At 44.4% G+C, this 72,089-nt stretch overlaps 2 protein-coding genes and 1 non-coding gene across 4 annotated transcripts; 1 reads left to right on the top strand and 2 right to left on the bottom strand.

Annotated features, from left to right (window-relative positions):
- Positions 1-13,855: 13,855 nt before the first annotated feature.
- LOC125518806 (pentatricopeptide repeat-containing protein At1g74600, chloroplastic-like) lies at positions 13,856-17,054 on the top strand. 2 transcript variants are annotated; one of them, XM_048683673.1, is made up of 4 exons: positions 13,856-16,195; positions 16,276-16,380; positions 16,470-16,792; positions 16,913-17,054. In XM_048683673.1, exon 1 carries the CDS (start codon positions 13,958-13,960, stop codon positions 15,971-15,973), a length of 2,016 nt encoding a protein of 671 aa, XP_048539630.1. In that variant the 5' UTR covers positions 13,856-13,957; the 3' UTR covers positions 15,974-16,195; positions 16,276-16,380; positions 16,470-16,792; positions 16,913-17,054. The 2 variants fall into 2 exon arrangements, with proteins under 2 accessions (XP_048539630.1, XP_048539631.1); XM_048683674.1 differs by lacking the exon at positions 16,470-16,792 and having other exon boundaries at positions 16,913-17,043.
- LOC125518805 (phosphate transporter PHO1-3) lies at positions 16,955-21,935 on the bottom strand. The gene is made up of 14 exons (XM_048683672.1): positions 21,379-21,935; positions 20,945-21,278; positions 20,018-20,456; positions 19,888-19,936; positions 19,724-19,795; positions 19,493-19,622; positions 19,283-19,403; positions 18,929-19,178; positions 18,740-18,844; positions 18,597-18,641; positions 18,056-18,208; positions 17,677-17,955; positions 17,454-17,590; positions 16,955-17,349 (listed from the first exon to the last, which is right to left on the bottom strand). Exons 1-14 carry the CDS (start codon positions 21,742-21,744, stop codon positions 17,262-17,264), a joined length of 2,568 nt encoding a protein of 855 aa, XP_048539629.1. The 5' UTR covers positions 21,745-21,935; the 3' UTR covers positions 16,955-17,261.
- Positions 21,936-24,021: 2,086 nt separating this feature from the next.
- On the bottom strand, positions 24,022-24,124 carry LOC125526081. Its single transcript, XR_007291547.1, has one exon. It is a non-coding gene; the product is annotated as a U6 spliceosomal RNA (small nuclear RNA).
- Between the last annotated feature and the right edge of the window lie 47,965 nt (positions 24,125-72,089).

Consider the following 72,089-nt stretch of genomic DNA (forward strand, 5'->3'; position numbering starts at 1 on the left):
GGCGCGTGTCCGTACGGCCCGTTGTACGCCCGTACGTGGGCGGTGTACGTCGCGTGAGGAGGAGGGCGGGCCCACACGTACTAAACCCTAATCCATTAATTCGGCATGGATTAGGCGAATCCATTAACGTCGGCGCAGTGAGACGTCCCGTCGCCGGCGTCGGTCCACGGGCGGCACAGATTCACACGCCACTGCCTGTCGCGCGCCTGCGCACGCCACCGCTTGATCGCCCGCGCACGCCGCCCCCTCGCGTACCAGGCATTAATCGTCGGCGCCGATTCACACGCCGCCGCCTGCCATTCTACGCCCTTGACCGCCCGCTCGGCTGCCCCCCGACATTGATCGCCGGCACCCCACCCACCCACCACTACGCCCTATAAAGAGCGCCTCGCACCCTCCGTCGGCTCGCACACCACCCTCGCCTTACCTCGCCTTCTCCCCATGTCGCTAGTGTCGCCCTCTTGCGCCCTTCCCCCCTCGCGCGCCATACCTTTTCCTCTCGCCGGCGATGGCAAGCCCCAACTTGACCCTAGAGGAGGCGGAGGAGCTCGCCCACTTCGTCATCCCCGCGGCGCCCGACGTGCGCCTGCCGGCGAGGTGGCGCCTGAGCGTCGACGGCGTTCCTGTGGCGCCGGTGCCTGAGGTCGGCACCCACCTCTTTGCCCGCGCCGTCGGCCTGTACAGGGCTCGCCTGTCGCCGGAGGAGCTCGCCGACCCCCAGTACGCCCCCAATAACCCCGGCTGGGCGGACCGCCTCGCCAACGATCACCTGCGCCGCCTCCACGCCTACGCCGGCCCGCGCCTGCCCACGAAGCACAACCGCGCACGACGGCATCCGCTCTGGGATGGGCGCACCTTCGAGGAGGTGGTCGCGCCGTACCGCACGCAGGCGGTCGCCGGCGTCGTGCCAGCTCCGCCGGGGTACGGCTTTGAGCTGTACCGCTGCGGCGAGGCGCGCTCGACCCGCGCCTGCGTCGACTTCGGCGCCATGCACCCGCCCGCGCCCCGCGGAGGCCCAGGCGGTGACCGCGGCGCTGTCTGCCTCGGCCCCGGCGATCGTCGTACGACGGGTAGGAACGGCGCTGGGTCCAGCCGTACCGCGGGCAGGGACGGCGCCGGGTCCAGCCGCGCCCCTCCGCCCGAGCCGCAGCAGCAGCCAGAGCCGGCATTGGTGATCGAGTACAGACGGCTGGCGGCGGAGGCCGGCGACCCGGACGACATGCCGGGCTACCTGACGGTGCTCAGGGAGTCGGAGAACATGCCGCCGCCGCTCGTTCAGGAGTACATTCAGGTCGCCCCAGGCGCCGTCCACCCGGAGGACCCGGAGGACTTTCCCGGGTATCACGCCGCGCTCGAGGACTCGATGGCTGCGCCGGCCGTGCCCGTGGTGCCCCTCGACGACAGCAGCAACAGCGACAACGGCGATGGGCTCTATGACGAGGCAGACTTCGGCAGCGTGGAGGACGAGTAGTTTAGGGTTACTTTCAAAATGTTGTTTAGTAATGTTTAATTATTTTCGTAATGTTCTTTAGTTAAGTTTTATTTCTAGTACTATGTAAAATATCTATGAAAACTATAATGAAATATCGAGTGTTTGAATGGATGGTTTTTAAATGTTATTGAAGAATCAAGTGTTTGGAACCGATACTGTTATTTTTAGTTTTGAAAAGAGTTGTATTGTAAAAATAAAAAATTAGAAAAGAATTAAACTTGAATTGAAAAAAACCTATGAAAACTAGAAAAGTAAATATAAAACCAAACAATAAAAAATTGACATAATATTCGCAAAACAAGTTAGAAGAGTTTTTTTAAAAAGAAAAATTGTATTGTAAAAAGTAAAAAACAAGTTAGAAGATTTAAAAAAAAAGAACGCCGCCCCGGAGCCGAGCGAGGCTTAGTAAGTCACTCCCGATCAAGCCAATCGGCGAAAGGGAACGCTTTTCAGCCCCGCAAGGCCCACCGGCCCAACCAGGCGGCGTAGAGAGAAACTAGGCGGTCTATTTCTTCGGATCACGTCGGTGTAGGGCGGGGCGCGCTATTTAAGCGGGTGCGGGCGAGCTCCGGCAGGTGAGGTGAGACTAAAGGTAGAGGTCGCCTGTCACGGCGCTGCGCGTGGACCGCCTAGGTGGGCCGATTTCTGTGGGCCGCCGTATGGTGCGCGTGCGAGCGGCCTCTCGTGGCGCTGCGCGTTGACTGGCAAGGTGGGCCAATTTTAGTAGGCCTAGTGGGCCGCTGGAAGGCGCGCCTGCGGGCGGTCGAGGGCGCAGGGGTGGGGGTTGGTACGATGGATGGTTTCGTTTAGTCCCACCTCACCCGCCGAAGGACGCCCAGACCGGATTATATTGGCGGATTCATGCACCCTAGCAGATAAGAAAGATAGTAATAATGTGATTTGACTTTGCATTGCCTGGGCAGCTCTGCCGCAGCTGTCCGGACAGTGTTACACTGTCCGGGCAGCTGCGGTAGTGCTGCTAGTGCATTGTAAACTCAGATCACATCATTATTATGTATCTTATTTTTGATAGTTTAGCACTTTACGCAAAGTTTGTTTTATTAATACATAAAGTTTTGTAATATTTTTGTCCGCTCAGCGTTTTACTTGTTTCAAATTCATAATGGCAAAAAGCCACGAAACTTGTCATGCATCATATTCATTTAAAGAATGTCGAAAAATACCTCGTTTTCGGACAGGGCCTTTTCTCCTACCAGAACGGTCTACGGAGAAGTAGGTCAATTTGGTGACATCTTCAGAATGGCCTGAAATTTTGCATGTGAGTTCGTATGCCCACTCCCACACAGAATCCAAAAATTTAAGGTATTTCGATACGAAGAGCATGTTGCGTCACGTCCAGTCAGCATTTAAAGTGTTTCGACCGAAAAAATTATAGAAAATTCAAAAAATTGCAAAAAGCCACGAAACTTGTCATGCATCCTATTCATGATGGTACAAGACTATGGAAAAAAATTGGGTTCATTTGGAAGATGTCGAAAAATTAACCTCGTTTTCGGACAGGGCCTTTTCTCCTACCCGAACGGTCTACGGAGAAGGAGGTCAATTTTTTGACATCTTCAGAATGGCCTGAAATTTTGCATGTGAGTTAGTATGCCCACTCCCACACAGAATCCAAAAATTTAAGGTATTTCGATACGAAGAGCACATTGCGTCACGTCCGGTCAGCATTTAAAGTGTTTCGACCGAAAAAATTATAGAAAATTCATAAAATTGCAAAAAGCCACAAAACTTGTCATGCATCCTATTCATGATGGTACAAGACTATGGAAAAAAATTGGGTTCATTTGGAGGATGTCGAAAAATTGACCTCGTTTTCGGACAGGGCCTTTTCTCCGACCCGAACGGTCTACGGAGAAGGAGGTCAATTTTTTGACATCTTCAGAATGGCCTGAAATTTTGCATGTGAGTTAGTATGCCCACTCCCACATAGAATAGCACACCCACACAGAATAACCATACGCAATTTGAAGGATGTAACAAAATTCTCCGTCCGGACGTACAAAAAAATCTTTAAGCGCGGATACTCATACCTTACAACACTTATACAGGTCATGCTATATCAGTCCACAATAATTGTGAAATGACATAGCAGAACGTACATAAGCATAATGAGGTATGGCCACCATGATTAAAGATTTGATGTTGTAGACGGATGAACATATTTAAACACGTTATTAGCCGTGAAAACTAGCAATGTGGGACTAAAAACACAACACTGCGGGCGGTTGGCGCCACTAGAGGCGCACACACGGTCGGCCGCCACCTCTTCGCCCATGCGCGTCGTGGGCCGCCCATGCGCGACGTGGGTCGCCTGCCTAGCCCGGCAGTTTGCGCCACGCGCGCCGGCTGTTAAAAAAATCATTGCATATTTTGTATTTTTCATGCACTAATTTATATTTTGTATTCAACATGGACGAAACGTACCCAACTTTTGCATGCGCGTGTGAGTGACCCCCACGGTCTCGCACGTCAGATTACGATGGAATCGGAGTACGAACAGAAGTTGCGTCACGTCGGGAGACGTTTTCTGGGTATTTTTACGGAGAAAATCGTAGTATATGCATCGAGTGTCGAAACACACCCAAATTTTGCAGGCGTGCTTGTGTGCCATACTATAGCATGTGAAAAAAAATCCCGACGTTTCATGGCTTTGCGAAAGGGAACACCTACTGAATGCATGTCACACCCCAAACCGACAACTCAGGTTTGTACTGTGAGTATGTGCCAACATGGACGAAACGCACCCAACTTTTGCATGCGCGTGTGAGTGACCCCCACAGTCTCGCACGTCAGATTACGATGGAATCGGAGTACGAACGGAAGTTGCTTCATGTCGGGAGACGTTTTCTGAGTATTTTCACGGAGAAAATCATAGTAGATGTACCGAGTGTCGAAACACACCCAAATTTTGCAGGCGTGCTCGTGTGCCATACTATAGCGTGTGAAAAAAATCCCGACGTTTCATGGCTTTGCGAAAGGGAACACCTGCTGAATGCATGTCACACCCAAACCGACACCTCAGGTTTGTACTTGAGTATGTGCCAACATGGACGAAACGCACCCAACTTTTGCATGCGCGTGTCAGTGACCCCCACGGTCTCGCACATCAGATTACGACGGAATCGGAGTACGAACGGAAGTTGCGTCATGTCGAGAGACGTTTTCTGGGTATTTTTACGGAGAAAATCATAGTAAATGCATCGAGTGTCGAAATGCACCCAAATTTTGCAGGTGTGCTTGTGTGCCATACTGTAGCGTGTGAAGAAAAAATCCCGACGTTTCATGGCTTTGCGAAAGGGAACACCTACTGAATGCATGTCACACCCCAAACCGACATCTCAGATTTGTACTGTGAGTATGTGCCAACATGAACGAAACGCATCCAACTTTTGCATGGGCGTGTCAGTGACCCCCACGGTCTCGCACGTCAGATTACGACGGAATCGGAGTACGAACAGAAGTTGCGTCACGTCGGGAGACGTTTTCTGGGTATTTTCATGGAGAAAATCGTAGTAAATGCATCGAGTGTCGAAACGCACCCAAATTTTGCAGGCGTGCTTGTGTGCCATACTGTAGCGTGTGAAAAAAAATCCCGACATTTCATGGCTTTGCGAAAGGGAACACCTACTGAATGCATGTCACACCCCAAACCGACACCTCAGGTTTGTACTGTGAGTATGTGCCAACATGGACGAAACGCATCCAACTTTTGCATGCGCGTGTCAGTGACCCCCACGGTCTCGCACGTCAGATTACGACGGAATAGGAGTACGAACGGAAGTTGCGTCACGTCAGGAGACGTTTTCTGGGTATTTTCACGGAGAAAATTGTAGTAAATGCATCGAGTGTCAGAACGCACCCAAATTTTGCAGGCATGCTTGTGTGCCATACTGTAGCGTGTGAAAAAGAATCCCGACCTTTCATGGCTTTGTGAAAGGGAACACCTACTGAATGCATGTCACACCACAAACCGACACCTCAGGTTTGTACTGTGAGTATGTGCCGACATGGACGAAACGTACCCAACTTTTGCATGCGCATGTCAGTGACCCCCACGGTCTCGCACGTCAGATTACGATGGAATCGGAGTACGAACGGAAGTTGCGTCACGTCGGGAGACCTTTTCTGGGTATTTCCTCGGAGAAAAACGTAGAAAATGCATCGACTGTCGAAACGCACCCCAATTTTGCAGGCGTGCTTCCGTGCCATAATGTTGCGTGTCAAAAAAACATGGCGGCGTTTCATGGAAAAATAAAAAAAATAAACAAAAATATAAAAAGTCCCATATTGCGGACGGACTCACTTACGAAGATTAATGTGAATCATTGCTGTGACACTCCATGATTATGGAGTGCCAGAGCATAATTTACGTTAACCTCCTTAAGTGATACCGCCACACTAGAGGACTTGACATTGAAAGCAGACTACGGTATTTAAACAGGTGAATTAGCATGACAAGAAGCAATGTGGGACTAAACATTAGCATGTTCGGCGGTGGCCGCCGTCGCTATAGGTTGGGCGTGATAGGTTCGGCGGTATCGGGCCTGGGCCCAGTCGGCGAACGAATTATTTTTTCCTTTTCCATCGCCGTATACCGCCACGCACGGCGGAACCCTATCCACACCACTCGCCCCCGTACGTTGCCCCGTGCCCCCAGTCGCCCTACCACGATCGCCCTCAGGCGCGCAACGACCTCGCCGCATGTGCAGCACCGTCCATCGCCGTCCACAGTCAATGACGCTCGTTGGCACAGACTGCCCCACGCCCGCAGGCGCAGATCGCCGACGCTGGGCTGCCTGCTTTCGGCTCCGCCACAGCCGTTGTTCGGTGGATGTCGCCCGGATTAAGGTCACGTTTCCCGCCTCGAACAATTTTTGTCGGTGATATTGCGTAATCATATGTATTAATAGGAAAAAATTAACATGCAGTATGGACATCGATGGTGTGATTCCATGTTCCATAGAGAAGTGGATAAGTCTCGTTGAAAAATTTACCACCGCTCAGCGATTTAGGTTCTACGAAACAGGCTTGGAAGAGATGTTGATCATTCCGTCAGTACAAATGAGAGATTTTTTGCTGCATTTTATGATGTTAGGTTATAACCCAAACAAAAAAAAATTCATGATACAAGAACATAGTGGCAGTAAAGGCCTTATTTCACTTAGACCGGACGATGTGTTTTCAATATTTGGGTTTAAGAATGAAGGTGAGGATGTTTTTGGCATTCTTGTGACGGAAGGAAAAGAGTTAATAAAGAAAATTCCTATTCAGTACGTTCACAAAAAGAATGGTCACATAATGATAGATGACTTGATTCAAAAAATTGTGAGGAATAAATCCGCCGATGATGAATTTCTTTGGATGGCTGTTCTTGTTTTGCTGGGGACCATTATTGCACCCATGTCGGTTGTCTCCATACCAAAGGAGTACTACGCGTTGGTGCATGACATGAAGCGGATAAGCACGTTGAATTTTAACGTGTTCACTTTGCGAACTTGTTTGACGGAGATTGGTAAACTCAAGCAGGACGGCCGTGTGAGGCAATGGCCATGTGGCAACCTAGCCCTACTCCAGGTATGCTATTAATTAATGCTATTTCATATTCCTTTAATTTATGCGTTCATAACTTATTTTGTCATTTGTTTTGTAGTACTTATATTGGGAGAAGGTGCAGCCAACCACCGGCCCGAAAAATGACCCGTTGTCGTTGCAAGTTCCCCTAATAAAAAATTGGACTGAATCTAAAGCAGAGAAACAAGACAAGTACGACCTGAAAAATGGTCGTGGCCATGGATTGGTAATATTATAATGCTTATTTACTAGTACATTGATTATGCATTGAGAATGTTATGTACTCATGTTGTCATTGCATACTCACTTTGCAGATTGATGACTGCATTACGAAGGAGTATAGAATGAAAAAACTTGCAGATGAACAAGCTGAAAGCAGTAAGAAACATAGTGGCCGAAAGTCATCCGTTACGGGAAAGAAAAAAGTGGACAATGTGTCCGAGGTCCCTGCTAATCTAAAGCCTTTTATGGACCGGGTTATGAATGATATGAAGGAAATTCTAAGGAATTGTTTCGTATGCTGGAGTTATGCGCACAGGTAAAAATGTAACAACTCTGGTATGCACTTTATTAAACTCGATAAATTAATAAAAATATATAACATGTGACTGAGCTTACTTTTGCAGAGATTGTTAGAGAAAATGAATAAAACAGGTGTACGGTACAAACCGGGCACAATGGCAGAGGAGGAAGAAAATTTGTATGGACAGAATAGTGAGTCCAAGTATGAAAACAAGTATCTAAAAAAGAATTTCAGTATGATGACAAACACACACCTAATGGCCGAAATGGCAGTGGGCATTATGATTTGGATTCTGAAGAAGGGGATTCGTTCAAATTCAGTACTGGTCACTTGAGTGGCTTTAAATATGAGAAAGAGGATCCTATAGATGTCCCGGAGCAGTCAGAAAAAAAAGAAGCATCATCTCTAAAAACTGATGAAATAGAAGCTACAAGATGGCAAGTCCCTCAAAATGAGCAAGAAGTGTCACAAGCCTTGTCAGATGGTAATAGCGAGGTACAAGAGAAGAAGGAGGTGATTCCAGAGAAGCGAAAGCGGTGTGCGTCAAAGTACACGAAATCTCCTTATGTTAAAAAGACTCCGAGAAAACGTGCGAAACGTTCCGCGAAAACGAGTAAGTTAAACATGCTATGAATATATTTTTGGAAATTATGTAGTACAAATTTGTACTTTAACTTTATTGACTTGTGTTGTAGAACTGTTTAATGAAACAACCCCTCAATTTGATCATTCTGTGGATGATATGGTGCGTGCCGCTGTGCAGTACGTGAAAGCGTACGAGCACTCACCAAAACATAAGAACCATGAAATATTCAACAACAGTAAAGATGATGAACTTTCTGCGGCAAGAGTTTGCCAGATACTTAACCATGCATGGATATCCGGTGATGTATGTATTTTTATTGTCATGCTTATGTCATGCGTTAAGTATGTTGCAACCATGTTAAATTTAGTCATTTATTTCAGGTAATTGACGCTTATGCGACGTACATATCGGATTCAAGTATCGTCAAAGACAGGTATCTTGTACCCACACATAGATCTTACTGGTTATTGAACACTCGGTCAAACTCAGTAAGACGAGGGAAGTTGGTAGGCGATCCAGAACGTTTAGCACATGCAAATGAACATCTCAACAGATGCATGACAGAATATTTTGCAAAACCGAAGGTACCGTTAGTATTGCAGAATTGTATTTTCATTACTATCTTATGTGAAAGCCGAGCTTACTAACAATATTTAAGTTATGAAATAGGCTTATTTTGCTTTAAATAAGGATAAAAATCATTGGATCACATGTGTTTTGCACACTAAAAAGAAAGAGTTCCAAATTCTTGATTCTTTGAGGGGGGAGAAAATATCTCTGAAGCTACCAGGAAATTCATTGAAAATTTTGTAAGTTTCGTATTCATGTGTGTACAATTAACCATATAATTTGTTTACCGTATGTAGTCAACGTGTTCATTTATTTTGTCAGAGAGAGCAACTTGCAAGAGATATTCAAGATGCAAATGATAGTGCTATTATGTCGTTCCCGGATGTGTCCGCATGGCCTATAGTCCCCTACGACATGCCTCAACAAGAAGATAGGTGAGTTACATGTAGCATGTGTTTTTGAAATACATTAATTGATTAAGTGCTATCTTACTTAACGTGCTTTCAAAATTGCACTTATGTCTTTTTAACACAGGAACTCATGTGGACTGTTCGTTCTTCGCTGTTTTCAATACTGGGACGGAGAAAAATTTATTACTGCTATTTCTCAGGTGGGTACATTTTAAGTATGAAAAGTTAGTACATTATATCATATATAAGTGATGAAAATAATATTATTTTTATTACTTTTTAGGAATCTATTGATAGTTTGAGAGAAAGAATGATAACTGGAATTATTATGTCCCTCGAAAATAAGCTTACAGAATTGAAGAACAAAGTAATTCGACTTGCGAAGAGGAAACAAAAATAAAAATATTATACAACAATTCTACGTGATTGTCGAAATATTATTTGTTCATGACTGAGGATTGTGTGTGGATGCTTTATTTTTTTATGTGAGTTTCAAATATTTTTAGCATGTCAAGTTTATGTACCCTGACAAATTTATTAAAAATACATTTTAATCATTTTTTATTTTATTATTTAATTTTTAATGTATGTTCAATGAGTGTTTTCGCGAATATACAATTTGGGGTTTTAAAATACTCCGATGATATACTATGACGATCTCAGAGGCGAGCGCCGCCCGCGCCGCACGTTCGCCGCTATATGGCGCACGTGGGCCGCGTCATCTGGCCAACGGGCCTGCGCCGCGCGTCGCCCCAGGGTTGCCGTTGCCGGCCCCAAGGTTGATTCTACATCGGCCCGCGTGCGCCCCTCAGCGCCCGAGGGCGACGTCAGCCTCGGGATCGCCCTCCGCGGCGCCTACTGGATCCTCCTCGTACGTGCGCCCCTCTGCGGCCGAGGGCGGCGTCAGCCTCGGGATCGCCCTCTGCATCGGCTCCTGAATCCTCCTCGTATGTACCGCCTCTTTGCGCCCGCTGGCGCAACTCGCGGGCCAGCCGCGCCTGTTAATGTTATTTTTCAAATTAAAGCAACCGGCGGCTGTGCAGCCGCCTCTGATCGCCCAACATGCATTATTTATACACAAAATCATATATTTGTACGAAAAATGTATATATTACATTCATGTTAAATTTGTATAACGCATATCATATTATAACGTAAAATTTATATGTCGCATATCATATTAAGAACAACGAGTATAGTGCCAACAAATATGACATAAGTAAACACCGATTACAAGTCTCCCATATCGATGTAACGAAACAAATATGTAAGTACTATTCTTTAAGACAACCAAATAAATCGTCAATTGTAATCAGAAGTTGTTCTTTTTATTCAAACACTTCTTTGCTATGATCATCATGCCATGTTCCTGCATAGAAAAATTGTAATATATGTCAAAATTTTGTAAAGTATTAACTAAACAAGAAAAGAATGTTAATGAAATGGTGTGCACATACTTTGGATTCTGAGGACAATTGTTTTTGAAATGACTTTTTCCTCTGCATAAACCGCATAGACGTACCGGAGGTTTCTCATCAAAACCTTTGGGTCTACCGTGTGTAGTCACGTCAGGTTCCTTACCACGGCCTTTGTTATTCTGCCCTTCCGGTGCTCCTTTCGTATTGATTTTTTCCGGATCACCAACAAAAACATGATTTTGATTCGGCACAAAAACATCATCATGTGCAACTCTATGCTGTCTCACATAATCTTCCTCCTCAACATCCTTATTTGCTATCACATCCTCCAGAGCAGCCTTCAGTTTATCAAATAGAAATGGTTTATGACATGCCACATGATTTGCTTCCGCAGACAAAATAGTCAACGCACTGTACTTAGTTCTCTCCTCAGTACCTGCCCATCCCCATGCGAAGAGATCGCTAGTGCGTTTCACGAGCAGTCCACCTCTAGCATTCTTGCTGAATCTTCGCAGCACTAAGCACCTAGGTAAGTCCTGCACGTTCAACCTGGCTAAAACATAAAGAACATGCTTGCATGGAAGACCTTTACGTTTCATACTATCACAACTGCACTTCACTGTTTCTTCTGAATTACTAGGTGTATAGTCCACTTTGAATCTCAGTTGCCTGTTATTTTTTCCATGCCATTATGAATCTCCTACTGACAGCTCCACTCAGTCTATCTATGATCTCAAGATCCGCTGCCTTCTTCATTTCTTTTTGCAAGAGGTAAAAGTTCACCGCAGTGAAGTCACGGGCAGCGGCTTTTTCAATGCATTTGAACTCGTCGAGTACTGGTACAGGGAGTGTCTGTGTGGACATGCAGTCATCGTGTGACTCGTTCTCACGGAGCCGAACAATGCAGTTCTCATAATGCACAACCATATCAACAATTGTCATGCCAGAGTCAAGAGGCATATGAAGGCAAGAGTTCAGACTCTCGATTCTCTGGTTACTTCACATACCAAGGAAGAACCCACCGGTGAGATATGACGCAGCCCAAAGCCTTTTCTTCCGGTACATCCTACGCAACCATGTTTCAGTTTTCTCCGACTCCCATTTAGCTCTAAAAGCTACCCATCTCGCCTCAAACTCATCATGTGTAGTGGCATAATAAATAAGAGACCTGAACTCCTTAAGGGACTTGTGGTGGAGGTGTTTCTGCATGTTTTTCTCAATATGCCACGAACAAAGTCGATGCCACACGTTAGTAAGGACCTTCCTGACGGCCCTTATCATGGCTGCGTCTCCGTCAGTAATTACAGACCTCGGCTTCTTCTGACAATGAGCTCTTAAGAAGGTATGCAACACCCAAACGTATGTATCCTCCGTCTCATCTGACACAACTGCATAACCGAACACAGTGGTGCAACGATGATTGTTTAGACCAACAAAAGGTATGAATGGCATTCCGTACCTATTCATCTTGTAAGTGCTGTCGAAGACGATTACATCACCAAAGTCAAGGTAATCCCGATGTGACTGAGAATCACACCAGAACATGTTCTTCAGCTTTCCTTCTGCGTCAACAGTGTGCTCAAAGAAAAAGTCTGGATCCCTTGTCTTTCTCGTCATCATGATACCAATCGCAGTGTCCGCATCACCCTTTGCTAGCAACTTCATTTTCTCCCTGTAACACATGTTATAAAGCTTCCTCCTCCCGAAACCAGCCAGTGCATATGATCCATACCTACTAACGAAGCTGTCATAAATCCAATGTTTTTTGAGCCCAGCATCTGCCATTGCTAAGATCTCGAGCTTCTGGTATTCCTTTATCTGATTATGAGATCGAAGATATATAACTTCATCCGGTCTAGCAAGAGTGTGACTATGATCATCGCTGAAACTGCTGACATACCAAATGGAGCGCTCTCTGTCAACCTTCACAGTTAGATGGGCCTCGCAATAGCACCGAGTCTCCGCTCTCAGCCTGCGCTTCTTCCCTTCCATGGTACAAAACTTGGCCTGTCGTTTCCTAGACCTTGAACAGAGAAACCTCCTCAACCGCCTACATGCGTCGATACCCTTACTATATTTCAAGTTGTCCTTCCTAATGCTAAAGCCACGCTTTTTGGCATAGTCGTTATAGAAATCATATGCCTCCTCGTCTGTCCTGAACGTCGTGGACATCACCGTCCAATGCATGTTCAGTGATTCTTGCTGGTATTCATCGTACCCAGTATCAAAATTGCACTCATCACCATCGGCATCATCATCGTTTTCGCACACGTCACCATCCTCTTCCTGAAAAAAATACAAACAACCGTATATGTCAGTAAATAGTTGTATAAGGACTATCATATGTATTCACTTTCCACTACTTACTTTGCTCGAGCTGTCATTATAAGATGCATCGATATCGTTTTCATCATTGGCATCATCGAAAAAATTCCACTAATAGTACCCTTCCACTTCCATCTGCGCAAATTGTAAATATGATATGTAAGACTTGATGCGTATTTAATTTCACTTTAAAATAACCTACATAAATCTAAACCTACATGGCTTCCGCTTTCAGCATATGAATCATCTACATCCATATCCTCATTGTCATCATGCCCTCCTATCTGTGCACAGTCAAACATGTTATTATCATCGCGGATGCTTGTATTTAATATGGTTGAAAACATGCAGACCACTTACATTGCCACTGTAAGACTCATCCAAACTCATATAATTTTCGCCGTCATGTTTGTCTTCATCCAATGACAATGATCCGTCGTCGCTACCGCCATCATTACCGTCATATCCTATTTCAGCCTCAATCTATACATGTTCATATATAATCAAATATACATTCAAACATCACGTAACATTTTCTCAATTAAAATCCGTTCTTAAATTACTATGCCAGCGCCTCGCGTACCTTGTTGCCTTCGTCAGACATGAGGCGGTTGTCGTCGGATACGAGCTGCCGGCGGTGGAGGCGTCTGCCCGACTGAAGCGGTTGTCGGTGTAGCGCACAACGCGTACGTTTTTTTCGTCGGCCAGGTACTGCCGGAGATGGTGGCGGCGGCGGCGCGAGCGGAGGCGGATGAGGCGTCTTGAAGATAGGGTTCGCCGATCGTTTTTTTTTATCACTCGGGTGTGCATGTGGACGTGGGCGCGTACGGGCGGGCGTACGCGACAGTGCCGTACGGCGACGCAGGCGCGCCTACGGCGGGTGGGTATTATTATACGGCGTGTGAAAATGACCGCCCCTATCCTTTATACGTCTTGGGGGGTGTTGTACCGAAGACCACCTCTTTTCTCTAAACCCCGCCGAGTGTAGATGGAGCGCGACACAGGCTGAGGTGAGCGGCGGCGGCCGAATGCCAGGCACAAATGCACGACCACCTGGCCGCCCTCCTCCGCGGCGGCGGCGGCGGCCGTCACCCGCGCGCAGTCCACGGCGCCGCCGCGAAGCTCGGCTGCCTCGCCTCCATCTACCTCTGCAACAACCTCCTCCTCTCCTACATCAGCGGCAGCCTCCACGCGGAAGCACGCCGCCTGTTCGACGAAATGCCCCAGCGCAACGTCGTCTCCTGGTCAGTCCTCGTCTCCGGCGCCTCTCGCCTCGGCGACCTCCGGGAGGCCTTTCTTCTCTTCTCCGACATGCTTCGTAGCGGGGAGCGCGGAAGCTGCGACCGCCCCAACTCGTTCGTGCTGGGCGCTCTGGTCGCCGGGTGCGCCCGTGCCAAAGACACCGTCGCGGGCTCGCAAGCGCATGCCTCCGCTCTCAAGTTTGGTGTGGCCGAGGACGAGAGCGTTGCGGGGGCGCTGGTGGATATGTACTCCAAGTGCGGGCGCGTGGACTCGTCGTGGCGGGCGTTTGCGCTCTCGCCGCAGAGGTGCGTCGCCAGCTGGACGAGCATAATCAGCTGCCTTGTCAACCAGGGATGTTCAGAGCACCGTGATGCAGCAATTGCCTTGCTAAAGAGGATGCTGCTCTTGAAGGTTTGGCCAACAAACGCAACGTTTTCTTGCATCCTCAAGGTATTTGATGCACCCGAGTTGCTCCCTGGTGGGAAGCAAATCCACGGCTGCTTATTGAAGATGGGAACTGATGTTGATCCTGCTTTAGGAACCGCCCTTATAGCGATGTATGGTAGATGTGGTGGAGTGAATGAGATGGCTAGGTTGTCTTGCCGGATAAGGCATGATGCCTTCTCCAGGACTTCACTTCTTGTAGCTTTTGCACGGAATGGATGCAACATGGAGGCAGTTTGGAACTTTCGTGAGATGGTCATGGAAAATATGGTGATTGATCAGTCAGCTGTAACTAGCCTACTGCAGGTTTGTTCATCATTGGGACAGCTGAGAATGGCCAAGGAGGTCCACTGCTATGCTCTGAAGACTTTCTTTAAGCTGGATACATTACTGCTCAATGCAACCATCACTGTTTATGGAAGATGTGGGGATGTCATGAGTGCAGAGATTATATTTGATCGTTTGGAAAACAAAGACATTATATCATGGACGGCATTATTAACTTGCTACACACAAAATGATCTTGCTCTGGAGACACTCTTGCTCTTCAGGGAAATGCTTCGGAAAGGCTTAGGATCTCCCGTCTTTTGCATTACCAGTGTGCTAAGGGCCTGTTCTAGCACCACAAATTATGCTGTTGGGTGGCAAATTCACTCGAGGGCGGTGAAGTTAGGAATTGATGATGCCAATTCAGTTGAGAATGCCCTTTTGACTATGTACGCCAAGTGCGGAAGTGTTCATATTGCACTGAAGATTTTCAATTCAATGAGAAGTAGAGGCATTATCTCGTGGAATGCACTAATCACAAGTTTTTCACAGCATGGAAATGAGGTGGCAGCCATTCAGCTATTTGATCTGATGCAAGAAGAAGCAGTTTGTCCAGATGATTACACTTTTGTCGGGTTGTTATCATCTTGCAGCCGAATGGGCCTAGTTGCTGAGGGTTGTGAGTATTTCAAACTGATGAACACCAAGTACAGTGTGAAGCCTAAGATGGAGCACTACACATGCATGGTTGATCTTTTTGCCCGCGCTGGAAGATTTTCTGATGCACTCGAGTTTATTGATGCTATGCCTTGTCATCCGGACCAACTCGTGTGGGAAGCTTTGCTAGCTTCATGTAGGACTCATGGTAATGTGGAGTTGGGAAGGCTGGCAGCAAAGAAGATTCTTGAAATAAGACCAGATGATCCTTCACCATACATTACATTATCCAGCATTCATGCTTCAATTGACATGTGGGAAGAGAAGGCTTGGAATCGTACTGTGTTTGATGTCCAGCGAGTAAGAAAAGATGTGGGAAGTAGTTGGGTTGCTGGAGAAGAATTTTCAGATAATACATGCGATGTATTACAAGTTGGAATAACGTAAGATTGGTGATGCGTTGATGTGTCGTTTTCTACACATCAGGTGGAGTTACACTTGATAGTTGTATTGAGGCATAATGGACTCAACCGTGTGAGATTGACTGACTGCTTGCCGCGGTTGTCATGTCTGGGAATTGAGCCCAATGTCATATCTCCACTAGAAAGATGACTTGGTACGAAGGACAAGATTATTATCCTTTATATGCCTAGGACTTGGTATCTTAAGGTGAGATACTCTGTTACTAACAATGTTGTAAACTGCAAACAGAGTTCTTACCACTATGTACAATTCTTGTATATTGTCAGGTGAGTTTTGATGTTATTGGAAATTTAGAGGTGTAAACCCATTATTGGAAGCAAATGCAATGCCAGGCATCAATACCCTTTTTTGCATTCAACCTCTAATGGAAGGTCAGTATGAACATTGCCCAGCTCTTCTTACATATGCTCTCTGATTTGTAAATTAAGTTGTAATATGCTATTTTTGAACATATATGCAGCAAAGAAGACACAATGCTAATGTCAGGTTAACTGCAACATCAACAATCTGTATACCAGGATCTCGTATGTGCTTACTATTCAGTATTCACAATTCAAAACACTGGAGCTTCACTACTGAATATATGTCAGTATGTGATGATGCGTGCGATCTTGTTGAGCTTAGGGATGCAAAGTGGCGTCCCACGTCAGCCCGCTTCCTTAAGTTGATAAAAAAAGAATAAGGCTGGCCCCTATTTGCTGTAATCAGTACATTTTATACTGGCAGCTTAGTTTAGTGGGCCTTAGCACGATGCCACTTTGCATCCCTAGTTGAGCTTGTAATGTAAGTAACTTATTAGTCAACTGCGAATTCTGCTAGTCATATTGATCCTTGATTGATCTCTTTTGAGGTAATTTATCCATGACTGGGCTACCACTAACTAGATATAATCATATTTCCCAGGTAGCCAAAATACAAGATGGGTGGAACAGTCAACAGAAGAACTGTAGAGCAACTATTTTTCGAGTACTTGGATCTCATGAAGTTATCTGACTTCAGTTTACATTATACCAGTACCAATTCTTACATGGAAAACTAGTTGGAACTTATGTGCTCTATGTATATAGTGTTATTATTTGCATATCACTTCTCCTCTCCAAACGGTACATTTGAATGCGCTTTATTTGTCACACCAAAAAATGAATTGAATTATAGTAGTGTAGTGCATGCTTTCTAACATTAGTTGGTGTTACATCTGAACTGTTTGGGAGTTTTGCAATCCTAGAGCGTGCTGCAATGACGCCCCATGCTGTTAGTCCTCTTCGACTTCATGAAAAGGAAGTGGAACAACCTTCACAGCTCTGAACTTCCCTGCATTGTTTAGGTGTTCGTTCTCCAGCCTGACATAGAAGTTTTTCATAATGTTCTTTTAGTGTAAATTCAGGCTTGTATATCCCTCACAATGAAAAATTTAAGACTTAGGATTCACTGGCAAAAACTTTACCTGTAGAAGTTCCAAAGGCCCCGTCGAATCACCTCAAGAGCTGCCAAAAAGAACAGAGTTACTCTAGAATCCAGGCTTCCAATGTTAGGGTGGATGACAGTTTGAAGCCAAGCAAGCCTCAAAAGAAGGTTCAAACCCTGTAAAATGTCAGGCTCTCTGTAAGTACATGCAATCTTCGCTCACAATTTTTCGATGCAAACCTTAATTATTTTAGAGAACATACCATGGATATGAAATAAACGTATTTTTGTTTAAGTATCAGATCGTTACGAAGCCAAGGGTTTTTGGAGTTAAACTGTAGAAGACCCCAGTCCTTGACAAAGTCCCAGTACAGTTGGTAGATAGTGGCGACACTTGACACGATGACGACAAGTGACAGCCATCCAGCACTGTTATCATTCTCATATGCCACTTTTGTTCCTGCAGCAAGCATTGCTGACACGTACTTCCCAAGGTTGACAATGTGGTTTATGTCCCCTTCGTCAAACCACCTCCTTGCACACTGTCAGGACAACCGTAATGATAAGAAAGAGCATTAGTACCTATAAGAAGTCTGAAGAACAGACATTATGATGTGGTAAGTGATGCTCAATCTTGTATACCTGCATGGCTCTCCAGTAGTAGGGCAGGAAGGATACTGCATAAGCCAAATCTCTAAAATGTTTCACTCTTGTGCAGTATCCATAGTCTTGTGTCTTATAGCTGCTGGTTATGTAATAACATGCCAGGTATTCCAGGGTCCTAAGCAGCGGTACCTATTTTCCAGCAAATCATTACTTTATTAGTCATTCCAAATTAAACACCATCATTGCTTCTTTACGCGCTACACTGTAGTAATATGTACTCCCTGCATTCACTATTATAAGATGTTCTAACTTTCTTCTGAATTGGATGTATATAGACGCATTTTAGTGTGTTTGTTCAGTCATTTCAGTCCGTATGTAGTCCATATTGAAATATCCAAAAACATCTTATAATAGTGAACGGAGGGAGTAGTAAATATTAACTCAAATAAACATTCATGTTGACAAAAGAAATTATTGATGCTGATCAGTTCATGTTGAAAATGGACCCCACTGAGCATTTTGGTTTAAGCTAGCATAGCTGAACTTGACAAACATTTAGCTTCTATTATTCGATTACCTGGCTACAAAGCTGATCAGCCATGAAGAAATCAACCATGACAACCTGCATATAAACATGAATTTAGCTTTTTCTTGTATGGAGTTTGATAGGATTCTGTCCACTCATTTAAAAAAAAATGCTCTTAAGCTATAGCAAAGTACCTTGTAAAAGGGGGTTAGAATGATGTTTCTGATCGCTATTAGGAAGTGATAACGACTTGATCGGTAAAGGATTTTGAAAGGGCAGACCAATACTAATAAGAACACCTGAATAAGTAGAAGCATCAGCCTCTTATGGTTATAGCAACATTGACAATAAACATTACATATGTAACGTTAAATATAGCATACCAGAAGAAGGCACCCTGGGATTGCTTGGACTGTACTTGAAGAATACCCTTTGACAATGAGTATCAGGTGTGCAAACATGACACCAACAACAATCGTCATAGAGGTAGTGCATATCAAGAACACATCACGATACTTGAGCTCTTTCGTAGGTGCAAATTCGAATATGAATGCGTAGTTTATGCGTGTCTTTCTCCACATGAAAATGTTGCATCCATAGAGGAAGAGATGCAGGAAGAAGAGGCTGAACATGCTGCAGATCGGGATCGTTTAATATCAGTACTGGATCATTGAGTTTTAGCACCTTTTGTTTCTTAGGAGTATAGTAGCAATTGAACTGACATGTTGGGTGCTTACCTAAGGACAGGGTAGGATGTTGACATGTAGACCTTGTTTGACTGCTGAGTGTACATCCCAGCTATGTGCGCCATGATACAGTAGCCGATAAATAATGCTACAAAGGCACCAGTGAATAGTCCTGAAAATTTGACAGTAGTGCATAAGGAATCTGAAATGATCTTGATGATGGAATTGGAACAGAATGCAAAGCTTATAAACAACTATTACCTATGAAAAATGTGGTAGCATGTGATTCTTCTTTCTGATTTGGCTTCAGATACTTCATTGCTTTCCTTTTGTCACCACTTGCGAAATGTCTCACAAACAGCTCCTCGACATCGTCCATTAGCCTGATTGCCTATTAAGAGGAAGTTTTCAGTCAGAACTCGGAACCTTTGGAGTTCTATTAGAATTACATACTTCAGATCTTCTCAAGGCCACTGTATTGTTGAAAAATACCTTGTCAGAGCTATTAAAGTAGGAGCTCTCCACGACTTTCAGGTAAATTGTCTGCACTTCCTTTGCTGTAACCTGCAACACGAAAAAATGTTTTGTTCTTTCAGCGTTGCTTATATGTGATAACTTTCAGGCAATGCAATAAGGAGAGAGGCATTGGCAGGAACCTTGTCAAATTTCTTCAAAATCTTCACAAAAGCCAGCATGTTCAAGCTCCTGCAACAAGAGTGCTTTCCCCGTCAGTACCCACTCGGTGCACAAAGCAGAACAACATACCATGTCATCAGCTACACCTACCGATACGTCTTGAGGTACCCCAAGCCCTTGTATAGCTCAACCAGGGCTCCTCTGATCATCTTCTCTGCCTGGTGCACTTTTTTCTTGTTGATGCTCAACTTCTCACCGCCATCACCACCATTCCCCCCAGTCTTCCTTGACTGGCTTAGCATGTCATCGAACAGAAGTTCACGGATGGCAAACACGGTCCTCGATGGCGTGGTGACTGGAATGTTGATCCTCACGCTCCTGCCCTGGCAAGTGACCGCCCTCCCCGAGAATGTCCTCAGCTTGTTGGCAGCTTCTTCTCTCGGCTTCTCAATCCTTCCCGAGTCACCCAGACCTTCGGAGATGGAAAGATGGTCCTCCCCTTCATCAGTGTTCTTTGCCGTAGCATCGTCGGCGAGCTTTTCTTGACTTTCGTGTTCTTGCTCTGTAATGCCCCTGAGGGATTGATCTCCTGCAATTTTGGTGGCAAGCCACAAATCAATTTCTACGCGACTTCAAAGCTCGAAGAACTCACTCATGGGGTGTATATGTGATGGGGAATGGGTGTCATCCACTCATCCTTTTGTGGAACGAGTTGGTATGACACCATTCAATTCCTCGTATGCTAAATTGCTAATAGAAGACTAACAATGAATAACTAGCACCTGGCTGATGAAGAAGCATCTCAGCATGAAACTAAATATGCCTTTCAATTGCACGCCAAACCCAACAACTACTGGACTAATTTGGATACTCCAACCAGGATTGCCTCGTCCAATTCTCCCTTCCAATTGAATAAGACTACTGGACTAGTAGCCTTATTTATGCATGTTTCAAGATCAGCTAGACAGCAGCAGCTGGCCTAATAATCAGCTTTTACCCTCAACTGGCTTAATTAACAAGCATATCTAGGACATATAGTGGCATGCATTTATGTATGTATGTAGTATGTACACTCACCATGCAGGATAGAACAAGACACGGACGGGTCCTCCGGGTCGGCGCTCCCCGCCGCCGATGAGCCCCCGCGACGCCGCGCCTCAGTGACGGCGGCCTTGAGCTCGACGAGGATCTGCAGCTGCCGCCTGAGGCACTCCCCGCGCTCCAGGAACTCCCCCTCCTTCCTCTCGTAGAACCGGTTCACCTTGTTCAGCTGCTCGTCCAGCCTCTGGAAGAAGGCCCTCGCCGCCTCCGCCTCGGCGCCGGCAAACCCTGCCGCGTCCAGAACCTCCGTCTCGTACACCTCTCCGCCCACCGCGCCGTGGTTGCCGCTGCTCGCCAGCTTTCTGTGCACCTGCATTGCTCACGTACAAACGGAACATACGAACCTCATCTCAGTCGACCATCTCACCTGGAAAATAGTTTGCACGAGGCTGCACATGTGCGCTGCATACCTGTATGGCGCCGTGCTCCTTGTGGTGGCCATGGGGGTTGAGGAACGGGAGCCTCATCACCCAGTGGCTGGCAGCCACGGGCGCTTGGCACTGTGCCGGCCGTGGCGCCGCCTCGGCTCCTGCGGCGGCCTGCAGCTTCTTGATGTCTTTCTTGAGCAGCCAGTAGTCGACGAAGGCCTCCTTCCACTCTGGCACGAGCTGGCCCTCGAACTGCTTGGAGAACTTCACCATTGGCGGCCTCAGGGCGGAGCAGTGCAGCTCGCCGCAGCTGTGGTGGTGGCACCGGTGTGCGGGTGTCTCAAAGGAAGCCATGGGGTAAGGCGTACTTATATGAGCCGCATGCGACTGTGGGTTAGCAGCGTCCATTGGAGGGGAATTTGGAACTAGAATCTATGAGAGGGAGGGCTGAAGGAGACTGGGGAATTAGCTGTTGCTCATGTGGGGGTTTATGCTAGCTAGCTCCTGTCAATTGGTGATCACCAGTTGGGCGTAGTGTGTGTTGGTGCCTTGGGTTGGGTTGGGTTGGATGGATTCTCGCCGTCTCTGTTAGCTCCCCAGTTGAGAGAGGGGAGGGATGGTGGGAGGGACCTGTTTTATAGGATGGATGGATGGGGGGTCACTCACTCCATTGGACCAGCGACGACGATGGTGGAGGCTCTTAGGGTCGTGCATGGCTCTAGTGCAAAGAAATGTGTCCCGCAGAGGATGAAGAAATGGGCCCACGGGAAAAAGAGCTTGCACATGCCACTCGGTTCACTGGCCATTTCAGTGCCTCTTTTGATTCGCAGAATTCTGAAAACATAGGAATCCTGATACATTATTTTGGTTTGTTTGATTGCATCACAGGAAAAACAAAGTATTCCTTTTCTCGAAAAAAGTATTATTTTCAAGAGATTTGAGTGGATGCTATTTTTTATGGAATGTCGTATAGTATAAAGGAATCCTTCTGCAAAATTCCTATACGATTCAATCCTATGAATCAAACAACCATTGTAGGAAAAATTTCTAAGGATTATAACCATCCAAAATTTCTTCAAAAATCCTTTGAATCAAATTGCATGTGGTTGTGATCTTTTTTTTACAGGAAATAGTTCAACTACAGTGCAAAAATTTCTTACCTTCAAACGTGCAGGGGTCCCCTTATTTTCAGCTCATGGGATGACTTACGGACCCAGAATGCCATAAGCTGAAAAGAGGCATAGATTATGCACAACTGCGGAATTAAGCCCCTCTATTGACTTTGCCGTCAATGTGGTAAAAATTTACCCACCAGCTGTCATCTCCTATATCCTGAGAGCCAAGGCCCTTGCACAAATCTGTTGCCTCTTCTACTTTTAGGCCGTCGAGGTAGACCTTATAGGTTGGCTATTATTCACTGCAGAGTAATTTCAGCTAGTGACAACTGGGACTATTACACATTTACACTCTTCTACTTCTACCATGACTCGTTAGATATTCTTGTATGTTCTTGGACTCTTGCTGGAAGCTGGATCCTACCCTTCTTAATCACTCCTATAGCCGAATTTGCATGGACTCCATCGTGTTGGACTCTCTTAGGGCAACTCTAACAGAATGGCAGAATATGGATCATCAAAATCGTTGTGGAGGCTATCGCTAAAAATTATGTAAGCTCTCCATAGCTCACGCGCAAAATCATTATCGCTATAAAAGTGTCACCATATTTTCCTGCGTCTGGGACCCGTTTGTCATTGGGTAACTCTTTCATTGCAGTAGCTTCTATGTAGTAGATTCGAACTTGCTTTCAAGAAGTGAAACTGACCGAGATACGTGATTGGGAAATCAGTAAGTTTGCAGTTGAGAAGGTTGGTGATAGCAGCCATTCGTTGCCGTCTAAGGCCATAGCCACCACCCCGCTTTTGGCGAAGTTGATTTTTAAACTAGGCACGACTTTGAAACAGAAGAGGATAATCTTGATTGTGGCGATGCTCTGTTTGTCTGGCTCGAACAGAAGCAAATTGTGGTCGGTGCATTGAAGTTTGAAGGTGAGAAACTCCCCCTGGTATTAAGGTACTAAATTTGTTGTAAACAGTAATAGATTTGGGAGTACTATATACGTAACATAATTTTTCTTTCCTTTGTTGTTTTTCTGTGTGTGCAGCAAATTTGGGTGTCAAATTTATGCCACGTTTTATACATGTTGTGCGAATCTTATCTATCTTTGTTGAACATTTATAACTATTAGAAGTGCTATTATGATTTTAATGGACTAGTACACACCTCATGTGACTATTGCTTATAACATGCCATCGTACAATTAGGTATCCGGCTTCTACATTTCCTGATAAGTTAGAACTTCATCAAACACCCCACAGTGCCCTGTTTGGAAAGAAGTTAGAAGACGGCTATTTCAATATAATTATTTGGAACATTGTTCAAGTCCACACCAAATTATTTTATAAATGAAATCTTTTCCACATCATATGTGAGCACAAAATGTTTGTGAAGTGACTGACATTGCAAAGTTTTATCCAAAATAAAATCTGATTAATCGGTAACCCAACTAAACAATTCATACTTAATACGCTTAATTTAGTCTGTGATATTCGTCTGTATTTGTTGACTGTTAAGTCTGCCATTTTTTCTCCATAATGGAAGATTCTATTGATCTTATCACATCAGTCAAATGCATACGTTTTTTTCTTGATATATGCAGGTTATTCCTGGGCATGGGCCATGCTAATCTTGTTTGTCTCATTCCAGTTTTATCAGATTTCCGAGAAGGGACTCAAATGCACAGCTCAGCTGTCAGGATGTCCTCTCCTAAGATGCACCCTAAGCGGATTATAAAATTAAACACACAGAGCTTTGCTTTTAGTTGAAAATGAAGGGTCGGAATCCTTTTTAATAAATTATGAACAATGGAATTTTAAAGTGTATCCCAGAAAGAAGATGATAACTCTGCTTTGCAACTTTAAAATGATATCCTGCTATTTAGACAAAGCCGTTTAGTAGGATGGTCGTCAGAGAGTGGACAGCAAAAGCAAAATCCTTGGTGTTAATTAAGAAACAACTGCTTCTAATTTCTCGAACAGAAGATTGTGTCTATCTCTCCTGGAATTTCTCTGATATACCTTTAATATCTTTATATATCTTGTCCATGATCAGCTGCCTTTTTCTACCTAGATACTGAAGCAAATGACAAATTTGGTAAGCAGCCAAATATTAGGCAGACCATAATTTTTTCCGATCAGGATATGTTTCACCGCAAATGAACGTGTGAAGAACATATGAGTATATAAGATCCGCGTGGTTCATGTTTTACAGATTCAGCTTGTTTACTTACTTGGATTGCAGTTTGGAACAATAATGCTAAGAGTAAGTGGTTGGCAATGTAACTTTTGGTAGGTAAAATGTATAGATAAAGGATGTTTCGAGAAAGCGCTTAATAAAGGATGTTTGAAAAAAGCTTTTGGACTAGTCATCTTAACTGAGAGCAATTTTGAGTGCCCTATAGGCCTTAGGACTAGGATGGCTTAATCCTGTCAGCATCAAGATGTCATTTAAAAGGAACACAGTGCAAATCTTAGGGTCCATAGACCACACGGAGAGAGGGAGAGCCCTTTCAACTTTTCGGCAGGGTGACTTTTCACCTGGGGGAATATGTGATTGGATATTCTCATGCACCAGGAAGGGCTGCCCTCACAACCAATAGAGGGTTTCCTCAATGGTTAGCAAGGTGGTCATCATGAAAGCCATCCTGCATTGACAAATATATCCGAATTGCAATCTCTAAAGAGGTCTAGCTTGGTGTGAGTTTGCTACTTACCAAGTTTTTCTGCTCGATTTATTTCAAGGAAAAATAACACTAACTTGAAAGCGGTTGTTGGGTATAATAAGGGAATTGCATTTCTAGCGGTACAGTTCCACCTTAGAACATCAGGAACAAAACTCCATCCTTGCTCTTCAAGTTGGATATCCGGAAGGCCTTTGACTCGGTACGATGGGAGTACATCCTTGACCTACTCCGTCGGTTGGGATTTCCGGACCGCTTTCGGGATTGGGTGGCAGCCCTCTTATGCACGTCCTCTTCGCGCGTCCTCCTCAATGGTATTGCCGGGGCCGCCATCTGCCATGGTCGAGGGCTCAGACAAGGGGACCCCCTTTCACCCCTACTCTTTGTCCTCGCGATCGACCCCTTGCAGCAGCTTCTCGACATTGCCACAAGTCACAACCTGCTGCAGAAAATCCGAGGGTGTGGATCTACTGTTCGTACCTCCCTGTATGCCGACGATGCAGCGATCTTCATCTCCCCCTCACGGGAAGACGTGGCCAACCTTGCGGCCATCCTTAGTGCCTTTGGAGGGGTCACTGGTCTGTCCACCAACTTTCAGAAGAGCTCTGTTGTCGCAATTCGCTGTGGCAACCTAAACCTTGACGACATACTCCACAGGCTGCTCGCCTCGCGAACTTCTTTCCCATTGAAGTACCTGGGACTCCCATTATCCATCTGGCAGCTGAAAAGGGTGGACTTCCAACACCTTGAGGACAAGGTGGCTGCGAGGCTTCCTCCATGGCAAGGGAGAAACATCACCACAATAGGCCGGGCGGCCTTGGTCAAATCGGTCCTCACTTCACAAGTCGTCTACCACATCACATCCCTGAACATTCCCGCCGGCGTGCTACACAATGTCAATAGAATTGAGCGTGCTTTCCTGTGGTCAGCTCAGAGTCAAACTTCAGGTGCAAAATGCAAGGTCAACTGGGAGACTGTTTGCCGCCCTACGCATCTCGGCGGGCTTGGAGTGCTGCAATTGGGGAAATTTGCAAGAGCTCTAAGGTTGAGATGGCCGTGGGTGGAGTGGAAGGACCCGACTAGACTATGGGTGGGATTAGGAAACCCGTGCTCTGAGGTGGATATGGACCTCTTCTACGCCTCCACCGTCATTACCGTGGGAAATGGAGGGAAGACGCCCTTCTGGGAGGCACCATGGTTGAGAGGGAAAAAACCTAAGGATATCGCCCCCCTCATCTTCACAGCCTCCAAGCGAAGGAAGTGGGTGGTGAGGGATGCTCTGCGAGACAATGCTTGGGTGCACAAAATCGATCCTTCCATCAACCTAACGATTAACCACATTGTGGAGTTTGTGGACCTTTGGGTCCGCTTGGAGCAATTCCAGCTTTCACCGGACATTGATGACGACATATCCTGGAAATTTGAGGCCAACGGTGAGTATTCGGCGGCCTCTGCTTATAGGATCCAGTTCTTGGGCTCCACGACGACAACCATGAACAAGACTATTTGGAAGGTTTGGGCACCTCCCAAGGTCAAGTTCTTCTCTTGGCTAGCAATTCAAAACAGGATATGGACGGCGGATAGATTGGAGAAGCGAGGTTGGGAGAATTGCGGTCTATGCACCCTCTGCAGAAGGGCAAACGAGACGTCCGCGCACCTCTTCTTTCGGTGCAGATTCACCTTGCGCGTATGGAGATTGGTAAAGGAGTGGCTTGGCCTAGGGGCTCTCGAGATCCATCAATGGCAGGCGGAGCGCAGCATCAAACATTGGTGGACAAACATGTCGAAGCCCAATACGGCGAACCGGAAGGCCATGGCTTCCCTTACTATGCTTGTCGGTTGGGTCATCTGGAATGAGAGGAACGCTAGAGTTTTTAGGAAGAAATCAACGCCCCCCTTCTACATTCTAAAACTAATCCAAGATGAAGCCAAACTTTGGGTCACGGCAGGAGCTAGGCATCTGAGCATTATCATGCCGCGAGAGTAGTTGTTATTTTCCCTTTTATTGACGGACGGGCTATGTTGTGGAGCCACTAATTTGTACTCTAAAACTCTCCTCCTTTATTAATGAATGAGGCAAGTCTTTTGCCTCTGTTTCAAAAAAAAAGAGGATAATTTTCTTGGAAAAAGTTTTCTAAGAAGGTTTCTAAGATAGTGGAATATGTTCCACCATAGAAAACAAACTCTCAATTATGGCCCAAACAGCCCAAATTAGTATTCTATCATTTGTGGAGCGTAAGCAGTGTGTATACATGTAGATAACATGCATATGTTTAGAAGGTGTTTGCTGCTGTGAATACTTGTGGATAACCCGCGGTGGGTCAGATATACTTTCTCATTTGTTTTCAAAAAGAGAAATACTTTCTCATAAAGAACATCATTTATACATAACTATATTGACTAACATAGTGCGTCCGTGCTCACCAAGATATGATCTCTTCTTTATTTCACAACCCTAGTATCCATGTTTCAAATACTATATAACTAAATAGGTGATCTCCAATAACTTATTTTCATTCTGTTAAAACATGAAAACACGCAAGGGAAAAGCCCAAGTCGTTTCCTTTCTTTTATGCTACTCTATATTCAACACAAATATAACTATACAATAATCAAATACAATAAATCACATATATTTTCAGTTTCAGTTATCATATTAGTGATCTAAATATCCATGTTTCTTTCAACTAAATCTCATCGAAATATATTGTAACGAATTCCGATAGCATCGCGTAGGGTATCATCTAGCATTGTTGGTAACAAGATTGTATGTTTGAGGCCAAGGTTAGGCAAAGAGCTTTAGCAATCACTTCAAAAGGAGTCGGACACCCGCTTCCGACGCCAGGTGGGAGAGGGGGTAAACCACTATTCGTACCAACCTATCAGCGCTCGGCACCTCGGATGTGGTTTATCGTGAAAAGTGACTTCTTTTCTAGCAGAATGATGACAAAGCCTTTTTCTCCACACCTCAGTAAATTTAATGATAGAAAATTTCGGGGATTTCAGATAGTGATTTCAACCATGTTGTGTTAGTGAGCGAAAGTCACAATCACATGCACCGTATGTCACCTGGTTGTGAGCTTGTGATGGAAGGTATATAACGACAACAACAGAGCATTATTACCCTGGAGCTGTTTTATCAAAGGATTCATAACAACCAAAAGGCTTGGGTAAAGAAGTCTAGATAATATAAAATGGGATGACACTGCATCCCCTGAGACAGATTTGAGTGACATGATCCAATCAGTCTCTTGAGCCATCTAGTGCAATGCAATCCTGATTTGTGCTATTGCTGGTCCGAGTCTTATGGCATTTTCTTTTCTTCCTCTCCCCCACTATCAGTGCAAAAGAACACATCATAGATATGGTTGCTATCTCCTCTTTATACCCTGAAGATACTCTTGTCTACGGCAGGTGCAAGTCTACTTTCTGTGCAGCAATTTCTTGTCCCTCTGATGAAGATCGGAGGGCTAGAAAGTATATGTCTCAACTACTACGTACCTTTTTTAGTTCCAACATGGCATCATGGATTCATGGTGATGATGGTGAAATCTTTAACTTACATGAGAGCCGTCTGATTTCCAGGCTTCTCACAGGTTTCAATCTATCTCTCTTGTTTAGTTTATTGAATGTGATAGCCTTTGACATCCTTGTAGTGCTTCAAGTGAGCGAAACCGCCATGAAACACTGACCTTCCGACAAGTAGCCGCTAGACCTACCGTGTTCTTGAGACATTTTGGAGGCAATCTATGACATCACTGACTTGTTGATTTGAAGCCTCTTTTACTTTCCACAAAGCATTCGATTGGCAAGGTCCAGCTCAAGAGATGGTAAACGACGCGGCGCATCGTCGCCTTTCTCAACTTCAGATCAGATTTTTTTTTCTGTTAACTGGGAGATCGATCTTCATGCATGCATGCATGCATAACTCGCATATAGTTTGAGTGGGCTGACAGAATTTGGCATCTGATGCCAAGGAAATGAAATGAGAATGTACTAGTAGTAAAGAAGTATTCTCAAGAGAAAAAAAGCTACCTTACTGATTAAAGACCTGTTTTGAAGGACACCCTGTGAAAATACTAATCATAGGACTAATGACCCTTTACCTAATTATTTTGGGAGGGCGAAAAGGCTAAGCTCCGAAGCAAAATAAACAAAATTCACATGGAAAAAAGTAGGCAGCATATCAGTCCATGCTTTGGCTAGTGTTGTCCCAATAGGCAGCATATCTGAATCTGTTCTTCAGGAAATGCCACTTTACCTAATGCAAATCGACATGCCTACTTGTGGGTATCAAACTCAGTCCGCAACATGTTCCTCGGCTTCCTTCGCCGATGGACACGCCAAACCCTGTAGCTAATTTAATTATGTCCCAGCACCACATATATACATGGACAGTATGAATTCGTCATCCGGCCTTCAGCAGTATAGGATTCCCAATATCGTTTCAGATTCCTAACACTGGCTGGCACTGACAAGAAGCAGCAATAGTACCACTTGAAGCAGCCAAGAAAGTAACTTTCTTATTCCTCTCCTTATCTCATCCTAATCCCCATCCCATAGGCTTGCATGAGTACTCATAGACATAGACATGGAGTTAATTAATACTGGAAGGCACATTCTTAGGTGGGCACCAATTTCATGCAAGATTTTGTGCCTCTCTCTCAGCAAGATATCAATCATGGCTACACTTTGCAGGATTATACCACCTCACCTCACCGCTGCACTGCCGATAGTTGGATACACATCAACTGCATTTCTGAGATGCTGTTAGATGAAGAACCTAGCAGTGGTATCAAGTACTGCATCTATTCTTGTAGGAGCCGGAGCTTCGTGCCACGAACAACATTTGCGACTGGTAGGTGTTGCAGGCTTGCAGCACTCCACGTTAGCCATACCGGTGGTTCTCCTTGTCGCTTTGGTTCACTACTGAAGATGCTAATAGCTAGATAACAAGGTCAGTTGTAATATATATACCGGGTATAAACGGATTGTTTTGGTTCTCTATGTGTTTCGGTTTTGAAGATGGTGAATGGGAACAGATCCTTTTTTAAATGACGACATGCCGTACTACTATTGGGATGCCGTTTTTCTCGTGAATTAGGATTGGTGATGAACTCTGTTCGAACAAGTTAACGTAACAGTTTGAGTAGAACGGTGGCTATAATATGCCAAGGAATACGCCATCTTTTTGCCTCCTCCAACTTTATATCCACGTTGACACTTTGTTGACTGTTGAGTTTAAATTCTCTAGTTTTGATTTTTGAATGTAAGTTTTTAAATTTAATTTTACTTTGAAAAAAATACCAATAGCTAGATCTTGCGATACTTAACATGAATCTTTGAAATATTTTGAGGACTCGAGCCTTACAACATGACATAAAGGAGATTTGCTTTTGAAGTCCCTAGCATTCCATGCATGCCCACTCTTACTGCAAGAGCAGATGAAATATGCCGCGAATAGGCCCAAATTTGTTCTTACTGTCAAATCAATAATTGTGAGATCTCTTATCTTTGCATTGTATATAGGTTCCAAGCCATTTCCATCACGCGGCAGAAGACAGCATATTTACCGCATTTCTGAAAGGCATAAATGATCAGCATTTGGATATCTAGTTCTGTAATGCAACAGAATATATTCCTTTTTTCACTTTTTGCATGGCTCTCATTACCGAATACTGTAATCTGATAAAAACAAGCAGCAACTGAAGGAGATATACCAGGAATAAACCTAAAAATAACTCCGTACTTTCCGCAGTTTGATACTCACCGCATCCATGGCCAACCTAAATTATATTCTCATCCCATTTCATAGCTTTTATTTCTATTGAAGTCATTCTGGATACATTTCACGTTGTCTCTAGACTGTACTGCTGCAAAACTATTTTGTTTGGTCAGCTGCCAACTGCAACTTGGTTATGCAGTGCAGATACACCTGCAGGCTTCTGCACACAATTTTATCAATAAGCACCCGAATTTCAACTAAGAAACAGTTCCATTGATATACAACCTTTCTTTGTCGCGCTCACAATACATGTTAGTTTGAACACACGATCTTGAAGGTTACACATTGGCCCTCAATTTCTGTATGTTTATCCAAGTAAAACAGAGTATTACAAGTCCATTCCCAAAGGAAGGAAGCAACAGCGGCGGAGGCGCGCAGAGCAACGAGCCCGCCGGTTCGCCGAGGAAGCAGCGCCTTGTTTCTATCTTAAGGGTGGGGTGCAAGTTCATTGAGGAAGCAGTGCCTCGGTGTCTTAGGGGGGCAGGGGCTGCCGGCGCCGCAACTGAAGGTCGGCAGGGCTTAGAGGGATGGCCGGGTGTGACGGCAAGCACGGCGGTGGGGGGAGGTCGAGTGGAGGGCGGGGTGGCGATGCGGTCGCGGGCGGTGGAGGATCCGTTGGATCTTGATCCAATGGTCTAGATAGAACATGCGGTTTGGCCTGGGCTGGATCGGCGGCTATCAAAGGAAGAAGATGAATAGTGCACATTGGTTTGAGCTAGAAGGCGATGCAGGATCCACTGGATCTTGATCCAATAGTTCAGATAGAACAGGAAAAATCGACTAGGCACAAATTCGTTTTCAGTTGACTGACGTGTAGCCATTCGCTTGTTTAAAATGGACAAACAGGATCATCAATTTGCTGCTGTAGACACTGGCATACTTTTCTATATTGATGGTGAAACCTTAAAATTTTGACTGAGGCATATTCTAAAGTAGCATATGCAGTGACATGGAAGGTGTTATGATTAAGAGAAAACTTACATCTGACAAATATATTCTATCTATGGCTATGGGTGATCATTTGAAGAGTTGAAGATTGCTTGAATACTACTCCCTCCGTTTCTAAATATATGCCCTTTTAGAGATTTCAATATGAACTACGTACGGATGTATATAGACATACTCCCTCTGTCCTAAAATGTAAGACGTTTTTGGTCTAAATCTAGAGCAAAAAATGTCTTATATTTTGAGACGGAGGGAGTATTTTAAAGTGTATATTTACTCATTTTGCTCTGTATGTAGTCTATATTGAAAGAGTTCTTTTACAGTACCTTGAGTTTAATATGAGTCATCCATTTGTTCAGATCCAACGGGCGTGCTTAAATGGTACTCCATTATAAGCATCGAGGAGTACTGCAGCCAAATACCAGGGAGTACCTTAATTATGAGGGTATATTCGTCATGTACAAGAGCTAGACTCAGATCCAAAGTTTGATGACTAGTATGATGCTATTCCGGCGGTCAGTTGCAGCGAGTTCTTTGATCATGCTCCAACTTATGCACCTTCGATCATGCGCCAGCGAGTTCTTCGATCATGCACCAGCATATGGTCCTTCTTCCCTTGGCGAAGAGAAACACAAAATCATGCAGTCATAAACGATCCAACAATGATTTCTGAATCACGTTAGTTTGCCGTCAATCAATACTGTTGATTGAATATGGACATGGGGGAATTTATGATCAGCAAATTACAGGGGCGGCCTATTTGATTTCAGTAACGCCGGAAGATTCGTTTATAACAAAGGAGATCGTTTTGATTTCAGCAGCGCCGGCAGATTCGTCTATAACAACGGCGACGGATCTCAGAAACTAAGATGGCGGCGGCTGATTTGGTCGCTGTGGCGGCGCCGTAGACACAAGTTAATTGGATTAGGGTAATCAAACCGCCACATGAACTGTAAAATGTCTCTAACGCCCTCCAGTATTAATGGCTGGATTTAGTTGGTATTCCACATAGGCCTTGGGGAGTACCAGGGTATCGTAAAAAGACTCATATTGAAATCTCTAAAAAGTCTTATATTTAGGAACAGAGAGAGTACATAGTGGCATGTTAATATATCATCACCATGCTTAATTATTTGTACATATATTCGAATATTTTCCATCATTCTCTTGTTTCTTAACAGCAGTAGGCTCCTCCGCGTCACTAGAAATATACCGAAGAATAAACCATTTTTATTCTATGCCCCTTCTTGATAACACTAAAGAACCATTTTTTTTGCAAATGCTGTGATATGCCCATCCAAGAAATTATGGTCCTGCCACGAAAGAGGAAGGAAAGGTAAGAGCAAGCAAGCATGGCATAAATCTGCTCTGATTCTTTTTTTTGTTTGAGGGGAATCTGCTCTGATTCTGAAATTACCTAAACGATTACTTATTCTGGAATAATGTACACCAATTTGCAGTATATGTCACTCTTCTCATGGATCCAGTGAGTTTAAACCCCTTTTATTGCTTGCAGAATCTTGCAAATTGTTTCGGGTTTCCGCTATGCTGTTGCAGACATTACCATTTTTCAACCGTGGAGGCGGCGTGGACAAATTGTGATACTAGCACCTGACCATGTGGCCCAAAGTCTGTGGAGTTTGACAAACTTGCAAGATTCTGGCACAAGCCATATCTAATTATGTATTCTTTTTAGACAAAACCATATCTAATTATGTGCGTCTTGTCATCCTTACAAACTCTAAGCTCCCGGGAATTGAAAGTGCTCTAGAGCAACACTTTCAACTTCACGTGTTGCTCTAGAGACCTTTTATAAAAACATGTTGCTCCGGAAAGGGTTTCGTTCCGGTGGTTCTCAACGGTTCCCTGTTCTTTGTTCCTTCGTGCCGACTTCCTCGGCAAGGGCGGTACTACTCCTCCGATGAGTTGCTTGTGCTCCGCCCTCCCCCACGACGTCCTTTTCCCCGCCCTTCCCCATCGAGTCCTCCTACACTGCCGATGCCGAGGAGATGGGTCGTTGCCTCGCGAACAAATCCCCAAATCTAGAAGTACCTCTCTCCTCTGGACTTTCCCTCGCATTTTCTTGTCCCACTATATGAACAAACATTTTTCATAAGTGAGTCTGCCTAGTAGCGTTGGTTCACTGGTTTCATTCTTTTTTATTTTTGTTTATATTTTGAAAAATTCTAACTACATATATTTCAAAAAATATTATTGATAATTTACTTAATTTTTTAAAAATGTTCACTGTAAATATGAAAAATGTTAACTCAGTGTAAAAAGTTTGTTAGCATAAATTTAGAAAAACGTTAATAGCATTCAAAAGAAATGTGTGACATTTCAAAAATGTTCTCCCATTTTTTTTAAATATTTCGCATTTAAAAAATATGTTTATACAATGTAAAAATTATTGTTGCAATTTAGAAAAATATTGTACCATTAAAAAAATATTGATGTTACATTTGGAAAAGTGTTCATGAGTTTCAAAATATGTGTGTGACAATTTTTTAGAAATGTTTATACAATGGTAAAAAATGTTCACATAGTTTTAGAATTAAAGTATATCATTAAAAAATCAATCTGTATTTTAAAAATATTTAACACATATTCGAAAATATATTAAAAAACATGTATTTGAAAAAATGTTAAACATGTATAAAATGTTTAATATGCATTTTTTTAAATGTATGAAGAATAGACATCAAAACATTTATTTAAAAAAATGTTAATCATGCAATTGAAAAATGTTAATCATGTATAATAAAAATATTCTTTATGTATACGAAAAATCCATAATGTGTATGAAAAATATAGACATGTGTTGATTTAAAAAAATAATAAAGGAAAAGAAAGACCGCAAAGAAATCTGAAAAAAGAAACGATGTAAACCGAATAAAAAATAAAGAAAAGGAACAAGAGAAAAAAAACAATGAACTTATTTTGGTCTTTTTTTCGCCTAGTTATCTCTATTTCGATTGCATTCTATGTCAATAGGTTCGTTTTTGCTTTATCGATAACTATCTCCTCTTGATGGAAGAACAGAAATCTCATTTGATTCGCTAGGAATAGGAAAAATTGGAATAAGCAGAAGGGAGATTGGATTGGGACGACCAGTCGGTATTCGAAGATGAAAAAAACCCGGATAGAAAAACCACATGAAAAAAACTCGCGTCACTGCTGCAGTACTTAGTCGTGCCTGTAGGATCGTGCTAGGTAAAGTGTGACTTTTCTTTCTCTTCACGTGTTGCTCTAGAGAGTTTAAAAATATGTGTTGCTCTAGAGAGGGTTTTGTTCTGGTGTTCCTTGACCAGAAGGTATCTGGTGCACTAAGACAATTGGTGCTACCAGTGCACCGGACCCCGGTTGCACATTTAAAATGTTTAAAAAAATCATTTTTTATCATTTATGAATTTCTCGTGCAATGTTTCAAATTTTTATATGTATTTTTATGCAACATCGAATGATGTTGTGTCAATGCACATTTTTTTTGGATTTTTTTTGAACATTTTTTAGTGTGCAACTGGGGTCCGGTGCACCGGTAGCACCAATGTCCTTTCCTCCGCCCTTCCCCGTTGCTTCCTCCTACACCGTCGATGCCAAAGAGATTGGTCGCTGCCTCGTGAGCGAATCCCCAGAGAAGTACCTCTCCCCCTCTGAACTTTCCCTCGCATTTTCTTGTCCTGATATACACCCTCCCACCCCCCCCCCCCCCCCCACTCCACCTTCTTAATCTCCCAGTGTATCCACGCCACTTTACGTAGAATGGACCAGGTACAAATACAACCTACTGGATTGGGATGTGAGCTGCAATTATTCTATTTTGGAGTACATTGCTACTACAAAGATTGGGACTGGTTTGTGTGAACAAGTGATAGATTAGGCTCGGTATTTAGATTAATAGCATACTTTATGTTCGTCATGCATGCTTTTTGTGAACAAGTGAAGGAAGTTTTGCACCCACACAATCAATGATAACTTGGTATCGTGTACTTCAATTGTATTCTATCGACACTACAACTTTACCAATTATCCAGATTGTGATCATAATTATTGTGAGGTTAACTAAAAGATTAAGACAGAGCAATAGATGCATATATAAAAACTGAAAAGAGTAGTTCATGGTTTTTACCACATAAATACAAGCAATATTAATTTGTAAACCAAAGATTGAACGAGTTTTGAATAATGGACAAAAGAATCGTGTGTGAGTTTATTTGCTCATGAGGCTTTTTTTCTATGAACGTCGAGATACAATTTTCTATGAATGCCAAGATACAGTTTTCAACCATCAATATATTTTTCATATTGATGGGTGGTGTTGAGTAGTAGCATGCACCTATAACTTGTGGATGTGAACAATGGAGTGCAGGAGCGGTTCATAGTTGCAACATAAGAGAATAAATTATGAATCTGTATGTGTGTTTGCCAAATTAATTCATGCCATGCAGGACATAGTTGGGCAGTGCCCCTGCTGCATCTTCAAGGTATATATAATTTCAGATTTTACATGTGTAATAGGTAAAAATGGATATTTTTTTTGTATATTTATAGGGATCACCATATTAGATTCTATCGATGGTATGTAAGTGTAATATATTTTCACAGGTTTCAAATTAATTTATTTACTTTAGTTGTCTTCATTGGCATGGATGTGTCCTCACATCCAAATTAACCAAGATTAAATGTTTCAAGGAAGATTAATCAATTAGTTGACAATAAAACTATGATTATAATAATCGTGTTGGTTCTTGATGTATTTCTAATCATTTTTATGTCCACACATTTTTGAATAATTCCTTTAAGACTAGAGGTATGTATTTGCTCGTCATTATGAAGATAGGCAATGCGCAAAGCACAGTTCTTGCTCAACTAGGGAATTGAAATTATCACTCTTGAATTTTTATGAGTGTGTTTCATGTGAATTACTTTAGTCCAAAAGTAGAATTCCATCAATACATAGGTTTGGAAACATATATGCTTACATTTCATTCGAGATATGACCCCCTATTTCTATTCCATAACTGCCAAATTAACATGAATAGCAATGCTTTGCCCGGTTCAAAAAAAAAGAGAATAGCAATCCTTTGCCCGGTTCAAAAAAAAGAGAATAGCAATGCTTTGCCCGGTTCAAGAAAAATGAATAGCAATGCTTTTTAGTTGATTGAGTGCTACAAAAAATTCGTTATTGCGATCAGTCTGTATACCAATTGTGGTTCTTTTAATAGTATCACTTTGGCGTAATGCAATACCAATGCACAACTCTTAGGCAAGCTTCACATTTTTCCACTCTTCCTTTCTTTTTGTTGTTACATTAGTACAATCTGCTTATGCTTATGTTTGCTGTTGTAAACAGTCTTTGATAAGGAAGAGATATTCCGATGATATGCTTAGAGGTTAATACTAAATTTCTTCTCTGGACAAGTTCTCTAGGTGTCTGTAAGGGTCATCTTGGAAATGGATTTTATTTTCTTCATACATGTTATGAATATAGGCCTGCTAATGAACATGACTCAGTTCCACAAATTTATACAACTTAGGGGCACCTTTTGATCAATTATCCTTATTATACACTTGTTGATCATCAACCTTTTGATTGAAGATGAAGAAGCGGATTATTAATCCAGTCCAGTAGTAAAAGCTTATGAGTGTATTAATATAGCAAAATTGGCATTTAGAAAAAGATAAGGTGAGAGGAATATCTTTTTCGATAAAGGGCTTTTCATTGAATTGAAATATCAAGTTGATACAATCGCATCATAGAACGCCCGGCCTCTGCATAACAAGATGCACACAGCCAACAAGTCCAAAAAGTCGAAAAGGAAAAAGAGAAGGCTCAAACAGCCACTACGACAAACTCATAATAAAGCCAACCTATGATGTGGCCGATCCTATCCGAAGATCACATCGCCATCCATGGGGGTAGAAAACCTCCCTGGCTGAACGCTCGAGCCGAGTAGATGCCATCATAAAAAGGTCTCTGCCCTCCGGCCTCTGCAGGATAGACCACATACGAAGCCATCGCGAACATATATGAATAACCTGCATAGGAGATGAAACACATTTATGGTTAAAAACAATGTCATTCCTGGTGAGCCACAGAGCCCAACATAAGGTGGCCGCCCCCACAAGAATGTTTGCAGAAAATTGTTTATCTATTTCCCTCAACCAGTTGCCGAACATATTCCGTGCACTACGTGGGGGATAAAGATTCGAAGCTATCTGGACAATGGCCCAGACAGACCGAGCAAACTTGCATTCAAAAAATAAGTGTTTAATGGACTCATCATGATGGTAGAAAACACATTTTTTGCACCCTTGCCAGTTTCGTCGTGCCAAATTATCCCCGCACTCTAGAAATGAGAATCTACAGGTTTCCAGTACACTTGAGAGATTGCTTTGGAACCCACGTATTTATTACGAATGATTTCCAGCCAAACACCATTCTCAGTGAGTAGTTTATACACCCATTTGCTGAGAAGTGCAATGTTTTTTATCTCAAGGTCCTGGGTTCCAAGTCCCCCTTGGCTTTTAGGATGACATAATCTGTTGGAAATATGCCCTAGAGGCAATAATAAAAGGATTATTATTATATTTCCTTGTTCATGATAATTGTCTTTTATTCATGCTATAATTGTGTTATCCGGAAATCATAATACATGTGTGAATACATAGACACCAACATGTCCCTAGTAAGCCTCTAGTTGACTAGCTCGTTGATTAATAGATAGTCATGGTTTCCTGACTATGGACATTGGATGTCATTGATAACGAGATCACATCATTAGGAGAATGATGTGATGGACAAGACCCAATCCTAAACTTAGCACAAGATCGTATAGTTCGTTTGCTAGAGTTTTCCAATGTCAAGTATCTTTTCCTTAGACCATGAGATCGTGTAACTCCCGGATGCCGTAGGAGTGCTTTGGGTGTACCAAACGTCACAACGTAACTGGGTGACTATAAAGGTATACTACGGGTATCTCCAAAAGTGTCTGTTGGGTTGACACAGATCAAGACTAGGATTTGTCACTCCGTATAACGGTGAGGTATCTCTGGGCCCACTCGGTAACGCATCATCATAATGAGCTCAAAGTGACCAAGTGTCTGGTCACGGGATCATGCATTACGGTACGAGTAAATTGACTTGCCGGTAACGAGATTGAACGAGGTATTGGGATACCGATGATCGAATCTCGGGCAAGTAACGTACCGATTGACAAAGGGAATTGTATACGGGGTTGCTTGAATCCTCGACATCGTGGTTCATCCGATGAGATCATCGAGGAGCATGTGGGAGCCAACATGGGTATCCAGATCCCGCTGTTGGTTATTGACCGGAGAGCCATCTCGGTCATGTCTACATGTCTCCCGAACCCGTAGGGTCTACACACTTAAGGTTCGGTGACGCTAGGGTTGTAGAGATATAATATGCAGTAACCCGAAAGTTGTTCGGAATCCCGGATGAGATCCCGGATGTCACGAGGAGTTCCGGAATAGTCCGGAGGTGAAAAATTATATATAGGAAGTGCAGTTTCGGCCATCGGGAGAGTTTCGGGGGTCACCGGTATTGTACCGGGACCACCGGAAGGGTCCCGGGGGTCCACCGGGTGGGGCCACCCATCCCGGAGGGCCCCATGGGCCAAAGTGGGGAGGGGAACCAGCCCATAGTGGGCTGGTGCGCCCCCCTTGGCCCACCCCATGCGCCTAGGGTTGGGAACCCTAGGGTGGGGGGGCGCCCCACCTGGCTTGGGGGGCACTCCACCCCATGGCCGCCGCCCCCCCTAGGAGATCCCATCTCCTAGGGCCGACGCACCCCCTAGGGGGGCCTATATAAAGGGGGGGAGGGAGGGGCAGCCACACCCTTGAGTCTTGGCGCCTCCCTCTCCCCTGCTACACCTCTCCCTCTCGTAGTAGAACGGCGAAGCCCTGCTGCGGTGACCCCTGCATCCACCACCACGCCGTCGTGCTGCTGGATCTTCATCAACCTCTCCTCCCCCCCTTGCTGGATCAAGAAGGAGGAGACGTCACGCTGACCGTACGTGTGTTGAACACGGAGGTGCCGTCCGTTCGGCGCTAGGATCTCCGGTGATTTGGATCACGTCGAGTACGACTTCCTCATCCCCGTTCTTTGAACGCTTCCGCGCGTGATCTACAAAGGTATGTAGATGCAATCCGATCACTCGTTGCTAGATGAACTCATAGATGTATCTTGGTGAAACCGTAGGAAATTTTTTGTTTTCTGCAACGTTCCCCAACAATAATACGTTCCACCTAGCCAGACGATATTTCTTGGTTTCATTATCACTTTGCCAAAAAATCTTGATCTAAAGTAATCTAGACACTGAAGCACTCCTTTTGGTAGATGGAAGAATGATAGCATGTAAATAACCATATTGGTGAGGACTGAGTTGATCAAAATTAATCGACCCCCATAGGACAAGAGTTTGGCATTCCAACTAGACAGGCGTTTCTCCAGTCTCTCTTCTAGATGTTTCCATTCAGCTATAGTCAAGTGCCGATAATGGATGGGGATACCCAGGTAACGAATCGGAAATTGTCCGAGCTGACAGCCAAAGATTTCAGCATAATCTTGTGCTACTTCTGCGGCCTCGCTGAAGTAGAAGAGTTCACTCTTATGAAAATTAATTTTGAGTCCAGAGAGTTCCTCAAAAGCACATAGCAACAATTTAAGGTTTCTGGCTTTTTTCTAAATAATGATCCAAGAACAGAATGGTATCATCCGCATATTGTAAAATAGATAGGCCTTCTTCTACCAAATGAGGAATGACACCGGTGACTTGACCAGCTATCTTGGCCCTCTCAACAAGAGTAGCTAGCATACCAGCCACAATGTTGAACAAAATCAGGGATGCGGGGTCCCCTTGACGAAGCCCCTTCCTAGTCTGAAAGTAGTTGCCCACATCATCATTTACCTTGATGGCCACACTACCTCCAGACATGAAACTCTCTACCCATCGACACCATGTATCAGAAAACCCCTTCATGCGTAAAGTTTGCAACAGAAAGGGCCATTTCACTTTATCATAAGCCTTTTCAAAGTCAATTTTAAATATGAATCCATTCAACTTTTTATGATGAAGCTCATGGACTGTTTCATGTAGAACAACAACACCATCCAATATGTTTCGTCCTTGCATGAAAGCTGTTTGGGTGGGTTTGACTACATGGTTTGCCACCCCGTTCAGCCGGTTAGTCGCAATGTTGGTGAAGATTTTAAACCTTACGTTTAGTAAGCAAATCGGTCTATATTGCTGAATCCGACTAGCATCTTTCGTCTTAGGTAGAAGAATAATTTCCCCAAAATTTAAACGGGAGATGTCAAGTTTGTGAGCATGCAGCTCATTAAACATCTGAACCAAATCTGATTTTATCATTTCCCAAAAACTTTGATAGAACTCCACCGGAAAACCATCCGGACCCAGAGACTTGTTATGTTCCATCTGAAACACCGCAGTCCGAATTTCCTCCTCGGAGAATGGAGAGGTTAGGAAATCATTTTCTGCAGCTGAAACTTGATGAATGTCATGACAAATAGACTCATCCATCTCGACCGTTGTATCTGCTGATGTACCAAAAAGTTCTTTGTAATACTTAGTAATGAAGTTCTTTAGTGAGGCGTCCCCCTCGATCCGACCCTCCTCCTGATCTAGAGCAAAGATACGTTTCTTTCTACGTCTGCCGTTGGCCAACATTTGAAAGTATTTAGTATTATCATCACCTAGGACAAGTGAGTCCGTCTTACACCTTTGGTACCATTTAATTTCCTCCTCGCATAAGAGACGGGCTAACTGCTCATTGAGATGACTTTTTTGCTCAATCTCCATGGCAAAAAGGGGCCTTGCCTCCGCGATTTTATTGAGAGTATCAATTAAGGAAGAAAGTCGCAACTTCTCTTTCTTATAGATGCCAACGGTGTGTTTGGCCCAACCACGAAGGAATCAGTGCAGCGCACGGATACGATTATGCCATCGTTGAATCGGTGTGTCACCACAAGGTTGGCGCTGCCACACTTTTTTAACCAACTCATGAAAACCCTCCCTAGTGAGCCAGCCCAGTTCAAATTTGAACTGATGACAGTTCGCACCTGGAGCAGCCTGACCAAAATCGGTAAGCAATGGAGCGTGATCCGATAAGGCTTCGATTCTCTGTAGTGCCCGTACCGAAGCTAGGGGGTACTTAAATTCCCAGTCGGTGGTAACTAGTACCCGGTCAAGTTTTTCAAAGGTTGGGATTGCTTTGTTATTGGCCCAAGTATATTGGCGACCAGACATACTGAGTTCCCGCAAATCGAGACTGTCAATAACAGCATTAAAAAGAAACGGCCATCTAGTGTCAAACCGGTCATTGTTTTTTTCATGCTGATATCGAAGAATATTGAAAAACCCCCGATTAACATAGGGTGGGGATTCTCTCGGTAGGTATTGACGAGTTCTTTGAGAAAGGCCGACTTAAACTCCTCTTGAGCGGCGCCATAAACAGCAACCAAGCTCCAAATGAAGTTATCAGATTTATTTCGAAGGTGGAATTTGATATGATATTCCCCCTTCGATGTAGAGAGAAGTTCCAAGTATGTGGAGTGTATACCTATCAAAATACCCCCAGACCTCCCAGAAGGCGGAAGAATATGCCATTCATAATCATTACCACATGAAAAATGGTCAAGATCACGTGTTGGGAAGTCACACTTACCACACTCAGTAATGGTCACAAAGTCCAAAGTATGATCCCTAACACAATCAAAAATATGTTTAGGTTTAGCCAAGTCACCAAGACCTCTGCTATTCCAAAACATTCCTCTCATGATGAACCTTTTTTGTGTTTGGAGACCTTTGCCTTCTTAGATGGACGTCCCTTTTTGTTTCCCGAGTTAGACTTATTCTTACGTACCGACGCGACGAGTTCACATAGCATAGTGTCACGTGCAATATCTTCCAAGTCTACTTCAGTTGTGTCTTTAATCAGATGGGAAATGAGCTTGCCTTCATGGTTGGCACCAGACTCCTCATCCTCCTCATCTGACACTAAGGAGTCCATAAATATCGACGATTTAGGAGCAACCGTAAGTCGGTCGAACTCCACTTGCTTAAGAGCCTTAACAGAAAAGTCTACCGCCTTTTCATTTCATCCTAATGAAATACCAAGACAAGCAATATTTGAAGAAACTTTGGCTTATCAAAAGACAGAAAAAATTTGGGAGTAGATGTACCTTCAAAGTTGAGGTTACGAGAGGCCGTTCTGCGCATGGCCTTCCACATGGAGTCCTCGTTAGTAGCTGATGCGCCGTCAGCACTAACGGGGTGGCGGCCACTGCGTCTGAGCGGTGTGGGTGTGGACTCCGCAGCAGCTAGTGTCCCAAAGACCCTGAAAGGCGGTGTAGATGGGTCCAACGAAGATGTCGAAGACCGTGTGGGCTGCACCTCACCCTCCTCCGCCTCGATCGCCCCAATAGCCGATGCCCCTCCAGGCGAAGATGGTGCATACGATGGTGCCCGGAGCTCCGCCATCGCCAGATCATGATCAGCCCACACGACCCGGGAGAAGATCACTCCCAGTCGATAAGGAGACAATTTTCCAGTCGAAGTAAGTGGCGGTACATCCCCCGCAGCGCCCTCTGGCAATGCGCTCCTCTCCTGTGGTGGAAGAGAATCATCACCAGGAAGCCGAACCGCCGGCAAAGCCGTAGAAGGTGCTGACAGAAGAGCCGACTCAGAATCATATGCCGACGTGGAAGTGTTCCTTGGCGCTAAGTGCGCCGAAGGTATAGTCGGTTCCCCCAATGGCGGAGATCCCTGAGTAGTCTGCAACCCAGGCGTGGGTGAAGTACGCCGATGCGGGTTCGGCGGTGTAACAGCAATAAATTTCCCCGTCGCCGAAGGCCCAGAAGGAGCAAAAGTGGATGTGGCAATCTGCATAGGTACCAGTCCACCCGTGTTCGTCGTAACCGATGTGGTATTAGACGAGGACGATGCTTTTGGTCTCTTGCTTGTATCATTAGCCCTCGTAGTGTCCTGTCTGTCATGTCCCTTGTCGCTCTCAGGATCATCATCGTGCTCCCAGACGCGAGGCACGAAGTCAGCATCAACACGGAAATCTGATTCTTCCAAACTATAGCGAAACTCATAACCCTTCTTCTAAACAACCACGTCCGACGAGAGGGAATTAATAGTGCTCCTCTTAAAAGTATCGAGGTTAAGCACTCCCACTTGTATTTGAACAATACCTCTGCGGCGCAAACAAAGTAGGTCCACATCCATTCTGGCGCCAATGACTAAACCAACTGCCCAAAGACCCAAGAAGTGTCGAAGCGCATGAGGTACCCCATGAACATGCACCCAAATAGGAATCAACTCAAAACGATGCGGTATCTCCTCTGACTACCAAGCCTTGAACTCCAAAGTGACATTGTGTGATTTGATGAAAACCGTAAACCTGGTTACTCTCAGGAGCACCTCATCACTGGGGAACGACATGAGAAAACATTATGTCCATGTGGAATAGCCTCCCAGGTCCACTGATGCTGATATTGCACAATCTTGGCAACCTCGGCCTCCACAATACTGGAAGTGATAGAGCCACCAAAGATCGTGACTAGTGCCGTTGGAGAAATCTGTGGAGCAAGATCTTCCGTGCAGATATTGTCAGGCATCTGAAAGAAGGTGAAAGCACAAGTGCTCCCCGGGTGATTTTGGTAATTAATGTCAACATATCTCTTGTTGGACTAATACTTTCATCTAGCATATTTTAGATAAGTCCAACAGTGGAGTGGCATGGACTAGAGGATGTGGGATCCCTTCAAGATGATGAAGACAAATGATTGGTTCAAGCTCAAAGCTCAGGACTCTACATTTTTCATTTTAGTGATCCAAGATCACATTGAGTCCATAGGAAAGCCAATACTATTAAGAGGGGATGAGGTGTTGCTTAATGAGGTTCTTGCTCAAAGTGCTTAGTGATATGCTCCACAACCCTCAACCACTTTCTCATATCCAAATATATCCCAACCAAAAGTCAAACTCGGCCCCACCGATTTGATCTATCTGGCGCCACCGAGTTCTCTTGACACAGCCACTGCCAGAAACCCTAATCAACTCAGTCTCACCGAGATGGGATTGTAATCTCTCTATTTCTCTTCATAACGTTTTGGTCCAACCGAGATGAGCGATCGGTCCCACCGAGATTGCAATGCAAACTCTCTGTTTCCCTTTCGTAATGTTTCGGTCCTACCGAGAGAGCGAATCGGTCCCATCGAGATTGCCTGACCAACTCTCTGGTTAGTCTATTACCAAAATCGGTCTCACCGAGTTTGTGTAATCGATCTCACCGAGATTATGTTATGCCCTAACCCTAATGTTATCAATCCCACCGAGTTGACATGTCGGTTCCACCGAAAATCCTAACGGTCACATTATGAACTAAATCGGTCTGACCGAGTGGTATGATTCGGTCCCACTGAGTTTGGTGATTTGTGTGTAACGGTTAGATTTTGTGTGGAGGCTATATATACCCCTCCACCCACTCTTCATTCATGGAGAGAGCCATCAGAACATGCCTACACTTCCAACATACACTTTCTGAGAGAGAACCACCTACACTTGTGTTGAGGTCAAGATACTTCATTCCAACCATATAAATCTTGATCTCTAGCCTTCCCCAAGTTGCTTTCCACTCAAATCATCTTTCCACCAAATCCTATCCTATCAGAGAGAGTTGAGTGTTGGGGAGACTATCATTTGAAGCACAAGAGCAAGGAGTTCATCATCAACACACCATTTGTTACCTCTTGGAGAGTTGTGTCTCCTAGATTGGTTAGGTGTCACTTGGGAGCCTCCGTCAAGATTGTGGAGTTGAACCAAGGAGTTTGTATGGGCAAGGAGATCGCCTACTTCATGAAGATCTACCCTAGTGAGGCAAGTCCTGTTGGAAATATGCCCTAGAGGCAATAATAAAAGCATTATTATTATATTTCCTTGTTCATGATAATTGTCTTTATTCATGCTATAATTGTGTTATCCGGAAATCGTAATACATGTGTGAATAACAGACACCAACATGTCCCTAGTAAGCCTCTAGTTGACTAGCTCGTTGATCAACAGATAGTCATGGTTTCCTGACTATGGACATTGGATGTCATTGATAACGAGATCACATCATTAGGAGAATGATGTGATGGACAAGACCCAATCCTAAACATAGCACAAGATCGTATAGTTCGTTTGCTAGAGTTTTCCAATGTCAAAGTATCTTTTCCTTAGACCATGAGATCCTGTAACTCCCGGATATCGTAGGAGTGCTTTGGGTATACGAAACGTCACAACGTAACTGGGTGACTATAAAGGTATACTACGGGTATCTCCGAAAGTGTCTGTTGGGTTGACACGGATCAAGACTGGGATTTGTCACTCCGTATGACGGAGAGGTATCACTGGGCCCACTCGGTAATGCATCATCATAATGAGCTCAAAGTGACCAAATGTCTGGTCACGGGATCATGTATTACGGTATGAGTAAAGTGACTTGCCGGTAACGAGATTGAACGAGGTATTGGGATACCGACGATCGAATCTCGGGCAAGTAACATATCGATTGACAAAGGGAATTGCATACGGGGTTGATTGAATCCTCGACATCGTGGTTCATCTGAAGAAATCATCGTGGAGCATGTGGGAGCCAACATGGGTATCCAGACCCGCTGTTGGTTATTGACCGGAGAGTCGTCTCGGTCATGTCTGCTTGTCTCCCGAACCCGTAGGGTCTACACACTTAAGGTTCGGTGACGCTAGGGTTGTGAAGATATGTATATGCAGAAACCCGAATGTTGTTCGGAGTCCCGGATGAGATCCCGGACGTCAAGAGGAGTTCCGGAATGGTTCGGAGGTAAAGAATTATATATAGGAAATGCTGTTTCGGCCATTGGGACAAGTTTCGGGGTTATCGCTATTGTACCGGGACCACCGAAGGGGTCCCGGGGGCCCACCGGGTGGGGCCACCTGTCCCGGGGGGCCACATGGGCTGTAGGGGGTGCGCCTTGGCCTACATGGGCCAAGGGCACCAGCCCCACTAGGCCCATGCGCCTAGGGTTTCCATGGGGGAGGAGTCCAAGTGGTGGAAGGCACCTCTGGGTGCCTTGGGGGGGAGGGAATCCTTCCCCTGGCCGCCGCACCTAGGAGATCAGATCTCCTAGGCTGCGCACCACCCCCCTTGGCCCTCCTATATATAGTGGGGGAGAGGAGGGACTTGATACACCAGCCCCTGGCGCCTCCCTCTCTCCCCGTTACGTCTCTCTTTCGTAGTATAGGCGAAGCCCTGCTACTGTGACGCCCTGCATCCACCACCACGCCGTCGTGCTGCTGGATCTTCATCAACCTCTCCTCCCCCCTTGCTGGATCAAGAAGGAGGAGACGTCTCCCGTCCCGTACGTGTGTTGAACGCGGAGGTGCCGTCCGTTCGGCGCTTGGTCATCGGTGATTTGGATCACGTCGAGTACGCCTTCCTCATCCCCGTTCTTTGAACGCTTCCGCGCGTGATCTACAAAGGTATGTAGATGCATCCGATGACTCGTTGCTAGATGAACTCCTAGATGGATCTTGGTGAAACGAGTAGGAAAATTTTTGTTTTCTGCAACGTTACCCAACAAGTCCTTCGTGGGCGATGACCATGGTGGTATAGACAAGGTTGCTTCTTCGTGGACCCTTCATGGGTGGAGCCCTCCGTGGACTCGCGCAACCGTTACCCTTTGTGGGTTGAAGTCTCCATCAACGTGGATGTACGATAGCACCACCTATCGGAACCACGCCAAAATCTCCATGTCTCCAATTGCGTTTGCACACTCCAATCCCATCCCTTTACATTCTTGCAACTTGCATTACTTACTTTCCGCTGCTCATATACTCTTGTCATGCTTGCTTGAGCTGTATTGTGAATGTTCAAACTTGTGAAAAAACTCCACTTCAACTTAAAGAAATTAAAAACTGCAACTTTTCTTGCTAAGAGTCTATTCCCCCCCTCTAGACACCTCTTCTCGATCCTACAATTGGTATCAGAGCATTGGTCTCCATTGCTTTGGTTAAACACCTTTGGAGGAAGATGGATGAGTCTACGTTGGGGAGTCTTAGACGTAGAGTGCCTATTCTTGATGGAGAGTATTTTTATGAGTGAAAAAATGAGATGCTTGAGATCTTTAATGAATATCATTTGATCAAGTACATTACTACTCCTTGTGCTCGCATTGTTGATCCTCTGCATCCTACCCTTGATAAGTCTATTGACATGATCCGTAATCTTAGAACGGTCAATTTAATCACTAGAGGTTTGCCTAGAAACTTGCTTGCTATCTTGCCTACTTTTGATTGTGCCTACACCTTATGGAGATTTCTTGAGGAACGATTCCCAAATTATTCCTTGAAAATCCTAGATGAGATTCTTCATAAGTCTATCGTCTTGAGTAAGATGAGTTGTAATGATCCCAAGTTTGGTGATTGCTTATTTGAGCTTACTAATCTTATGAGTGCAAAAGGAGATGTTGGAATTATTAGCAATATCATTTCCGAAGTCATTAGAATCCATAGAGATGAACATTGTTACGGTCATACTTCTAATGAATTACCCTCTATAGGAGTCGATCCATCACATGGCAATGTTGAACATGGATACTATGATGAGGATGATGATAGTAACTATGATCTTGATGATATGATGAGACACTTTGGTCTTATGGCTAATCTTCGCGGCTACATGGCTGGAGGAAAGGAATGGGTCCTTGATAGTGGATGTACTAATCATATGACCGGAGACAAAGATATGTTTCGTGAGCTTGCTGAAAACAACGGCCCTCAAAAGTATGTCACTTTCGGTGATAACTCAAAGGGTAAGGTGGTTGGCCTTGGTAAGGTGGCCATCTCACAGGATAGCTCCATACAAAATGTTATGCTCGTTGAATCTTTTGGCTACAATTTACTTTCCGTATCTAGACTTGCTGACTTTGGTTTCAATGTCCTATTTACTGAAGTAGATTTCCAAGTGTTTCATAGAGATAACCATAAAATGGTCTTTACCAGTATATGTAGAGGCGATCTTTACATTGTTGATTTCACTAAAAAGGCTCAACCTAGAACTTGCTTAATTGCTAAATCTTCTAAAGGCTGGTTGTGGCATAGAAGGCTAGGTCATGTGGGCATGCGAAATCTTGATAAGCTTATTAAAGGTGATCATATCCTTGGAGTAAAAGATGTTATATTTGACAAGGATAGACTTTGTAGTGCTTGTCAACCAGGAAAACAAGTTGGAGGAAGTCACCCCGTGAAGAACATTATGACCACGAGAAGACCGCTTGAGCTACTTCATATGGATCTTTTTGGTCCCAATGCCTATAAAAGTCTTAGTGGTAACTCATTCGGTCTGGTTATAGTTGATGATTTTTCAAGATTTACGTGGGTGTTCTTTCTTGATGATAAATCGCAGGTCCAAAAGATCTTCAAGAACTTTTCTAGGAAGGCCCAAAATCAATTTGAAGTGAAGATCAAGAAGGTTCGCAGTGACAACGGAATGGAGTTCAAGAACGCAAATGTGGATACCTTTCTTGACGAAGAAGGGATCTCACATGAGTTCTCGGCTACGTACGCGCCTCAACAAAACAGAGTTGTTGAGAGGAAGAACCAAACTCTTATTGAGATGGCTAGAACGATGCTTGATGAGTACAAGACTCCAAAACACTTTTGGGCGGAAGCGGTTGAGACAGCTTGTCATGCAACTAATCGCTTGTATCTTCACAAGCTACTCAGCAAGACGGCATACGAGCTCCTCACCGGTAACAAACCCCAAGTTGGATACTTTCGAGTATTCAGCTCAAAGTGCTAAATTCTTGATAAGCATCATCGTTCTAAATTTTCTCCTAAATCTCATGAGGTTTCCTACTTGGTTATGGCTCAAACTCTCACACTTACCGGGTCTACAACAATTTCACCCGAAAGGTTGAAGAGACGATAGATGTGAAGTTTGATGAATCTAACGGCTCGCAAGTAGAGCAATTGCCAATTGATGTAGGAGACAAAGACCCTTTAGAAGCAATTCAAGACTTGTCTATCGGCAAGATTCGTCCAACGGAGGTGAAGGAGAGTACCTCGTCTGTCCAAGTGGAAGCTTCCACCTCACGACAAGGTGAACCAAGAGTTGACTTGGAAGCATCCACGAGTGGGACACACCAAGATGAAGAAAACGAGGACGTACACCAAGATGAACCTCATCAACCTCCTTCTCCACCATGACAAGAGAACGGCAATGTCAACAATGAAGAAGGCCAAGAAGAATAAGAACAAGATGAAGAAGATGTTCCACCCTGACCCAAGCAAAAGCTTCCACGAGTTCGAGCAAGAGTCGCCAAAGACCATCCCGTCGATCAAATCTATAATGATATCCAAACTAGGAGAATCACTCGCTCTAAAACTCGTTTGGCTAACTTTTGTGAACATTATTCATTCATCTCTAGCATTGAACCTATGAAGGTTGAAGAAGCATTGGAAGATCCGGATTGGATAAATGTCATGCATGAAGAGCTACAAAACTTTGAGAGAAATCAAGTGTGGACATTGGTCGAGAAGCCCGACAACAACCACAACATCATCGGTACCAAATGGGTGTTTCGCAACAAGCAAGACGAAGATGGTCAAGTCGTCCGCAACAAAGCTCGTCTAGTCGCCCAAGGCTACACTCAAGTCGAAGGTATGGACTACGGTGAGACATATGCCCCCGTTGCTAGACTTGAGTCCATCCGCATCTTACTTGCCTATGCTAATCACCATGATATCACTTTATACCAAATGGACATTAAAAGTGCTTTTCTAAACGGTGAAATTGAGGAGGAAGTTTATGTTAAACAACCTCCCGGCTTTGTCAATCCTAAGAAAACCGATCATGTTTACAAACTTCACAAAGCCCTTTATGGTCTTAAACAAGCTCCTAGAGCGTGGTATAAATGCTTGACCAAGTTCCTTATTGAAAAATGCTTTGAAATTGGAAAAATAGATTCTACTCTTTTTACTAAAAGGGTTAACGGTGAGTAATTTGTATGCCAAATTTATGTTGATGATATCATATTTGGCTCAACTAACCCTCATTTTAGCGAGAAGTTTGGAAAGCTAATGTCAGAGAAGTTTGAGATGTCTATGATGAGTGAACTCAAGTTCTTTCTTGGTTTGCAAATCAAGCAAACTAAGGAAGGAACCTTTGTCTCTCAAACAAAGTACACCAAGGACTTATTCAAGAAGTTCAACATGCAAGAAATCAAAGGTATGAAAACTCCCATGCCTACTAGTGGACATCTTGACTTGACTAAGGATGGTGAACCGGTTGATCAAAAAGTTTACCGCTCTATGATCGGTTCATTGTTATATCTATGTGCCTCTCGTCCCGATATTATGCTAAGTGTGTGCATGTGTGCACGATATCAAGCGGCCTCCAAAGAATGTCATCTTAAGGCTGTGAAAAGGACAGTGAGATACTTAATACATACACCAAATTTTGGCATTTGGTATCCTAAGAGGCCGTCTTTTGATCTTGTTGGCTACTCCGACACGGACTATGCCGGAGACAAGGTTGATAGAAAGTCCACTTCGGGTACTTGTCAATTTCTTGGTAGATTTGAAGGAAATATGCCCTAGAGGCAATAATAATGTTATTATTTTATTTCCTTATATCATGATAAATGGTTTATTATTCATGCTAGAATTGTATTAATCGGAACATAATACTTGTGTGAATACATAGACAAACTAAACGTCACTAGTATGCCTCTACTTGACTAGCTCGTTAATCAAAGATGGTTATGTTTCCTAACCATAGACATGTGTTGTCATTTGATTAATGGGATCACATTATTAGGAGAATGATGTGATTGACATGACCCATTCCATTAGCTTAGCACCCGATCGTTTAGTGTGTTGCTATTGCTTTCTTCATGACTTATACATGTTCCTATGACTATGAGATTATGCAACTCCCGTTTGCCGGAGGAACACTTTGTGTACTACCAAACTTCACAACGTAACTGGGTGATTATAAAGGAGCTCTACAGGTGTCTCCAAAGGTAAATGTTGGGTTGGCGTATTTCGAGATTAGGATTTGTCACTCCGATTGTCGGAGAGGTATCTCTGGGCCCTCTCGGTAATGCACATCACATAAGCCTTGCAAGCATTGCAACTAATGAGTTAGTTGTGAGATGATGTATTACAGAACGAGTAAAGAGACTTGCCGGTAATGAGATTGAACTAGGTATTAAGATACCGATGATCGAATCTCGGGCAAGTAACATATCGATGACAAAGGGAACAACGTATGTTGTTATGCGGTCTGACCAATAAAAGATCTTCGTAGAATATGTGGGAGCCAATATGAGCATCTAGGTTCCGCTATTGGTTATTGACCGGAGACATGTCTCGGTCATGTCTACATTGTTCTCGAACCCGTAGGGTCCGTACGCTTAAGGTTTCGATGACAGTTATATTATGAGTTTATGAGTTTTGATGTACCGAAGTTAGTTCGGAGTCTCGGATGTGATCACGGACATGACGAGGAGTCTTGAAATGGTCGAGACATAAAGATTGATATATTGGACGACTATATTCGGACACCGGAAGTGTTCCGGGTGATTTCAGAGAAAACCGGAGTGCCGGAGGGTTATCGGAACCCCCCCGGGAGAAGTAATGGGCCTTATGGGCCTTAGTGGAGAGAGAGAGGGGTGGCCAGGGTGGGCTGCGCGCCCCCTCCCCCTCTGGTCCGAATTGGACTAGGAGAGGGGGGGGGCGGCGCCCCCTTTCCTTCTCCCTCTCCCCCTTCCTTTCCCTCTCCTAGTAGGAGTAGGAAAGAGGGGAGTCCTACTCCTACTAGGAGGAGGACTCCTCCTCCTTGGCGCGCCATAGGGCCGGCCGGCCTCCTCCCCTTGCTCCTTTATATACGGGGGCAGGGGGCACCCCTAAGACACACAAGTTGATCCACGTGATCGTTTTCTTAGCCGTGTGCGGTGCCCCCTTCCACCATATTCCTCGATAATATTGTAGCGGTGCTTAGGCGAAGCCCTGCGATAGTAGAACATCAAGATCGTCACCACGCCATTGTGCTGACGGAACTCTTCCCCGACACTTTGCTGGATCGGAGTCCGGGGATCGTCATCGAGCTGAACGTGTGCTAAAACTCGGAGGTGCCGTAGTTTCGGTGCTTGATTGATCGGGCCGTGAAGACGTACGACTACATCAACCGCGTTGTCATAACGCTTCCGCTGTCGGTCTATGAGGGTACGTAGATCACACTCTCCCCTCTCGTTGCTATGCATCACCATGATCTTGCGTGTGCGTAGGAAAATTTTGAAATTACTACGTTCCCCATCAGTGGCATCCGAGCCTAGGTTTTATGTGTTGATGTTATATGCACGAGTAGAACACAAGTGAGTTGTGGGCCATATAAGTCATACTACTTACCAGCATGTCATACTTTGGTTCGGCGGTATTGTTGGACGAAGCGGCCCGGACCGACATTACGCGTACGCTTACGCGAGACCGGTTCTCCCGACGTGCTTTGCACAAAGGTGGCTAGCGGGTGTCAGTTTCTCCAACTTTAGTTGAACCGAGTGTGGCTACGCCCGGTCCTTGAGAAGGTTAAAACATCACCAACTTGACAAACTATCATTGTGGTTTTGATGCGTAGGTAAGATTGGTTCTTGGTTAAGCCCATAGCAGCCACGTAAAACTTGCAACAACAAAGTAGAGGACGTCTAACTTGTTTTTGTAGGGCATGTTGTGATGTGATATGGTCAAGACATGATGCTAAATTTTATTGTATGAGATGATCATGTTTTGTAACCGAGTTATCGGCAACTGGCAGGAGCCATATGGTTGTCGCTTTATTGTATGCAATGCAACTGCGCTGTAATGCTTTACTTTATCACTAAGCGGTAGCGATAGTCGTCGAAGCATAAGATTGGCGAGACGACAATGATGCTATGATGGTGATCAAGGTGTCGCGCCGGTGACGATGGTGATCGTGACGGTGCTTCAAAGATGGAGATCACAAGCACAAGATGATGATGGCCATATCATATCACTTATATTGATTGCATGTGATGTTTATCTTTTATGCATCTTATCTTGCTTTGATTGACGGTAGCATTTTAAGATGATCTCTCACTAATTATCAAGAAGTGTTCTCCCTGAGTATGCACCATTGCGAAAGTTCTTCGTGCTGAGACACCACGTGATGATCGGGTGTGATAGGCTCTACGTTCAAATACAACGGGTGCAAAACAGTTGCACACGCAGAATACTCAGGTTATACTTGACGAGCCAAGCATATACAGATATGGCCTCGGAACACGGAGACCGAAAGGTCGAGCGTGAATCATATAGTAGATATGATCAACACAGTGATGTTCACCAATGAAACTACTCCATATCACGTGATGATCGGACATGGTTTAGTTGATTTGGATCACGTGATCACTTAGAGGATTAGAGGGATGTCTATCTAAGTGGGAGTTCTTTAGAAATATGATTAATTGAACTTAAATTTATCATGAACTTAGTACCTGATAGTATCTTGCTTGTTTATGTTTGATTGTAGATAGATGGCCCGTGCTGTTGTTCCGTTGAATTTTAATGCGTTCCTTGAGAAAGCAAAGTTGAAAGATGATGGTAGCAATTACACGGACTGGGTCCGTAACTTGAGGATTATCCTCATTGCTGCACAGAAGAATTACGTCCTGGAAACACCGCTGGGTGCCAGGCCTGCTGCTGGAGCAACACCAGATGTTATGAACGCCTGGCAGAGCAAAGCTGATGACTACTCGATAGTTCAGTGTGCCATGCTTTACGGCTTAGAATCGGGACTTCAACGACGTTTTGAACGTCATGGAGCATATGAGATGTTCCAGGAGTTGAAGTTAATATTTCAAGCAAATGCCCGGATTGAGAGATATGAAGTCTCCAATAAGTTCTATAGCTGCAAGATAGAGGAGAACAGTTCTGTCAGTGAGCATATACTCAAAATGTCTGGGTATAATAATCACTTGATTCAATTGGGAGTTAATCTTCCAGATGATTGCGTCATTGACAGAATTCTCCAATCACTGCCACCTAGCTACAAGAGCTTCGTGATGAACTATAATATGCAAGGGATGAATAAGACTATTCCCGAGCTCTTCGCAATGCTGAAAGCTGCGGAGGTAGAAATCAAAAAGGAGCATCAAGTGTTGATGGTCAACAAGACCACTAGTTTCAAGAAAAAGGGCAAAGGGAAGAAGAAGGGGAACTTCAAAAAGAACAGCAAGCAAGTTGCTGCTCAAGAGAAGAAACCCAAATCTGGACCTAAGCCTGAAACTGAGTGCTTCTACTGCAAGCAGACTGGTCACTGGAAGCGGAACTGCCCCAAGTATTTGGCGGATAAGAAGGACGTCAAGGTGAACAAAGGTATATGCGATATACATGTTATTGATGTGTACCTTACTAATGCTCGCAGTAGCACCTGGGTATTTGATACTGGTTCTGTTGCTAACATTTGCAACTCGAAACAGGGACTACGGATTAAGCGAAGATTGGCTAAGGACGAGGTGACGATGCGCGTGGGAAATGGTTCCAAAGTCGATGTGATCGTGGTCGGCACGCTACCTCTACATCTACCTTCGGGATTAATATTAGACCTAAATAATTGTTATTTGGTGCCAGCGTTGAGCATGAACATTATATCTGGATCTTGTTTGATGTGAGATGGTTATTCATTTAAATCAGAGAATAATGGTTGTTCTATTTATATGAGTAAAATCTTTTATGGTCATGCACCCATGAAGAATGGTCTATTCTTATTAAATCTCGATAGTAGTGAAACACATATTCATAATGTTGAAGCCAAAAGATGTAGAGTTGATAATGATAGTGCAACTTATTTGTGGCACTGCCGTTTAGGTCATATCGGTATAAAGCGCATGAAGAAACTCCATACAGATGGACTTTTGGAACCACTTGATTATGAATCACTTGGTACTTGCGAACCGTGCCTTATGGGTAAGATGACAAAAACACCATTCTCCGGTACTATGGAGAGAGCAATAGATTTGTATGTGGTCCGATGAATGTTGAGGCTCGTGGCGGATATCGTTATTTTCTCACCTTCACAGATGACTTAAGTAGATATGGGTATATCTACTTAATGAAACATAAGTCTGAAACATTTGAAAAGTTCAAAGAATTTCAGAGTGAAGTTGAAAATCATCGTAACAAGAAAATAAAATTCCTACGATCTGATCGTGGAGGAGAATATTTGAGTTACGAGTTTGGTGTACATTTGAAACAATGCGAAATAGTTTTGCAACTCACGCCACCCGGAACACCACAGCGTAATGGTGTGTCCGAACGTCGTAATCGTACTTTACTTGATATGGTGCGATCTATGATGTCTCTTACTGATTTACCGCTATCGTTTTGGGGTTATGTTCTAGAGACGGTCGCATTCACGTTAAATAGGGCACCATCAAAATCCATTGAGATGAACTGTGGTTTGGCAAGAAACCAAAGTTGTCGTTTCTGAAAGTTTGGGGCTGCGATGCTTATGTGAGAAAGCTTCAACCTGATAAGCTCGAACCCAAATTGGAGAAATGTGTCTTCATAGGATATCCAAAGGAAACTATTGGATACACCTTCTATCACAGATCCGAAGGCAAGAATTTTGTTGCTAAATTCGGAAACTTTCTAGAGAAGGAGTTTCTCTCAAAAGAAGTGAGTGGGAGGAAAGTAGAACTTGATGAGGTAACTGTACCTGCTCCCTTATTGGAAAGTAGTACATCACAGAAACCAGTTTCTGTGACACCTACACCACTTAGTGAGGAAGCTAATGATGATGATCATGAAACTTCAGAACAAGATACTACTGAACCTCGTAGATCAACCAGAGTAAGATCCGCACCAGAGTGGTACGGTAATCCTATTCTGGAAGTCATGCTATTAGATCATGATGAACCTACGAACTATGGAGAAGCGATGGTGAGCCCAGATTCCGCAAAATGGCTTGAAGCCATGGAATCTGAGATGGGATCCATGTATGAGAACAAAGTGTGGACTTTGGTTGACTTGCCCAAAGATCGGCAAGCAATTGAGAATAAATGGATCTTCAAGAAGAAGACTGACGCTGACGGTAATGTTACTGTCTACAAAGCTCGACTTGTCGCAAAAGGTTTTCGACAAGTTCAAGGGATTGACTAAGATGAGACCTTCTCACCCGTAGCGATGCTTAAGTCTATCCGAATCATGTTAGCAATTGCCGCATTTTATGATTATGAAATTTGGCAGATGGATGTCAAAACTGCATTCCTGAATGGATTTTTGGAAGAAGAGTTGTATATGATGCAGCCGGAAGGTTTTGTCGATCCAAAGGGAGATAACAAAGTGTGCAAGCTCCAGCGATCCATTTATGGACTGGTGCAAGCCTCTCGGAGTTGGAATAAACGCTTTGATAGTGTGATCAAAGCATTTGGTTTTGTACAGACTTTTGGAGAAGCCTGTATTTACAAGAAAGTGAGTGGGAGCTCTGTAGCATTTCTGATATTATATGTAGATGACATATTACTGATGGAAATGATATAGAATTTCTGGATAGCATAAAGGGATACTTGAATAAGAGTTTTTCAATGAAAGACCTCGGTGAAGCTGCTTACATATTGGGCATTAAGATCTATAGAGATAGATCAAGACGCTTAATTGGACTTTCACAAAGCACATACCTTGACAAAATTTTGAAAAAGTTCAAAATGGATCAAGCAAAGAAAGGATTCTTGCCTGTGTTACAAGGTATGAAATTGAGTAAGACTCAATGCCCGACCAATGCAGAAGATAGAGAGAAAATGAAAGATGTTCCCTATGCTTCAGCCATAGGCTCTATCATGTATGCAATGCTGTGTACCAGACCTGATGTGTGTCTTGCTATAAGTCTAGCAGGGAGGTACCAAAGTAATCCAGGAGTGGATCACTGGACAACGGTCAAGAACATCCTGAAATACCTGAAAAGGACTAAGGATATGTTTCTCATATATGGAGGTGACAAAGAGCTCATCGTAAATGGTTATGTTGATGCAAGCTTTGACACTGATCCGGACGATTCTAAATCGCAAACCGGATACGTGTTTACATTAAACGGTGGAGCTGTCAGTTGGTGCAGTTCTAAACAAAGCATTGTGGCGGGATCTACATGTGAAGCGGAGTACATAGCTACTTCGGAAGCAGCAAAGGAAGGAGTCTGGATGAAGGAGTTCATATCCGATCTAGGTGTCATACCTAGTGCATCGGGTCCAATGAAAATCTTTTGTGATAATACTGGTGCACTTGCCTTGGCAAAGGAATCCAGATTTCACAAGAGAACCAAGCACATCAAGAGACGCTTCAATTCCACCCGGGATCTAGTCCAGGTGGGAGACATAGAGATTTGCAAGATACATACGGATCTTAATGTTGCAGACCCATTGGCTAAGCCTCTTCCACAAGCAAAACATGATCAGCACCAAAGCTCCATGGGTGTTAGAATCATTACTGTGTAATCTAGATTATTGACTCTAGTGCAAGTGGGAGACTAAAGGAAATATGCCCTAGAGGCAATAATAATGTTATTATTTTATTTCCTTATATCATGATAAATGTTTATTATTCATGCTAGAATTGTATTATCCGGAAACATAATACTTGTGTGAATACATAGACAAACTAAACGTCACTAGTATGCCTCTACTTGACTAGCTCGTTAATCAAAGATGGTTATGTTTCCTAACCATAGACATGTGTTGTCATTTGATTAATGGGATCACATTATTAGGAGAATGATGTGATTGACATGACCCATTCCATTAGCTTAGCACCCGATCGTTTAGTGTGTTGCTATTGCTTTCTTCATGACTTATACATGTTCCTATGACTATGAGATTATGCAACTCCCGTTTGCCGGAGGAACACTTTGTGTGCTACCAAACGTCACAACGTAACTGGGTGATTATAAAGGAGCTCTACAGGTGTCTCCAAAGGTAAATGTTGGGTTGGCGTATTTCGAGATTAGGATTTGTCACTCCGATTGTCGGAGAGGTATCTTTGGGCCCTCTCGGTAATGCACATCACATAAGCCTTGCAAGCATTGCAACTAATGAGTTAGTTGTGAGATGATGTATTACGGAACGAGTAAAGAGACTTGCCGGTAACGAGATGGAACTAGGTATTAAGATACCGACGATCGAATCTCGGGCAAGTAACATATCGATGACAAAGGGAACAACGTATGTTGTTATGCGGTCTGACCGATAAAAGATCTTCATAGAATATGTGGGAGCCAATATGAGCATCCAGGTTCCGCTATTGGTTATTGACCGAAGACATGTCTCGGTCATGTCTACATTGTTCTCGAACCCGTAGGGTCTGCACGCTTAAGGTTTCGATGACAGTTATATTATGAGTTTATGAGTTTTGATGTACCGAAGTTAGTTCGGAGTCCCGGATGTGATCACGGACATGACGAGGAGTCTCGAAATGGTCGAGACATAAAGATTGATATATTGGACGACTATATTCGGACACCGGAAGTGTTCCGGATGATTTCGGAGAAAACCAGAGTGCCGGAGGGTTACCGGAACCCCCCGGGAGAAGTAATGGGCCTTATGGGCCTTAGTGGAGAGAGAGGGGCGGCCAGGGTGGGCCGCGCGCCCCCTCCCCCTCTGGTCCGAATTAGACTAGGAGAGGGGGGGCGGCGCCCCCCTTTCCTTCTCCCTCTCCCCCTTCCTTCCCCCTCCTAGTAGGGGTAGGAAAGAGGGGAGTCCTACTCCTACTAGGAGGAGGACTCCTCCTCCTTGGCGCGCCATAGGGCCGGCCGGCCTCCTCCCCTTGCTCCTTTATATACGGGGGCAGGGGGCACCCCTAAGACACACAAGTTGATCCACGTGATTGTTTTCTTAGCCGTGTGCGGTGCCCCCTTCCACCATATTCCTCGATAATATTGTAGCGGTGCTTAGGCGAAGCCCTGCGACAATAGAACATCAAGATCGTCACCACGCCGTCGTGCTGACGGAACTCTTCCCCGACACTTTGCTGGATCGGAGTCCGGGGATCGTCATCGAGCTGAACGTGTGCTCAAACTCGGAGGTGCCGTAGTTTCGGTGCTTGATCGATCGGGCCGTGAAGACATACGACTACATCAGCCGCGTTGTCATAACGCTTCCGCTGTCGGTCTACGAGGGTACGTAGATCACACTCTCCCCTCTCGTTGCTATGCATCACCATGATCTTGCGTGTGTGTAGGAAAATTTTGAAATTACTACGTTCCCCATCAGATCTCTTGGGTCTTGGTCTTCCAAGAAACAAAACTCGGTATCCTTATCCATCGCCGAAGTGGAATACATTCCCGCTGGTTCATGTTGTGCTCAATTACTTTGGATGACCCAAACTCTTAAAGATTATGGGATCAATGTGAAACATGTTCCATTGCTTTGTGACAATGAGAGTGCTATTAAGATTGCTCACAATCCCGTGCAACATTCTCGAACTAAGCATATTGAAGTTCGTCATCATTTCATTCGAGATCATGTTGCTAAAGGGGACATTGATCTTAGGCATGTTCGTACTGATAAGCAATTGGCGGATATATTCACCAAACCGCTTGATGAGAAAGTCTTTTGCCGTTTGAGAGGTGAATTGAACATCATTGATGCTTCAAACTTGGAGTAGGAACTCCACTTGGATACATGCAAGGCATGAATCTATGACAAATCCTTGATATTTCTCTTATGATGATATTCATATGTCTTGGATATATTTGCACCCTTGCATGTTATCTAACCCTTGTAGGTACTTGGATGAATCTAAATCTATGAGATAGCAACCCACTCACATCTTGAGCGATCTCTACATCACCAAGTCTCTACAATACGGTGGTTGATGACAAGGAAGCACGAAACCCTTCAACATATCCTTTGACAAATTATATGTATCCAATTTCATGATTGTCATTTTGGATACACAAGTGCTCTTTCTTGCAAAACTAACCCATGTAGATAGATGAACTCAACTCCAAGTGGTGCTCCCAACCATTCTTGTGCTACATCAACCTTGAGCACCCCACGCAAGTTCAACTACATGATCAAGATCAACACCACCACCCAAGGTATGTCATTCCATCTTAGAGAAGCTTTACCTCAAGACATAGGTCAAAGCAACTCAACAAGATGTGAATACATCAAATGCTTAAACGAAACATGGTAACCCCATTTTGAGCTTAAACGATGAGTATGACTTACGATCAAGTGTTCTTACTTGACGCCTGAGTCAATATACTCTAACATAGGTGACTTTGTCACCGCCCAATTCTACATGAAGTTCTCTAGTGTTTCCTTGAGTTTTTGCAAACTTCATCCAGATTTTCTTTTCTTTGTTTTGTTCTGCATTCCTTGCACCCAATTCCTTGCAAATCCTTGTGAGATCTTTCTTGTCTAGTGAGCTGAGGTGAAAAGTGTTTTCTCTGTGATAAACTCGGTCACACCGGTTTGTTGCATTCGGTCCAACCGAACTCTTTCGGTGCAACCGGAACACACCACTTGGTGCAACCGATTTCACTACAGGAAAGACAACGTGTCACTTGTTCCTGCATTCTTTTTACTCCAGCTCCACTCAATGATTCTTGTCCTCTACCAGCATCACATTCGACTTGCTGCTTTTCTTTGTGACTCAAGGACCGAACCCATTTGTAACAAACATCCAGAAGAGCCCTTCTTGGAAATTGATGTCAAAGGGGGAGAGAGATCACATCAAAGCTTAATCATTTCTATAGGGGAGAGAGAATACTCAGGGGGAGAGAGTTCTTCAATGAGAAAGAAGTATCACATCAAAGACCCCGGATGCTTGGTGTTGAAGAGGAGAGAAGTTACATGTCTTTAAGAGGGGAAAGACATGTTCATATTTGATTGTTTGCATTTGCTCCTTTTTCTTTCGTTGCTCTGATTTTCTGTTCCCTATCTTCTCCCAGTATCCCAAGCAAGATTCAGGGGGAGCAATACATCTAAGGGAAGGAAATCCTTGAATTCATTGCATATCTTTACCTTTGGGGACATGTCTATATCCAATAGAGTACTCAGTACTCACTCTCTACATGTCATCCCAGTCTTGGTACTCTTGTGGTTTCTTTGTATAATCTGGCTAGTAGATGTATCTGTGTTATCTAACCTTGTTTACTCAGGTTCATTTCTCCTAATCCAACTCAAGACCACAAGGTAAGTATATGCATCACACTCATGTGCATGAGGACTTCTTGCTAATGTACATATTGTTTGCAAGAAAGACTCATGAGCATGTAGGTACATTTCCTATATTTACATCTTTTGCTCTGATGCATATAGCCAAGATACATGTAACACATTGCTTACTCTGTCATGCTATGCATTCACATGTTCTTATATTCCATAGTTACATGATTGCATACATATAGGGGGAGCCTATGCATGTTACATGTCTTTCCAAAGCTTTGCCTGTTATTCTCTATTTCTTTATCTAAAGCTTTGATGTATGTTGTCATCAATTACCAAAAAGGGGAGATTGAAAGCACAAGTGCTCCCGGGGTGATTTTGGTAATTAATGTCAACATATCTCTTGTTGGACTAATACTTTCATCTAGCATATTTCAGATAAATCCAACAGTGGAGTGGCATGGACTAGAGGATGTGGGACCCTTTCAAGATGATGAAGACAAATGATTGGCTCAAGCTCAAAGCTCAGGACTCTACATTTTTCATTTTAGTGATCCAAGATCACATTGAGTCCATAGGAAAGCCAATACTATTAAGAGGGGATGAGGTGTTTCTTAATGAGGTTCTTGCTCAAAGTGCTTAGTGATATGCTCCACAACCTCAACCACTTCCTCATATCCAAATATATCCCAAACCAAAAGTCAAACTCGGCCCCACCGATTTGATCTATCCGACGCCACCGAGTTCTCTTGACACAACCACTGCCAGAAACCCTAATCAACTCGGTCTCACCGAGATGGGATTGTAATCTCTCTGTTTCCCTTCATAACGTTTCGGTCCAACCAAGATGAGCAATCAGTCCCACCGAGATTGCAATGCCAACTCTCTGTTTCCCTTTCGTAACGTTTCGGTCCTACCGAGAGAGCGAATCGGTCCCACCGAGATTGCCTGACCAACTCTCTGGTTAGTCTATTACCAAAATCGGTCTCACCGAGTTTGTGTAATCGGTCTCACCAAGATTACGTTATGCCCTAAACCTAATGATATCGGTCCCACCGAGTTGACATGTCGGTCCCACCGAAAACCCTAACGGTCACATTATGAACTAAATCGGTCCGACCAAGTTGTATGATTCGGTCCCACCGAGTTTGGTGATTTGTGTGTAACGGTTAGATTTTGTGTGGAGGCTATATATACCCCTCCACCCACTCTTCATTCGTGGAGAGAGCCATCAAAACATGCCTACACTTCCAACATACATTTTCTGAGAGAGAATCACCTACACTTGTGTTGAGGTCAAGATAGTTCATTCCAACCACATAAATCTTGATCTCTAGCCTTCCCCAAGTTGCTTTCCACTCAAATCATCTTTCCACCAAACCCTATCGTATGAGAGAGAGAGAGAGTTGAGTGTTGGGGAGACTATCATTTGAAGCACAAGAGCAAGGAGTTCATCATCAACACACCATTTGTTACCTCTTGGAGAGTGGTGTTTCCTAGATTGGTTAGGTGTCACTTGGGAGCCTCCGTCAAGATTGTGGAGTTGAACCAAGGAGTTTGTATGTGCAAGGATATCGCCTACTTCGTGAAGATCTACCCTAGTGAGGCAAGTCCTTTGTGGGCGATGGCCATGGTGGGATAGACAAGGTTGCTTCTTCGTGGACCCTTCGTGGGTGGAGCCCTCCGTGGACTCGCGCAACCGTTACCCTTCGTGGGTTGAAGTCTCCATCAACATGGATGTACGATAGCACCACCTATCGGAACCACGCCAAAAATATCCGTGTCTCCAATTGCGTTTGCACACTCCAATCCCATCCCTTTACATTCTTGCAACTTGCATGACTTACTTTCCGCTGCTCATATACTCTTGTCATGCTTGCTTGAGATGTATTGTGAATGTTCAAACTTGTGCCAAAACTCCACTTCAACTTAAAGAAATTAAAAACTGCAACTTTTCTTGCTAAGAGTCTATTCACCCCCCCTCTATACACCTCTTTTTGATCCTATAGAAGGCCATGTTCTCCGTACCATAGCCACAAAGCATCACCGCCGGCTTCGGCATCTTAAGTGTAGGGCATCGACGCAAGGTCATCGGATGGTTCGACTTGTTACATATGAAACAATATTGCTGTGTCTCACAATCTTTAGCCCGGTGTCCCGCAGACTGACACTTGGTGCACCACAACTTTTTAGTCGATGTACCCACACGGGGCAGACTCTGTTGATTGCACCGGGAGTTGATGCTGAATCGGTACCAACTCACCTTGGGTTGCAGTCGTGGAAGTTGCAGGAACAAGAGCTGGCGCCCCCTGCTGCCCTTGTGAAGACAGAGCGGTGGTGGCAACAACGACTGTAGGAGCCGCCCCCGACTGGTATTTGGGGCGTCCTCCCTTGCCACCCTTCGGCTTACGAGGGCGTGCGTTCGCTGCCGGCCCAACTGCCACTTTGTACGCCGGCCCGACGTTGAAAGCAATCTGCTGCCTGCCAACTGGAGGCCCTTGTTGCTATTGCAGAGGTGTACCAGTCGGTTGATAAGAGAAAACTATGGGTTGCTGCTAATGATGCACATATCCCGCCGGAGGTTGAAAGAACTGCTGCTGCTGGTAACCGGGTGCAAACTGCTGCGGGAGATTCATATGATATAGCTGCTGTTGTTGCATCGGCGCCTGATAGGAAGCCTGAATTGAGGGCGTCACCATATTCCCTGCCAGTGCTATCGGTTGTGTCGGTAGAACCGGTGGGAACACACTAGGAGCAAAGCCCGGTGCACCACCAGACGAAGAGACATCAGGTGGCTGAGAAGTGGTGGTTTTCGGCCGGCTGTGGTGGCTGGAGCTGGGACCGGTCGGCGCAGTCGCTTCACCACACGTCATAGCCGAAGAGCGCATGACGACCGCAAATGATCGAGTGAGATTAGGGTTCCCAGCTGCTCGCCCCCGATTCCACAAGTAGCCTAGCCAACGCCCAAGATTTGCCATCCGAAGTGGATGATCAGGATGCATCGGATCGCCAGCCAGGCTTGGAGCCGCCGAAGAAACCGGATCGAAGATTTGAGCGATGATAGTCATTGCGGGCTGTACGGCCAGGCCCAACGTCCGCGGCGCAGCGATGGACTCGGACGAGGCCGCCATGACACCAAGACTCTGTGGCGGAAGAAGATCACCGATTTTCCTCGGCGGTGACAGCCGAGGTGGTGGGATGGGACCGACCCATGGCCTGACCAGAGCCCTAGCCGAGCCAGGAAACCCGTGGACGCCACGAGCTAACTGACGATCCGACACACCTGACGTCGTCTTGTCCGTGGCCGGGATGGGTGGCGCGATGACCTCCGCTGATTCCTCCTCTGGCGCCGAGCCTTCAAACACGGCAGACCTGCACACTGAAAGCACCTCACCTGCATGTTGACATGGATGTTTCTCCCACACCCTAGACGCTGGCGTAGGGTAGCCTATATCCGCCCAAAACTCATCAGCGAGCTCCGCGTCGGTCTTTCTCCGGTGTGCGACGCGAGACTGCAAGTGACGACCATCTAGAGACCGGTCCTTGGCCACTGGCTCGGACTCCTCCACACTCGTCTCTGCCAAACAGGAGAAGTGAGATCCCGAGCCAACTGATGGCGCCGGCGACTAGCACTGAGCCAGGGTGAGGCGTCGCCTAGAGGCGATCCACATTACATGGAGCTCCTGCGCAGGTGAGAGGAATATCTAAAGGCAATAAAGTGGTGTGCTTTGTATGTCCTCCATTTTCGTAATTTGTCCTTTAAATAAATGATGGATTGACTGGTTGATGGTAGTACAGGTATCATTAACTTATAATCTCCTTTGTACTACATAAGAGAATGAAAACAAAACATGTTGAAATGCTTAGCTATTTTTTCCTTTGTAGGAGTACTGGTTTTATGTTTGAAGATGACTAATATATTTCGTGGTAACACATGGTTGGGGCTCCTCTTTTAGGAGGCTTGCACGGTTCGTGGATTGGTTGATCATGGAATAGTTGTCTGAAATAATGTTTTACAATATATTCCTGATGTAGGGTGGAACCCTAGATGGTCGATCTTTCACGAAAGGAGCGGATTCTGCGAGGAACACGAAGAACACGAGGGGAATCACGAGAGGAAACACGAGAGAAACACTCAAACCAACAAGAAGTAGTCACACATATGCTAGATCCATGAACACAAAGTAAGATACATGATCCACAATCAACAAGGGACGATACAAAGGGTAACCGGTTCTTCTCTGTGAGGAGGTCTTGATGGGAGTCTTTTCCGTGAGGAGGTCTTGAATCCAACGTGGATCTTCTCCGAAGTGGGGCCGAGGTCTCTCTCATGGAGTAGATCCGTATGGATGAGCAAAGCTCTATCTCAAGTATGAGCTAAACCAATGCTAACCCTAACTAGGAGGAGGTGGAGGAGTATATATAGTCTAGGGACACGAAGGGGTAAGTAGGGGATACATGGGCCTCGGGCCCGATCTCTGTGCACAGACAGGCGTCGGACGTCCGGTGGGTGTCGGACATCTGGAGGCTCGGGACGGTCCGGACGTCCGAAAGTCTTCGGTCTTCCGTAGATAGCGTTCTGTCGCCATGGCATCGGTCGTCCGGTGGCTCTTGGTCGTCCGGGGCTTGGGGTGTGTCAGATGTCCGGTATTTGCTGGTCGTCCAGCCGTTGTAGCTTCCGTGGGCTGACTCTTCAGGCTGGTGGGAGTTCCAGGCGTCGGATGTCCGACGGGGCCCGGTCCTTCGGAGGCTGAAGACTTCGGGCAGCTTCTTCTCTTGGTCCTTGTACTTGGCGTCCTCGCTAGCTCGTCCGTTGGATGTGGTGGCTCTGTGGCTTTCCTCTAAGTACCTGATCATGCATAGCACACACGTTGGAGGTAGTAGCCATGTCTCACATGTAGAAAGTGAAAGTTCGGAGAGGAGCGAATTCACCTTGTGTCCAATGGCGTATGTTCGAGGTCTTGTCATATGTCCTCTTGGGGCTTCGAGAGTAGTGAACGTGGGGGTGAACGTGGGATGCTCCGCATCATCTCCCCCCTTGGGAAAGATCCAACCTCGGATCGTGATCCTCATCACCATGGAAATGGTTGTCGTGGACGGACTTGTAGTTGGACGGAGTTGAAAGCATTGCGCAATCCAAGTACTCCAAGGTGTCTCCAGAGTGATAGACATGCAAAAGGAGCAAACACAAGCGACACTCGTAAATACAATGGTTAGCACACACAAAGTGTCCTTCATGCAAGAATGAGTCCGTTCGGCAAGATTGTGTGTGGCAAGACACATGATGCTTATCCAAAAGATGTAAAATGATATGTAAAGCATTCACGGGAGCAAAAGCATTCATTGTGCACACAAATGTATTGTGATTATGATCAATGCAACCACGGTGCAAAATGATGTCATAGTGAGACAGTTTATCAATAGCATGAATATGGCAATGGATGCTCAATATGAATAAGGTATCATGCAATTGATGGTGGGCAAGATGAGCATGATGTATGAATATGCCATCAAGGAAGATCACAAAAAATTTGCTAAGAAAGTGCACAAGCTCATATATCATGGATAACATGGGAATACAAGATGCAACAAGGCAATCACAATGTGGGTCAATCCATGCATAAGACGCAAATTTGTCATGTGTATGATATGTCCATCGAGCATGACATGTGTGATCAACAAATATGGAGGTGTTAATGTACCAATGCTCGATGTCGTGGCATGAGTGGAGGTTCGAAGGTGCATCCAATAAGTCCGAGCGCTCCTCAATGTGAAGGTACATAGAGCCAATCTTCAATGTCGCTCCTCCGTTCGCGAGATGTATCATGTAGACAACAGGAAGGAAACAACAATGAAAGAGTGACCCATCCAATATGCGTATTTGAGGTTGGCTCAAAGGGAAGGAGTTCACCTTTATGAGAATGTCAAAAATGTTGGTGTCGCACATCGTGTATGTCTTCGCATGACCAAGTTGTTGCATAATGGCACCGCCTTGTGAATCCTCCGAAATGAAAGAACATGACAAACACTTTGAAAAACAAATGAGGTTAGTGGAAGTGCAAAACCTATCATTTGTGTGGTAAGATACCCAACAAGTGTATGCATCATGATCATCATAAGAAAGGACAAGGGAGCATTTCATAGTATGTAGGCATATGATGCGAGAACAACCAAATACAATAGGCTCAATGAAACAAGCATGCCTCACAAGTAATATGTCCAAGTCTCCACAATCAATAAGCATAGCAAGTTGGCACTCAATACAAGTGGATATGAAGGATGCCACTAATGGAGACAAGAGACAATGATCAAGATAAATCGTGTGAGAGGCATTAACATATATGTCATCAACCCAAGAAAGCAAGTAAGAGTGGAACATGGGTGATGCGACAAAGCAAGCAATCATAGTGATCAAGTCAAGCAAGCTAGTAGTGAGAAGATGCAACATGCTAGAGGGAATCATGGCAAGCATGTCATGTGTGCAAATAGTGGGCATGAATAATGCACGTGACATATCACAAACATGAAGGCAAGATATGAGCAAAATAACATCAATAGCATGAGGCACATGATAAATATGGAAATAGCAACAAGGATCTCCACCAAGCATGCAAATATACATAGAAGTAGTATAATGGTAAATCATGGGTAAATGCACGCAAAGGTCACAATTACATGGAAAAATCATAGGAAGAGGCATAGCATGCAAAGTGAACACGAGAAAATGGGCATAACATAACAAGTGATATATAGCCCAAAGCCGTGTGAGAGACAAGGAAAATAGATGCGTGTAGTCGTTGCGCGAAGAAAATGGTGGGAAGGGCAATCCACGGGATCCCAAGTCATCGTTGCTCACAGAAGCTCGTTTCGTCAACTCTTGGGATTGAGAGGTTAACGAGTATATGTTAGTACCTACACAAACCAAAGACAAAGGAAAAATTGTGTGTGCATGGTATATGTACACATCATCCATCATGATGCGCACATGCTTGTGTCGGTTAGCACAAAATATCCAATGCTCAAATAAATGAGATGTGTGATATAGAAACAAGTCATCTATCATGATAGGTTTGTTGTTATGTATAGCATAATGGAGACTTAAATTGTGTAATGCATCATGAGAAATATGTAGTGCAAGCAAGTATGGGAATCATGTAAAGTATGGAATGCATCAAAATGTCCTAATATGTACGAGGAAACTATGGGGGTCTCCTCATGATCATTAGTGGAAACATCACATGGAGAATATTGACAACATCCAAAACAATGCATATTTGGAACATTGTGATCATGGCATGGCATAGTGGATGAATTGCGCAAATCATGTAATGGAAGCATGACAATATCATCACATGAAAAACAAAAGCCAATGACCATCATCTCGCCATCTATGCCATAAGTGCAAATGTGATTTATTTTAATGGGGCATGCATAGTTACTATGTTGAGATTGAAATGATGCAATATGGGAGATCTCACTCATAGCATATGACAAGTTTAAAGGATTATCAAACATGATGTGACCAATAGAATTTTCACATGATATCCTATGAAGCATAGCATCACAACTAGGAAAATCAACATGCTCATCATCATATTCATCATAGATTGGTAAGTCATGACATTAAGAATTCACACTAGCATGAAGCATGGAAATAGATGGATCAACATCTTGCAAGCAATCATTAGTGAGATAGTCCACTAGTGGGACAAGAGAAGCACCATCACCTATGTTACCTTTGGAGCATCGCTCATGTGTTGTAGGTGAGGTGTCGAAGACCGATTTGTGGTCATCTTCATCTTGATGGAACCATGTGGGGGGTGCATCTTCTTCCACCATGGCCATCGTTGTCTCCATTGTAGGTATGGACACGTCGAGGATAGGCGTGTCATCATGTAGGAGACCTATCACCAAAGAAGAAAACACACTCGGAGTAGAGGTTAGGTCATTAGAAATCATAGTGGCCTCACATGCCGTGTCAACTACCTCACTCACTAAGTGTTGTGGTTCACTCACTCCCTCTTGGATGCTCTCACTCGTATGGTTGGTGGAGTCACTCAAATGGCTCTCAACCTCACCTAGGGTGTGTGGCATGCTCTCATGTGTGGGGCTAGTGGTGGTCACCCTCATCCTCTCATAGGAAATGCTCTCAACGTCACGTAAGGTGGAGTCACTCATCTCACTCATGGGGTGATGGCTCTCCTCACATGGTGTTGGGGATATTACTACTGGATATAAACTGGCCAGGAGCGACCGGGTTAACTCTATGAGGATTAGAAGCCCAGGAAGACAAAGGTTGGTGGCGCTTTATGAAGGCCCAAGGCCCAAAGGCGGGTTAAGGCATATAGATGTAAACCGACTTTCTCATGTAACTTGTATTGTAAGATAGGAAGGATAGATACCGAGTTGGACACGTTGATGATCCGGCCTTGGGACTCTGTAAACCGACGGGCGTCGACCTATGTATATAAAGGGACGATCCGGTGGCGGTTTAGGGACGACACACAACAACAACTCGAGAGCTAGGTGTAAGTGCATCTAGTGCCACCCCTAGTTGGTTTTGGAGTATTGACGACAAACCTAGTTGAGGGACTAATGTGTTTGTGAGAATTGCAGGATAACACAGGTAAAAGTCCCTCATTGATTCGGTTTTCCTACCAGATATGACCCCTAAAAATGTATGAAGACATTGATGTCAAAGGTGGTATGTGAAGATACTCACATTGAAGACTATGACAAGAGAAGACATCGCATGAAGCCTATGGAGCTCGAAGACTTAGATATTTCGTAGTTCTTTTTCTTCTTTATTGAGTCATAGGAACCACCGTACTGTTAAGTGGGGTCCAAGAGAACCAGTCAGAATGACTGAAGTGATGCTTAACCAAAATCTATGTCTTCGAGTGAAGACTATGAGAGCGAATCTTGTCCAGAGTCGGACAAGTCAGCTTTGCTTGTAGCCCAAGTAAAGTTTCCGTGTGTGTTTGAAATCTGACCATTGGAACACGTGTCAGTTCCTTAGTGACCCAGGGTCATTTCGGACAAATCAGGTCGGGTTGCCTAGTGGCTATAAATAGCCCACCCCCTACAACCATAAACGGTTGGCTGCTCAGAGTTAAAGTACGGCTTTTGTCGTTTGAGAGCAACCCACCTCGAAACCTTTGAGAGAGAATTCCTTGCGAGGATAAAGCCCTAACCACCCAGAGCCAAAGAGTGTTAGGCATCACTTAAGTCTTCTTGTCTGTGTGATCTGAAGACTTATTACACTTGAGGACTGTGAATCCTCCAGCCGGTTAGGCGTCGCGTTCTGAGCATCCAAGAGTCATTGTGGATCGCCGGTGAATGAAGTCTGTGAAGGTTTGGGAGTCTACCTTGAAGACTTACCAAAGTGATTGGGCGAGGTCTGTGTGACCTTAGCTCAAGGGGAATACGGTGAGGACTGGGTGTCCTGAGCCGCATGTTCAGGACTGGGTGTCCGGGACTGTGTGTCCTCAGGTTTAAATATCTAGCCGCCCTAACCAGACGTATAGTTGTCACAACAACTGGAACTGGTCTAACAAATCATTTTCTTCAACGAGTCACTGGTTTCATCCTTCCCTTCCCTTTACTTACTGTTGGTCCTTGTGAAGTCATTGTATGATTGCACTATCTTTTGTCTTCACTGAGTGACTGCGTATTCTATTTGGCTTCATAATATCTTCCTACCTGATCCTAACTACCTAGCTGCTATAGGTTATTGTGCTTTCACTTCATTGAATACTTGACTATGGTTTGCCTAGTGTACTATACCTTCTGTTGCATGGTAATAGGTCTATTTCTATCGTTTGTCTTCGAAACTTCCATGTTTTGAAGACTTTCATAAAAATCACCTATTCACCCCCCTCTAGTCGATATAACACACTTTCAATTGGTATCAGAGCAAGGTACTCCCTTGTTCTATGTGATTCGGTTTAACCACCTGGAGTTTTAGCTAT

The sequence above is a fragment of the Triticum urartu genome, chromosome 7, assembly GCF_003073215.2.
Source record: "Triticum urartu cultivar G1812 chromosome 7, Tu2.1, whole genome shotgun sequence".
Lineage (NCBI taxonomy): Eukaryota > Viridiplantae > Streptophyta > Magnoliopsida > Poales > Poaceae > Triticum > Triticum urartu.

Bases quoted from the DNA above. Each gene is read 5' to 3' on its own strand.
- LOC125518806 (XM_048683673.1), top strand. From the start codon at position 13,958: ATGCACGACCACCTGGCCGCCCTCCTCCGCGGCGGCGGCGGCGGCCGT.
- LOC125518805 (XM_048683672.1), bottom strand. From the start codon at position 21,744: ATGGACGCTGCTAACCCACAGTCGCATGCGGCTCATATAAGTACGCCT. The intron at 19,404-19,492 runs GTAATAGTTGTT...TCAAATTTTCAG, and splicing joins TGCTACCACATTTTTCATAG to GACTATTCACTGGTGCCTTT. The intron at 17,591-17,676 runs GTATGTTCTCTA...GACATTTTACAG, and splicing joins ACGTTTATTTCATATCCATG to GGTTTGAACCTTCTTTTGAG.